The 55,953-nt window shown below is 48.3% G+C and overlaps 2 protein-coding genes across 7 annotated transcripts; one reads left to right on the forward strand and one right to left on the reverse strand.

Annotated features, from left to right (window-relative positions):
• Positions 1–10,524: 10,524 nt before the first annotated feature.
• On the reverse strand, positions 10,525–15,062 carry Naif1 (nuclear apoptosis inducing factor 1). Its single transcript, XM_090330714.1, has 2 exons — positions 14,356–15,062; positions 10,525–11,151 (listed from the first exon to the last, which is right to left on the reverse strand). Exons 1-2 carry the CDS (start codon positions 14,864–14,866, stop codon positions 10,679–10,681), a joined length of 984 nt encoding a protein of 327 aa, XP_090186840.1. The 5' UTR covers positions 14,867–15,062; the 3' UTR covers positions 10,525–10,678.
• Positions 15,063–16,006: 944 nt separating this feature from the next.
• Positions 16,007–51,856, forward strand: Slc25a25 (solute carrier family 25 member 25). Of its 6 annotated transcripts, none has more exons than XM_090330717.1 (11): positions 16,007–16,315; positions 45,674–45,800; positions 45,881–45,968; positions 46,800–46,835; positions 47,084–47,195; positions 48,361–48,519; positions 49,707–49,859; positions 50,089–50,196; positions 50,285–50,452; positions 50,852–51,002; positions 51,095–51,856. In XM_090330717.1, exons 1-11 carry the CDS (start codon positions 16,061–16,063, stop codon positions 51,277–51,279), a joined length of 1,542 nt encoding a protein of 513 aa, XP_090186843.1. In that variant the 5' UTR covers positions 16,007–16,060; the 3' UTR covers positions 51,280–51,856. The 6 variants fall into 6 exon arrangements, with proteins under 6 accessions (XP_090186843.1, XP_090186844.1, XP_090186841.1 ...); XM_090330715.1 differs by lacking the exon at positions 16,007–16,315 and adding an exon at positions 34,470–35,134; XM_090330719.1 differs by lacking the exon at positions 16,007–16,315 and adding an exon at positions 43,369–43,562.
• Positions 51,857–55,953: the final 4,097 nt, after the last annotated feature.

Here is a 55,953-nt window from a genome sequence, read left to right on the forward strand (position 1 = left end):
AGGGCAGTAAGCTGTGATGAAGAACTCAGGGACAGCGCCCAGGCTGAGTTCAAGCCCCACAACAGAAAAAAAGAAAGAGAAAAAAAGAAAATAAATCTCTAGCCAGGCACTGGTAGTTCACGCCTGCAATCCTAGCTACTCAGGAGGCTGAGAGTGATGGGGCTTGATCTCAGTCTGGGCGTTGTCCCTGAACTGGCTCTTTAGCTCAAGGTTAGTGCTCTACCACTTGAGCCACAGTACCACTTCCAATTTTCTGGTGGTTAATTGGAGATAAGAGTCTCATGGACTTTGATGCCCAAGCTGGCTTTGAACTGCGATCTTCAAGCTCAGCCTCATGAATAGGTAGGATTACAGGCGTGAGCCAACAGCATCCAGCTAAGAGTTCTCTCTTTAAAAAAAATATTTTTTTTTTGGTGATTCTATCTTCTTTTCTTTACCTATGGTGTATTCAAGTGTTTGTCTTCCTGATGGTGGGAAGAAGATACAGAACTGGAGGGAAAAAGAGTGGAAAAAGTACAGTGGTGTTGCTCACTGAACGCAGAGGAAAGTGAACTATACAAGTTGTGGGTGGAGACAGGAGGGAGGGATCAGGAAAGAATGAGGGCACATGGGCCGGGAGTTTGGCCTAGTGGTTAAAGTGCTTGCCTAGCATGCATGAAGACCCGGGTTCAATTCCTCGGTACCACATACAGAAAAAAAAAAAAAAGCCGGAAGTGGTGCTGAGGCTCAAGTGGTAGAGCTCTAGCCTTGAGAAAGTCCAAGGACAGTGCTCAGGCCCTGAGCTCAAGCCCAGGACTGGCAAAAAAAAAAAAAAAAAGAAGGAGGGCACAGAAGACACTGTACAAAAGGAAATGCACTCATTACCTGACTCATGTAACTGCAATCCCTCTGTATATCATCTTTATAATAACAAGTGGTAGAGTGCTAGCTCTTGAGCACAAAAGGTCAGGGACAGTGCCCAGGCTCTGAGTTCAAAGTCCAAGCTCAGCATGCACACACACAGGCACATTCACCCGGAATCAGACTAAAGGAAGGTACCCTTAGGGGAGGAACTTAAAAGTTTTAACTACTCTGAACATTTAAAATACTATTTTTTTTTTTGCCAGCCTGTGGCTTGAACTCAGGGCCTGGGCACTGTCCTTGATCTTTTTCTTTTCCTCAACCACTTCAGCTACACAGCATCACTTCTGGATTTTTTTTTTTTTTTTTTTTTTTGCCAGTCCTGGACTTGAGCTCAGGGCCTGAGCACTGTCCTTGGACTTTCTCAAAGCTAGAGCTCTACCACTTGAGCCCAGCACCACTTCCGGCTTTTTTCTATGTATGTGGTACCGAGGAATTGAACCCGGGTCTTCATGCATGCTAGGCAAGCACTCTACCACTAGGCCAAACTCCCGGCCCCTAAAATACTTTTTTATTAAAATGAATTTCAGGGAATGGAAATGTGGGGGTTATTGTTACTGTATTGTGGAGGTGGGACTTTTAATTTAATTTTATTTGTTTATTGTCAGTCATGGGGATTGAACTCAGGACCTGGGTGCTAGCACTCTACCACTTGAGCACAGTCAGTACCACTTTCGGCTTTTTTCTGTGAATATTATACCAAGGAATTGAACCCAAGGCTTTGTGTACGCTAGGCAAACATTCTACCACTAGGCCACACTCCTGGTACCTAGGGATTTTTTTTAAAGGAGGGAAAGGGTGGGTACAGAAAGGGAGGGAGGGAGGATAAGCAAATACAATTAGGCACTGTGCTGAAAATGAACTCTGTAACTTGTGGGCAGATGGGAGGGGGTAGCTGGGGGAAGATAAAGGAAGGGGTGACACTGTCCAGAAAAAGAAAAGTACTCATTACCTGACTTATGAAATGGTAACCCCTCTGTATAACATCTTTATAATAACAATAAAATTATATTGTTTTAAAAAACTTGGCCAGGAGTGTGGCCTAGTGGTAGAATGTTTGTTTAGCATGCATGAAGCCCCGGGTTAGATTTGTTGGTACCACATCCACAGAAAAAAGCTGGAAGGGGTGCTGTGGCTCCAGTGATAGGGCACTAGCCTTGAGAAATAAAAACCTGAAGGACAGTGCGCAGGCCCTGAGTTCAATCCCTAGGACTGGGAAAAAACAATAACAACAACAACAACAAAAAAAAACCTTAAAAAATGCAACATGAGCACATAGTCCTCCTAGAAATTTCCAGCAATTTCTACCCCTTCTGTGGGTATAAAGAGTATCATGTCATCCCAGCCATACCTCCCTCTCCAATGATGCTAGAGGCCCCTCTCTTTTATCTATGTTAGCTGCACCAGCTGCCAGCGCCTCACAGTGCTTTAATAAGCACAGCTATTTGTTGAAGAGAAATTTGAGAACCACTCTTTACAATGTTAATAGAGCTTTGCCAGGTACTGGTGGCTTACCCTATAATCCTGGCTACTCAGCAGGCTGATATCTGAGGATCACAGTTCTAAAGCCAGCCCCAGTAGAAAGTCTGCTAAACTCCATCTTCAAAATAGCCAACAAAAAGCTGGACTGGAAACTTGTCTTGAGTGGTAGATTACCAACCGGCCAAGTGTAAGTCCCTAGGTTCAAACCCTAGTACTGGCAAAAAAAAAAAAAAAAGTAACTGACAGGAGACTTTTATCTATATGTTAAAATAATTCCTTCCATTCTCTTTTTCTTTTTTTAGGCAGGGTCTCTCTATGCAGCCCAGGTTGGCTTCAAATATGCAGCGACCAAATCTCAAGTTCAAGCCCCAGGACTGAACAAAAAAGCAAAACAAAAAATAGTAATCCTAGCTACTCAGAGGTTGAGATCTGAGGATCAAGGTTCAAAGCCAACCCCAGCACAAAAGCACCTCCAATTAACCTCTAGAAAACCGGGAAGAGGGGCTTGGCTCAAGGGCTGTAGCCTTGTGCTGAAGAGATCAGGGTCAGTGCCCAAGCCAAGTTCAAGCCCCATGACCCACACATACACACAAAAAAACCTAGTGATGAGTTAACACTCAGCCCTACTAGAAATGGTTACAATTGTTGCTTCTAGAGAGCAAAGGGCTGCCTGTTCTGTGATTCCAGAAAGTTGTGTCAGCCCAGGCCCAGGGCTGTACTGGTGGTGACTGGTTAGATCCTGAGGCCTGGGGCTTTCTCATGCCACCCAGCCTCAGAGTAGACTGGACTCCCCATGAGGTGCTGAGGCAGAGAAGGGACGACCTGTGCTGTGCTCTGCCGGCCCTGCCAGCCCTGCCAGCCCATCCCTGCCTGAATGTGCAGCTGCTAGGACTCATGATCTGTTGGAAAAGATAAAATGATTCAAGTCCTTTAGAAACAGTGTGGCAGGCGCCTGTGCATGTGTGGAGGGTGGGTCCTGGGACACTGTCTGTAAGCTTTTTTTGCTCAAGGCTGTCACCCTACCATTTGGGCTACAGCTCCACTTCTGGCTTTTTTTCTGGTTAATTGGACATCAGTCTCATGGACTTTCTTGCCTGGGCTAGCTTTGAAGTGCAATCCTCAGATCTCAGCCTCCTGAATAAACTTACTCCCTTGGGTTAAGATATATCACTTCTGTGACCCAATCCTGGGGCACATTCTCACCACTAAAGTGTAGTCCAGCAACTTCTTCCAAACTGTCTGGCCTGAGGTAGAAAGGATGCAAAGCCAGAGTGCTCCAGCTAGAAGGAGCTCTTGGTGATGAGCAGGGGAAAAACAATACCCACCAAAAGAGAGCTGGGAAGCTTTCTGGCCCAACTGTTACCAGGTGTTGATCCCAAACTGGATTCCTTTTCCCTCTTGCAGTTGTGGAACCAGTAATAAATGAGCAGCACAGAAGTCTTTCATTGTGGTTGGAAGCCAACCTGGGGAAGGAGTGAAATTTGTGAGATTCCATCTTAACTAATGGCCTGGCACAATGGTGCTTGCCCGTCAGACAAAAGGACAACACAAATAAATTGCAGTCCAGGTGAACAAAATTCTTATCTTCTCAGACTGAGTGGGGATCTTCCAAGAATTCAGATGCTGCCGGACGTGCCTGTAATCCTACCTACTCAGGTGACTGAGATCTGAGGATCGCAGGATCACAGTTCAAAGCCAGCCTGGGCACTAAAGACTGTGAGACTCTTATCTCCAGTTAACCACCAGAAAACCAGCATTGTGGCTCCAGGGGTGGGGCAGTAGCCTTGAGCTGAAGACAGTACCCAGGCCTAGAGTTCAAGTCCCACGGTTGATGCTCCTCCCCCCCAAAAAAATTCAGATGCCATCTATGAGTCTGGTTCTGCTTTGTATTTTGTAGAACTGGGCTGTAAACTCAGAACCTATGTACCTTTTTGTTTTGTTTTGTTTGCTGGTTCTGGTGCTCACCTGACTGTGAGCATCTTTGGCTCAAGGCTAGTGCTCTACCACTTAAGCCACAGCAGCATTTCCAGCTTTTTCTAAATAGATTATTGGAGCTATGAGTCATAGGGATTTCCTGCCCTGGCTGACTTTGAACTGGGATCTCCAGATCTTAGCCTCTTGAGTAGCTAGGATCGTAGGTGTGAGCCACTGGCCCCAGCTCCCTATGTGCTCATGAAGCAAGCATTCAACCACTTGAGCCATACTCCTAGCTTTTCCTTTATGGTTATTTCCACTCACAGACACAGCAATTACCACCTGTCAAGGCATTAGAAGGGTGGCATTTAGCATGTCGATGACATTATGGAGTTAGAGGTTGTCTAGAGGTCATCTTACATCTACCCAGTTTCTGCTAAGCCACCTGTGGAAGATTTTTGAGCCTCCTGTCCTCAAAGAAACAAGACTGGGGCAGAGCAGAACCCTAGCAAGATCACCGAAGCATCACAACCCCCGCCCCCAAACCAGGCCCTGTTGGAGGCCTCAGCCTAGATAGGTACCCCACCAAGACCAGTTTCCCTTTGTACCAGATTCCTGACAGGTGGATGACACTGAGTGTGGTTCCAACGTGTCTGCTCTGACTCAGCCAAGAACAAAACAGGGCCCAACCTAGGTGTTGGCAGTGAGTCAAGCCAGCTTGGGCAAAGGGAGGCGGGGTGTTCTTACTTAGCTAGATGGCTTCTCCCATTAAGAAGGAGGAGTAAATGTGCCAGAGGAAAAGGGGGCTGGCATTCCAGTCACCTGCCAACCAACCTCTTGACTCCAGCTGTGTACTTCTGGCTCCTCCTGGAAGGCTAAAAACTGGCCTCCAAAGGGTTAAGTATGGAACCTAAAAACTGGTTTCCAAGGATTGAATGTGTTGGGGGAAGGGGGCATTATTTGGCTGGCAGAATTTTTTGGGGCCAGTCCTGGGGCTTGAACTCAGGGCATGGGCACTGTCCTTGGGCTTTCTCAATGCTAGAGCTCTACCACTTGATGGCTGGAAGAATATTTATGTTTCTAAAATTTTTATTGTAGGGCATGAGCATAGCATAGTGACAGAGTGCTCACCTCACATTCATGAAGCCCTGAATTTGATTCCTTGGTGCCACATATACAGAAAAAGCCAGAAGTGGAGCTGTGGCTCAAGTCGCAACTAGCCTTGAGTAAAAAGTGTCCAAGGACAATGTCCAGGCCCTGAGTTCAAGCCCCAGGACTGGCAAAAATTATTGTAAAGCTGATATACATAAGTCAAATAATGAGTACATTTATATTTCTTTTTGAATAGTGTCCCTGCCTCCCTCATTTTCTCACAGTTTCCCCTCCCCCCAGGCTGGCAGAGCATTTAGAAACACTTGGTAATCAATATGTTTAAATTGGGAGATATTGCATTGAAACCTGGGATTCTAGCTTCTTGTGTACAAAAGGGGCAGGTGGGGCAAATCCCATCCCAAGCTATGGCTTGGACTCAGGTTCCAGCTGGTCTCTACTGGGCTTTTGCATGGGCAGGCTTGGATCCTCTAATCTGTTTCCAGCTAGGTTATCTGAGCCTAATCCAGAGAGAATTATGCTCTGTTGGTTGCCCTGATCCTGATGTCTCTTACTGCCTCTGTGTGTGTGTGTGTGTGTGTGTGTGTGTGTGTGTGTGTGTGTGTGTGTGTGTGTAATACTGAGGCTTGACCTCAGGGCCTGGATCCTGTCCCTTAGCATCTGTTCAAGATTATCACTCTACCATTTGAACCATAGTTCTACTTCCAACTTTCTGATGGTTAATTGGAGAGTCTCATGGATTTTCCTGCCCCAACTGTCTTGAACCTTTATACTCAGATCTCAGCCTCCTGAGTAGCTAGGATTACAGGTGGGAGCCATCCTTCCTGCCCTCTTGATTTCTTCAAGCCCAGTACCCTCCAAGGCCAGGCCCTCAGTGGGCCTCACCTCATCTCCATTGAAATTGGGGGAATCCTCCATTAGGCCTCAGGCAGGGGCTGTGCAAGAAAGGAGCTCACAGCATTTGGAGGTGCTGGGCCACTCAGGGTGGGGACTTCAGATGTACCTGTCACCAATCTAGGATCCAGGCTACAGTTCCTGAAGCATGATTCATTCTTAGGCTCTCCCAGGAGTTTGACTCACAAAGGAGGCTGCCAACCCCAGCACACCACTTACAAATATGTGCTTCCTGGGGGGGGTGGGGCCTGGCTCATTCTGGGACTCCTACTAGCATTCAGCTGAGATTACAATAAAAGATGCATCAAAATAGACCAGGACTGTGAAACATACTTCAACAGCAACTGTGAAAACGTCAGATGTTACAGTAATATGGAGGAGGCCCCCATTTGAAAGGACATGTTGGACAGAAAAATACCCAGATCCAGATAAAATGTAATAAGCCACACATGCAAATTGAGCCAAGTTAAAGGAAAGAAACTGGCAAAATGGGCAAAATATAATACTGGTATATAAACCATATCTAAACCTATTAAACCATATTTAAATCAGATATTTAAGCCTAATTCTACATGCAGGAAATTCAAGCATGGTCTGAAGAAGAGACAGTCAACAATAGGTTACCCAAACAGGGAGATAGCCAATCAAGAGTAACCTAAGCAGCTGGACACCAGTGGCTCACTCCTGTCGTCCTGGCTACTGGGGACTGAGATCTGAGGATAGCTAGAACAGAAAATCTCAGGGACAATGTCTAGGCTCTAAGTTCAAGCCCCATAGTAACACACACACATACACACTGGAAAAGGAAAAAAAAAAATAAGGCTGGGAAGGTAACTTTGGGAGTGCTTGTTTCTTTCTTTTGGGGCTTGAACTTAGGGCCTGGGCACTGTCCCTGAGCTTCTTTTGCTCAAGGCTAGCACTCTACCATTTGAACCACAGCACCACTTGTGCCATTTCTGGTTTTTTTCTATAAGTGGTACTGAGGAATCAAACCCAAGGCTTCAGAAATACTAAGCAAGCACTCTGCCACTTTCCCAGCCTGAGAGATGGTATCTTTCTTCTTGTTGGTGGTGGTGGTGGTAAGGTTTGAACTCTGGGTGCTGTCCCTGAGCTTTTCAGCTCAAGGCTATCGCCCTACCTTTGAGCCATAGCCCCACTTCCCATTTTCTAGAGATGAATTGTAGATAAGAATCTCAAGGCTTTGTAGTGCCCAAGCTGGCTTTTAACCTGGATCCTCAGATCTCAGTCTCCCGAGTACCTAGGATTACAGTCCTGAGCTATATTGCCTAGCTCCAGGCTGGTATCTTTAAAGAAGTAAATTTTTAGGGTGGCTAGAATGCTCAGTGAAGGGTGGAAAGATGGTATTAAAACCATTTAGGCCAGGAGGAGCTTGGCCTAGTGGTAGAGTGCTTGCCTAGCATGCACGAAGACCTGGGTTCGATTCCTTGATACCACATACATAGAAAAAAAGCTGTAAGTGGTGCTGAGGCTCAAGTGGTAGAGCTCTAGCCTTGAGAAAGTCCAAGGACGGTGCTCAGGCTATGAGCTTAAGCCCAGGCTTGGCAAAAACTAAAAAAAAATAAAGGTCCAGAGAATAAAGACTCGACTCTGGGTGTGTATGTGTGCTGGTGCTGGGGCTTGAACTCAGAGCCTAGGTGCCATCCCTGAGTTTTTGTGCTCAAGGTTTGTACTCTACCACTTGAGTCATTGCTGCACTCAGCATTTTTTTGTGGTTAACTGGAGGTGAGAGTCTCAGACTTTCCTGCCTGGGCTGGATTTGAACTGAAATTCTCAAATCTCAACCTCTTGTGTAGCAATTACAGGTGTGAATGCTCATTGAGAATAAATACTTTCCACTTTGTCCCTCACAACAATCTGATTTTACTTTTTTCTTTTTTCTGCTTGTCCTGGGGCTTGAACTTAGGGCCTGGGCACTGTCCCTGATACTCTTTTGCTCAAAGCTAATGCTCTACCACTTACGCCAAAGCGCCCCCTTCTGGCTTTTTCTTGAGATACTTTATTGGATTTTCATTACTGGGCTGACTGAACTGTGATCCTCAGTTCTCAGCCTCCTAAAGAGCTGAGATTACAGGCGTGTGTCACCAGCACCAATTCTACTTTGTGTGTGTATGTGTGTGTGTGTGTGTGTGTGTGTGTGTGTGTGTGTGTGTGATGGGGCTTGAACTCTGGCCTGGGCACTGTCCCTGAGCTCTTCAGCTCAAGGCTACCACCCTACCCTTGAGCCAAGCCCCACTTCCCGTTTTCTAGACGTTAATTGGTGGTAAGAGTCTCAGGTCCATTTGTGCCTGGCTGGATTTGAACCGTGATCCTCAGATCTCAGCCTCCTGAGTAGTGAGGATTAGTTGTGAGCTGCCGCGCCCATCCAGTTCTACTTTTATAGCACAGAACAACCATAAATTCATAAATGAATGGGTTTGTGTTCCACTAAAACTTTATTTACAAAAACAAGTGATGGGCCGGATTTGGCCAGCAGTCACAACTCTCTTCTTTATATAACCATTTGAAGACACAGTAAACTGTATATTTAAAAAAAAAAGAGTGCTATTTCTTTCATTTAAAATTATGACCTGGAAAGAATAAGTCAGCTTAACTAATCCAGGCTTCCTCTTTGTACCCAAACGGAACATAATATTGGCTCAGATTTCCAATACCAGAAAAAAAAAAAAAAACTAAAACAAAAAAACTGAGTCGAAAACCCTTCGGAAGTCCCTGTACCTACCCTGCTGGAGCCATACACTGCCAGTACTTCTGCCTACTGACCTGCTGGCCAGACCTCCCCTTCTGCCCCTCAACTCCTTCCAGTGCCACCTCTCTAGAACTGGCATTTTGCGCAGGCGCAGTGTGGACAGGGTGGCAGCCGTCTCCCACCTGTCCTCCGGGACATCCTCCCAGGGATCAAGCCAGTGGCATCAAGCAATTCTACACCTGCGTATGCCCAGGGGGGGGGGGGCAGTGTCACCTCTTGTTTGGCTGAGATCTGGAGCTTGAAGTTGTAACCATCAGTCTTCTGTGACCAGTGAACCCACAAACTTGGGAGATAATCTGAGGAGACAGGAGGTCCCTAGAAAACGATGGGGAGTCTAAAAATGAAATTGACATGTCTGGGTGGAATCCCTGTAAGCATCTGGGAAAGAAAGCTTGAAGACAGAACAGCACTTCCTTCAATAGCACCAAGGCTCTGCTGCCCACAACACTTCTTGGGTGGGTTTCACATCTCCCACCTCTTACATGCAAGGTTAATTGTGGCTTTAATTGCAATTAGCCAACCAGAGGAGACTTAGAGAACAGGAAACACTGAATGATTTGGAAAACAAAAGGAGTTGAAGTGGGATGCTGTGCAGGACTGGTTTTTGTACTGAATTTTGGAAATGTGGTCAGTGGGCAAAGAGGAAGGATATAGCTATAAGTCACATACCTAGAGACCTTCTTAGGACAGCTTCAAATATAGAATAAATACAAATAGCTCGAAGGAAGCCTTCTGGAAAACCCCTTGCAGTGTGCGTGCGTGTGTGCGTGCGTGTGCATGTGTGTGTGTGCATGTGTGTGTTCATGTGTGTGTGTGTGTGTGTGTGTGTGTGTGTGGACAAGATTCCACATAAGTTTGCTTTCTCTAAGATTAACAGTACTCAAAGCCTAACCTGAGTCAAAACTCTGGGGAGAGGGGGAAACCACTTAAGAGCTCCCCAGAAACCCCATGGGAGAACAGAGAGAACAGGGAGACGTCATCCCCACTGCACACGGTATTCTTGAGCCAGGTCGGCTGTATGCTGGGCGAATTACAGAGGTATTCCGGGCAATGTGCCCACCTTGGGCAGTGCCGTGCCTGGGCTGGGGCTGGGGCTGCTACCCAGCAGTAAGGAGAGTCTCCTGAGGACTGAGGCACAGAGAGGAGAGAGGGATGAGGTCTCCTCCTCAGGTGCAGTGGTGCTACCTCTCAAGGGAGGATGTCATTGCCCTTGACACTTTGCTGCCTGGTGATATTGAAAAGGATGGCACCTGGGGTGGGGCAGCTAGGCACCGACCCCAGGGTTTGACATGGCTCCCAAGGAGACAACTGTCCTAGACCAAGTCTGAGACACAGCCCAAGTTCTGGCTCGTGACAACACGTGTCCCATCTCCAGCACACTTGATCCCCCAGCTAGCTAATCTTCAGACCTAGCAAGGCAGCTCCATGGTGGAATAAGAGACAAGGAGCCCAGCAAGTTCCTCTTCCCAGTCTCTTTCATTTCTCAGAACAGTAGTACCCCACCCCCAAATGTCTACCAAGGAGAGAGCTGTCCATGTGGCCCTTCCAAGTCCATTCCCAGGGGCCACTTACAAGCCCAACTGCAGTGGAAGGCTGGCGCCACCCCTGCCCTCACTGGATGATGCTGTCTGGCTGCCCATTCTGGGGCACCTGTCCAGGATCAGAGGCAGGGGTCGGGTTGGGTGTGTTGCTCTGCAAATAGCGACGGAAATCTTTGATCATGGGCCGGAGAACCTGGATGAGGACACTCAGAGCCGCCTGGGTGCCCTCCATGGCCTGGGCCTGGCGCTCCTGGGCACAGGCCTGTACCTCCTGGGAGCGCCGGATCATCTGTAGCAGGTCGTTCTGCTGCTCCAGATGCTGGGCAATTTCCTTCACATGTAGATTGGTGACCCGCTGTTCTTGGATCAGCTTGGCAGAGTTGAGGGCAATGCGGCTCTTGAGTGCCTGAGGCTTGACGGAGGTGTCTGTATGCTGGGTTATCATCTCTATGGGGGCCTCGGCCGGCAGGGGCGCTGGAGCCTCGGTGGTGCAGTACTCTACCACTCCCTCTTCTAGGGTGTGATAGGTGGTCTCAGTTGGGACTGCAGAGAAGAGAGACCCAAAGTAGAAGCAGGTTACCTTCTGGAAGGACGAAACTGGCTGTGCGATGTGGAGAGGAAGCCATTAAGTCCTGTCCAAGGTGGGGGGTTAGGGAAAGCGTGGCCTCCCTTGGTTTCTATAATTCTTTATGTATAAATATAGAACTTAAGGAGCTTTAGATCTTTTTGTCCCTGTGCCAGGGATTGAACTCAGGGCCTCCTACATGCAGAGAAAGCACTCTAATACTAAAACATTTCTTTTCTTTCTTTTTTTTTTGGGGGGGGGTCAGTCATAACGCTTGAACTCTGGGCCTGGGGGCTATCCCTGAGCTCTTCAGCTCAAGGCTAGTGCTCTACCACTTGAGCCATAGCACCTCTTCCAGTTTTCTGGTAGTTAATTGGAGATGAGGGTTCCTTAGACTTCCTTGCCAGGCTGACTTTGAATCTAGTCCTCAGATCTCAGCCTCCAGAATAGCTGGGATTACAGGTGTGAGCCACCACCCTGGGCTAACCAAAACATTTCTATAGTTGGGTTCTTAATCTACTGGTAGCCAGAGAGTAGTCCTAGATTGGGCAGAAGAGATGTCAATAAAAATGCCAGCAAAACTGAGTGCAATGGCTCATGCCTGTAATCCTAGCTACTCAGGAGGCTGAGATCTGAGGATCAAGGTTCAAAGCCAGCCCAGGCACTAAAGTCCTAAGGTCCAGGAGACTCTTATCTCCAATTAACCATTAGAAAATAGGAAATGGGGTTGTGGCTCAAGGGGTAGGGCAGTAAGCCTTGAGCTGAAGAGCTCAGGGACAACGCCCAGGCCCAGAGTTCAAGCCCTATGACCCACAAAAAATTAAAAAAAAAAAAAAAAAAAAAAAAAAAGGCCGGGAGTTTGCCCTAGTGGTAGAGTGCTTGGTATGCACAAAGACCCAGGTTTTATTCCTCGGTACCACATATACATAGAAAAAGCCAGAAATGGTGCTGTGGCTCAAGTGTCCGAGTGCTAGCCTTGAGGAAAAAGCCCAAGGGTAGTGCTCAGGCCCTGAGTTCAAGACACAGGACTGGCAAAAAAAAAAAATTAGAATGCTTGGGCCAGGAGTGTGGTCCAGTGGTAGAGTGCCTGCCTAGCATACACAAAGCCCTGGGTTTGAATTCTTGGTATTACATACACAGAAAAAGCTGCAAGTGGTGCTGTGGCTCAAGTGGTAGAAGAGAAGCCTTGAGAAAGTCCAAGAAAAGTGCCCAGGCCCTAAGTTCAAGCCCCAGGACTGGCAAAAAAATTTTCTTTTTTAGAATGCTTACCTGCCCAACAATTTTTACTCATTAGCTCCTAATGACAAAAGGAAGATAATGGCCATCTCATTTTTCAGAGATGAGAAAGCAGCAACATAAAGTCACACCGTTCATTTCTGCAGAGCCAAGAAGCAAACCCAGGTTCCCCAACACCAGAGCCCTACCTAGTACACCCACAGCCTTCCCTGGGCTGCTTTTAGTTGATTAAGTACCACAGAGTGGAGTCATGTGCGGGCTCAGAGTAGGCATCTTGGGGCTCTCCACACAGCTCTTTGAGGCCTCACCATTCCTATCTCCTTTGATGTTCTCTTGACTTGTGGCTCCTCTGGCCAAGCAGAAAAGGAGGTGGGCAAGAGACCGGGAAAGTATCTGCTAATATGCCCAATAAATGCCTCCTTGTCTCATTGGTGACTGGCTCATATGATAGCTACACATCTTTCCTGTTCCAGAGCAGCATCCAATCTAAACCAGTGTTCTCTCCCCTTTCCCCATTTCCATATATACTTGAGAAATACAACATCGCACGGGAATAGAACTCATAAATACACACACGCACATATCCCATCACTAATATGTAGAGTTCACACCCATGGGCATAAACTTATTTCAACTACAAAACTCAACCAAAGTTAATTCTAGGTAAGTTGTTTCCATGCATATGAAAGAAGTTAGTCTTCAAGTACCTTTCAATGCTAAATTCAAATGTGTATCCCCATAACACCAGACAACCACCACCACCTTTTTTTTTTTTGCTAGTCCTAGGGCTTGAACTCAAGACCTGAGTGCTGTCCCTGAGATTCTTTTTACTTAAAGCTAGCACTCTACCACTTGAGCCATAGTGCCATTTTTGGCTTTTTCTGAGTAATTTATTGGAGATAAGAGTCTCACTGACTATGATTCTTAGATCTCGGCCTCCAGAGTAGTTAGGATTATATCTTGAGCATCCCCCCTTCCCGGCTCAGTCCCACATCTCTAATTAAGTCTTTGGGCTTTCCAAACTGATAGTAAACCTTTTCACATAGGTGCATTACCTCCTTTACTAAGATACAAGACACAATTGTCCTATATTCTTCCTTTTTTATTTTTTGTGGGTCATGAGGCTTGAACTCAGCCTAGGTGCTGTCCCTGAGCTCTTCAGCTCAAGGCTACCATCCTACCCCTGGGCCTGGGCACTATCCCTGTGCTCTTCAGCTCAAGGCTACCACCCTACCCTTGAGCCAAGCCCCACTTCCCATTTTTTAGAGGTTAATTGGAGACAAGAGTCTCAGGTCCTTTTGTGCCCGGGCTGGCTTTGAACCTTGATCCTCAGATCTCAGCCTCCTGTGTAGCTAGGATGTCAGGTGTGAGCTACTGTACCCAGCTTTTTTTTTTTTTTAAATGATGCTGGGAATTAAACCCAGAGGCTTTCACACTAAACAAGTGCTTTGCTATTGAGCAATGTCCTCAACCCCCAGGCCTACATAGGTCAATATTCTAAATCCCTTGGTGATCCCTGTGCTTGACACAGTGTTTTGTAGAGCGTCAATGTTTGATGACTGACTCAGGAACAATGAAGTTCCTGAACAGTACCTGATGCATATTTGCCATCCTGAGAATACAGAATGTCTTTCCAGAATGGATGTCTCACTTGGCAGTATTATTTCAATCTATCCATCCAACAAGTATATATCCTGGTTATCTACTGTGTGTCAGGCCCTATGATGAATCCTGAGCAGATACAATCTCTGTCCTCAAGGACCACATAGTACAGTCCGTGGAGATTAAGTATGGCATAAATGGTGAGAGAACTATCAGTTGGCTTAGAAGGCAGATCGATTTGATCTGGCCTTTGACCCTTGGCAGTCAACCTTTCCCCAGGCCGCCCCAGCATTTGCTGGCCCTTCCCATTTATCACCGGGAACTGGGCAGGAGAGGTCACTCACTCTGTGTCAGGGTGACCGTGGCTGCGGTTGCAGTGGCCGTGGGTCCAAGGGCCACTGGATGGATCTCTGTGGTACTGGGAAGGCTGATGATGGTGGCCTCACCCAGCAGGTTGCAGATGCGTTGTTGCATGGGGGTCAGCAATACGGGGGCTACGGCTGGGCCACTGCTGCCATTGCCACCGCCTGTCCCAGGCCCACCAGCTCCATCTTCCTCAGTGGGTCCTGGGGCCTCGCCACCCTCTACGGCAGCCCGGACTTGGGCAACCTTACGACGGACTTCGGTCTTGAGATCAGACCACTTCTTCTTGACTTCGGGCAGCTCCCTGCGGCAGGTGGCTACCGCATTGACCCTTCTCAGGATACTATGCCAGGCCGCGCTCTTGGCGGCCAGAGGAACCCCAGCGTTGAAATGGTTCACCAGCAGGTGCTTCTTGAGCTCCAGCTCCTCGACGATGATTTCCACCTCTCGCTCTGAGAAGTTCATCTTTCTCTTCTTGGCTGGGACTGCCATGGCCTCTCCTGTCCCCTCCCCTCTTTATATATAAAGAAAATTATTATGTCTTCAATAGCCCCAATTTCCCTCTCCTTCCTCTGCCTCACCCTTTACTAACCCACCCCCACTTCCAAGGGACAGGCCAGGCTAGCTCAAGGCCAAGCTCCAGGCCTTAGGTAACCCCTCTCGCTACGCAAAGTGCGTAGGGCCCAGCCCGGACCCGCCCGGCCGCTACCAGTCAGCTGCGTAATGGCTTCCTGAATCTGCCTCTTCCGCCGGGGCGTGCGAAGGTCCGCCCACTTCCCTTCCTCCCGCCCCTCCACGCTTCTCCAAGGAAGCCCGCCTTCCTGGTTGACCGCGGCTCAAACATCAAGATGATCACTGGCTCTTCCGGTCTGTCATTCAGCCAAAGGGCACGCCTAGATGCTCGAAGTAATCCGATCATTGGTCTAAAGCTGTGTCTGTCGCTCCCGAGCGCCCCGCCCACTTGGCCTCGATTCACTTCCATTGGAAAGTAATTCTGTCGTTTTGTGGCCGGTGTTAAGACCGTCACGGTGTTAAATTCAGCTATTCTATTGATAGTTTAGGGAGGTAAGACAAGAAGACCCGGCCTGCCGAGGATATTTAGTGCTTTCGGCCTTGAGATGTGGGCCAATTCATTCTTAGCTTCGTAAGGAAGCTAACGCTGTCTTGAAAATCCAGTCCACAATTGCTCTCTACATAACCCTGTTCCCCACGGGACGCTACTACCTTTTCGTACTCATCCTTATAAGTTCGTAGTGTAAACAGCACTTTTTAATGGCAATTGGATACAGAGCCTCCAGCCTGCCAATTACACACGACAGTGCCCTATAGCTGCGTGAGTCCCCGCCTCCCGCGTGGTTCAGCCAATCCCCGCCTTCCTCGGTTTGAATAAACTCACAGCTTGAGCCGGGGATGGCCCCGCCCTCTCCATTGATATGGGTAGGCTTTGGCTAAGCCCCGCCTCTCCGGAGGGCTGCGTTCGGACTCGTGACTGGCCGGCTGCGGGCCTGGGGGCGTGGCCAGCGCGGCGGCGCGCGGCGGGGCGGGGTTCCCGGAAGCGGCCCCTCCCGTCAGCTTGCCGGCTTCTTGGAGCCCGCGCTGGCAGTCGTAGGGAACCCGGCGTGCTTCCTCCCAGTCTCCGCCGGCCCCCGCCCCCGTCCTGCGCCCGGCGCCCCCATCTCGCGCCCGATGGTGAGCAGTGTGTTGTGCCGCTGCGTGGCCTCCCCGCCGCCGGACGCCACCACCGCTTCGTCGCCCGCCTCGTCGCCGGCGTCCGTAGGGGACCCGTGCGGCGGCGCCGTCTGCGGGGGCCCGGACCACCGGCTGCGCCTTTGGAGCCTCTTCCAGACGCTTGACGTCAACCGCGACGGCGGCTTGTGTGTCAACGACCTGGCCGTGGGGCTGCGGCGCCTGGGACTGCACCGCACCGAGGTCGAACTCCGGGTAAGCGGGGCCAGCCCCGCGCCATCTGCGCGGGCGGGGAGGGAGACGGGGTGACGGGCCCCGCGATCGGGAGCAGGCTCCGGAGGCCTGGCCCATGGATCGGGCTTGGCAGGTGTGGGTGTCCCCTGAGGCGGGGCCGGACTCTCGGTGCTCACGGAGAGTGCCCTCAGATGACAGATGGCCACTCGCGTGTAACTTGGTTGAAAGTGCGGCTTCCCAGTGGATGCTTTGGCCGGGGAGAGAGGGGTCGTGGGTACAGATGGACACCCCGTCAGACCTCTCGATGGCAAAAAGCCTCTTCCTGCTTGAGCTTTCCCCCAGGAAGCCAGGTCTCAGGAGGGTATTCTCAAGGCCAAGCTTGACATCCTAGTCTCCTGGTCAAGTTCATCTGTCCATCTTCAGCAGCATTCCCGCCCCCCCCCCCCCGCCTTTTTCTTCTCCCTTCCATGCTACCCTGGGTCCTGATCTAGTTCTTCTTAGAAGCATGTGGGTGTTGGGTGGGAGGAGGAACTGGTGTTTCAGGCAGATCTGTATGGATGTGGGTGGCAAGGACTGACAGGTCTCATGGCTTAGGCTCAGCCCTGTGGTTTATCCAGAACTTGGAGTCATGATCTCTTGCAAGGTAGCAATGTAAATGGAATGGAAGAATCCAGGATAAAAGTGGAAGTGGGGTACACTTAAGAAGGGAGATAGTAGTTTGTATGTGTGTGTGTGTGTGTGTACGGGTCTGTGTATGGGTATGGTACTGGGGCCGGAACTCAGGGCCTGGAAACTGTTCCTTAGTTGTTTTTTTGTTTGTTTTGCCCAAGGCTAGCTCTCTTGGCTCCACTTTGGGCTTTTTGTTGTTTAATTGGAGGTAAGAGTCTCAAGGACTTTACTGCCTTGGTTGGCTTTCAGTTGTGATCCACAGATATCAGCCTCCTGAGTAGTTAGAATCACAGACTTGGACCAGCCTCCTTGGCTTGTTGTTCTTTCCCTTGAGTGGGCATTTAATCAAGTTGGGATGGAGTAAAGTCAGAACAATGATCACTTCTGGGCCTGCCAGAAAGAAAAGTACTGTCCTTTTATGAGAAGCTGGGAATAATGTTTTTAATTCCTCTGTTCTGTCTCTCATGGTGTTTTGTTTTTGTTTTTGTTTTGACTTTATGCTTGTAGCTACCCTTTCTCAAATATTTTTTTTTTATACTGATTAACAACCTGGTTGGAATTAGACTACTGACTGTTTCTTTGCAAAGTTAGTTTGGCCCGTTTATACATGCAACAGAGAATCTTATAGCCATATATGAAGAAAATCTAATAAGGTGCCTGTGAATTTTACAATTTGTTGATCAGGTCAGTATACATACTGTCATGTCCAAGATAATCTTTGATTCACATCTAAGGTATTTAACCTGCTTGGAAGACCAAGGATAGCGCTGTGCAACAACAGAATCACTATGTTAAGTCCAAGAGGTTAAGTCCAAGATCCTGCGCCGGGAGTATGGCTAGTGGTAGAGTGTTTGCCTAGCATGCATGAAACCCTGGGTTGTATTCCTCCATACCATACACAAAGAAAAAGCTGGAAGTGGTGCTGTGGCTTAAGTGGCAGAGCCCTAGCCTTGAGCATTTTTGCTCAGGGACAGTGGCCAGGCTCTGAATTTAAGCTCCAAGACTGACACACACACACACACACACACACACACACACACACACACACACACACGTAAGATTCCCCACTCCCTCATTCCTAGAGATAAGTTTAAAAACCTGCACACACACACACACACACACACACACACACAAGATTCCCCACTCCCTCATTCCGAGAGATAAGTTTAAAAACCTGTATGTATTCCAGGTGAAGCTAGCTCACACCTGTATTCCTAGCTACTCAAGAGGCTGAGATATGAGGATTGCAGTTGAAAGCCAATTTAGGCAGAAAAGTCTTAAGTGCCTGGTGCTGTGGCTTACTCCTGTAACCCTTGCTACTCAGGAGGCTGAGATCCGAAGATTGTGGTTCAAAGGCAGCCCTGGCACGAAAATCTAGGAGACTCTTATCTCCAATTAACCACCAGAAAACTGGAATTGGCGCTGTGACTCCAAGTGGTAGAGCATTAGCCTTGAGCTGAAGAACTCAGGGACAGTGCCCAGGCCAAGTTCAAGCCCCAAAACCAAAAAAAAATCCTGTAGTCTCAGCCTTATACCTTATTTCTAATTTTAGGGTCACAAATGGGAGCTTAAAAAAAAAGTTTTTACCCAGAATAGTGTTGTAAGCTGGAGATTTCCCCATAGATATCTAATGAATAAATCAATTGAAAAGATAGGGTAAGTTCAAGGATCTTCGTTCTGGGATTCAGGAAGGTCTAATCCCAGCTGAATCTTTTTGCTCCTCGGAACAACCTATTTACTTTTTGGAGGGTGGTGGGGTGAGGGAGTTTGTGGGTCATGGGGCTTGAACTCGGCCTAGATGCCATCCCTGAGCTCTTCAGCTCAAGGTTAGCGCTATACCACTTAGAACAACACCACTTCCAGTTGTCTGGTGGTTAATTGGAGGTAAGAGTCTCAGAGACTTTTGTGGCTGGGCTGGGTTTGAACCACAATCCTTAGATCTCAGTCTCTTGAGTAGCAAAGATTACAGGCAGGAGTCATTGACATCCAGCTAACCTATTTACTTAAAATACTCAGCCAGCCACATTGAAGACGTCTGGCACCAGGAGTAAGTTCAAGGTTTACACCAAGTTTGGGCCTCAACAAGAGTCACAATGATTCTGACCCTTTTAGTTGTTGGTGCAGTGAATTTGCCTAAGGGCAAATAAGAAGAAAATAATCATCCTTTCAGACCTAAAAGAAAACTGTTTTTTTTTTTTGGGGGGGGGGTTGTTTGTTTGTTTTGGTTGATCATGGGGCTTGAACTCTAGGCCTGGGCACTGGGCACTGTCCCTGGGCTCCTCAGCTCAAAGCTACGCTTCTACCATGTTGAGCTACAGCGCCATTTCCAAAGAAAACCTTTTTGACTTACCAAAAGGAGCTTCACTCCTTGAAGCCACTTTGGCTTCACAAGCTTAAAAGTCTTTGGTTCTGTGACTGTCCTAGTTCTATGATATCAAACTTTCTTTCTGGTCATGGGCTTGAACTCAGGGCTTGAGCCCTAGCTTGTCCTTTAGCTGTTTTCCCTTAAGTCTGGAGTACCATTTAAACCACAGCACACTTCCTGAAACGGTTCTTTCTTCTTTTGAGGTATGGGTTTAATATTAACTCTGTTTGAGCTTTTGAACAAGTTAAATTCTTATATAGCTTTGAAAAGATTAGAAATGACTCATGAGTTTATTACCTGCAAAGGAGCACAATTTAGAATTGTACAGTATGTTTTAAGAAAGAAAAAAAAACAAAACATCTACTCTGGCATTTGGGGTTCCTTGTAATCCTCTCACCAGGAGGCAGAGTTAGGAGCATTAACAAATTTGAGGACAGCCTCAAACTTGTGTAGCAAGTTCAAGGCCAGCTTGTGCAGCTGGACCTTGCCCCTCCTCCCCAACTGCAGAAGAAAAAATTTTTGCAAGTATAAATAACTAGCCACCAGGAAGACAACATTGTCTGTTTTTTTTTTTTTTGACAACACTGTCTTATGCATCCCCATAACACTTCCTGTTGAGCTATCATTAGTATTAGCTTGTTATAGTTTTGCAGCACTGACAGGAACTGAAAAAGAACTTGGGGGCCTATTGGTTAACAGTGGGTGTCTGTCCAAGGAATAGGCATTGCAGAAACATATTACATATTAGAAGCTGCATCCTGTGACCCCTGTGAGACCATCTGAGATCTAGGTGAGCCCAGGAGTCAGCCATTGGGTGTTTGTCAGTGGGTGAGCCCAGACTGTGGGACTACATAAGCCTCTTGTTGGCGTAGAACAGCCTGGGGTCAAGTTTTCTTTAAGAAACGAAACAAAACAAAAAACAGCAGGTTTTGCCATCTGCTTTTGTTTTAGAACAGATCTGGGCAGAGCAAAAAAATACTTAAAATGGAAATGGGCAGAGAACCCTTGGCAGCTAGCCAAGGAAGATTTTTTTTTCTTTCTTTCCTCTTTATGTCTCCCCCGCCCCCACCCCTTACTGGGGACTGAACTTGAAGCTTTCTACAAGTTCTCTTCCACTTAAGCTCACCCCACCCCAGTCCTTTTTGCTTCTACTCTTTTTGTTGTTGTTTTTATTTTTCTTTCAGACTAGAGTCTTATGCTAGATGGGATTATAGGTTAGCTTCCAGGAGCTGCAGGGAAATGTTCTTTGTTAAAGGCCCATGACAGAGAGAAGCCTGTCCTGGGACAAGAGACTGGAAAGGTTTCTTAAAGAAAAAAAAAAAAGATGACGACAACTGTAATGATTTTGGGAAGATGAGACTCAGCGGAGGTAATTACAGCATGGGCTATTTTAGGCATTTTCATGTGACCAAACAAAATCTTTGTCTTAAATTTAAAACATAGGTTAGAACTCGAGTAGCCAGTTGGGAAGAAAGCAAGCTGTGTTACCTGTAACCACTTTTCTGTCATTCTGATGCTTGTGGGCTTTCACAGGGACTGCCGGCTACACTAAGATCATAAGATGATTCGTGCTGTTTTATCAGGGACAGCTATCTTCCAGAAATGCAGGGGTACTGCAAACAGGGATGCAAGTCTGTAGTATCAGCTGCATTAGGGGATTGAGGCAGGAAGACCACTTGAGCCCAGGAGTTCAGTACCAGCCTGGGCTATCTCAAGGGAAGAGGGAGGAAAAAAAAAAAAAAAAAAAGACAAAAAAACCCGTAAAATCACTTGGGAGCCAGGCATTGGTAGCTCATACTGAGGATCCCAGTTCAAAGCCAGCCCACGTGGACAAATTCTGAAGACTCATCTCCAATTAGCCATCAAACAGCTGGAAGTAGAGGTAGAGGTAAGGGCTATTACTGAGAGATGTAAAAAGTAAGCTCGGCAAGTACCCAACCGTGGAGCTCAAGAAATCCACTTAGAACTACATATTTTTTGTTTTTCTTTTCTCTTCCTTTCTTTTTTCTTTCTTTTTTTTTGCCAGTCCTGGGGCTAGAACTCAGGGCCTGGGATCACTATCCCTGAGCTTCCTTTGCTCAAGGCCAGCACTCTACCACTTCCAGCTTTTTCTGTGTATGTGGTACCAAGGAATCCGACTCAGGTCTTCATGCATGCTAGGCAAACACTCTACCATTAAGCCAAACTCCCGACCCCACCAGTAGTTTTTGTATGTGTGTATCAGTCCTGGACCTTCAACTCAGGGCCTAGGTGCTGTCCCTGAGCTTTTGTGCTCAGGTCTACATTCTACCACTTGAACCACAGCTCTACTTTTGACTTTTTGGTGATTCATTGGAATCTCATAGACTTTCCTGACCAGGCTGGCTTCAAATCCCAATCCTCAGATCTCAGCCTCCTGAATAGCTAGGATTATAGGTGTGAGCCACTAGAGCTCAGCATGGACGTGAACTTTGATGCTGTGCAGGCATTTATGAATGTGTTACTTGTAACCTGGCTACCTCCAGTTGTAAGATTTGTCCTGTGTTGTTGTTGTTTCTGTTGTTTTGTCGGTCATGGGTCTAGAACTCTGGACTTAAGCCCTGTCCCTGAGCTCTTCAGCTCAGGGAGACTGCCCTACCCCCGAATAGCACCACTTCTGGTTTTCTAGTAGTTAATTGGAGATTCTCTTGTTCTTTAGTGCCTGGGCTGACTTTGAACCATGATCCCCAGATCTCAGCCTCCTGGGTAGCTAGGATTACAGGCATGAGCCACCATGCCTAGTTGATTTGTCCTGTTTTTAATGATGTTAGTGTGAGGATCAGAAAAGCACATCTTAGAAGGAGGAAGCATTGTATTAACTATTTTTTTCTGACAGTCCTGGGGCTTGAAGTCAGGGCCTGAGCACAGTCCTTGGGCTTTCTCTCAAGGATAGAGCTCTACCACTTGAGCCACAGCACCACTTCCAGCTTTTTCTATGTATGTGGTACTGCGGAATCAAACCAGGGCTTCATGCATGCTAGGCAAGAACTCTACCACAAGGCCAAACTCCCAGCCACATGTTTTGTTTTCAAAGTAGAGATTTCAAGATTCTCCAGCTTTTCACTTCCCTAGAGAAACCCACCCCATCCCGTTTCTTTCTGTCCTTGACCAAAGTAGAGTTCACATGAGGCAATCCCTCTGGACTTGAAATGTTTAGATGGAGATCGTTAGTGTCCAGTTGGCATTGTTTAGCCAGACAGGCTGAGTAGATAAGGTAATGTACAGAAGAATCAATCATAGAAGGGGTGGCATCAAGTGGAATAAGACTGTGGCCTATTAGGAAAAGCACCACTATTTGCACATTGGATTGAGCTAATTTATAAAATTGATTTTATGGTGTTGATCCCTGGCTCTCAGTCATGATCACTGGAGCCAACTGTAAGACGGGTGTGTGTGTCTGTCTGTCTGTCTATGTCTGTGTCTGTATAGACTTTTAATTTTGTGCAAGTACTGGGCTGTGAACTCAGCGCTTCATGCTTTTGCTTAAGATTTTTCTGTTCAAGGTTAGCACTCTACCACTGAAAACTCACCATCACTTCCATCTTCTTGCTGACTAGAGATAAGAATCTCATGGATTTTTCCTGGACTTCAAGCTGGGATCCTCAGATCTTAGCCTCTTGAGTAGCTAGGATTACAGGTGTAAGCCACAAGTACAAACTCCAAGATTATTTATTTATTTTTGACGGTCCCAGGCTTCAGCTCAGGGCCTGAGCACTGTCATTGGGCTTTCTCAAAGCTAGAGCTCTACCACTTGAGCTTTTTCTATGTATGTGATACTGAGGAATCGAACCTGGGTCTTTGTGCCTGCTAGGCAAGCACTCTACCACTAGGCCAAACTCCTGGTCCACCCCAAAATAATTTTTTTCTTTTTGCCAGTCCTGGGGCTTGAACTCAGGGCCTACCACTTGAGCCACAGCACCACTTCTGGCTTTTTCTATGAATATGATACTGAGGATTGGAGCCCAAGTCTCCATGCTAGGCAAACACTCTACCACTAGGCCAAACTCCCAGCCTCCCAAAGATAATTTTTTTTTCTGGTCATAGGGCTTGAACTCTGGGCCTGGGCACTGTCTCTGAGCTCTTCAGATCAATGCTACTGCCCTACCCCTAGACTCACAATGCCATTTCCAGTTTTCTAGTGGTTAATTGGAGATGATTCTCACGGACTTTAGTGCCCAATCTGGCTTTGAACTGTGATACTCAGATCTTACCTCCTGAGTAGTTAGGATTGCAGACATGAGCCACCATGCCCAGCCCAAGATAATTTTTTTTTTGTTAAAGAATTTATTAACATTGATTTTACATCATATTTCAAATGACTTGTTAAACAAGTATTCAAGAAGGGAATCTCTTGATTTTAGAACATAGTTAAAATTAGGCTGAGCGTTTGTATATCATAGATACATATTATCTATGTAATAAAACATTATGTCTATAGAGTCATAAGTTATTATGTCTATGTAGTTGTGTTTATATTTCCAATACCATGTCCATAGCATTGGGTATGCAAATATTGAGTCCCCGCTCTTGTACTGTTTGGATCTAAAAGCCACATATTAAGGATGCCACACGCCTTTTGTTCTTTGGTCTTGACTTATCTCACTCAACATGATTTGATCTAAATTCACTCACTTTCCTGTGAATGCCATTTTTTTTTTTTTTGCCAGTCCTGGGCTTGAGCTCAGGGCCTGAGCACTGTCCTTGGACTTTCTCAAGGCTAGAAGTCTACCACTTGAGCCTCAGCACCACTTCCAGCTTTTTTCTATGTATGTGGTACCGAGGAATCGAACCCGGGTCTTCATGCATGCTGGGCAAGCACTTTAACCACTAGGCCAAACTCCTGGCCCCTGAATGCCATTTTTTTATCTTGTCTGTTGGCTGTGTAGAATTCCATCATATATACCACATTTTTTGTATCTGTTCATCTGCAGTAGGGCATCTGGGTTGTTTCCATCGCCTGGCTATTGTGAATAGTGCAGAGATAAACATAGCTGAGCAGGTGTCCTTATCATATCCTGGGTTATGATGTTCAGGGTAGATGCCCAGGAGAGGTATGGCAGGATCATAGGGAAGGAAGGTCAATTTTCAGGTCTTTAAGAATCCTCCACACTGCTTTCCAGAGTGGCTGAACTAGTTTACATTCCCACCAGCAGTGCACTAGGGTTCCTTTTTCTCCACAATCCCGCCAGCACCAAGATAATTTTTTAAACGAGACCACATTTGAATGCCTGGATAGGCCTATGATCCTATACTTGGGAAGTTGAAATAGGAGAATTGCCAGTTCAAAGCCAGCCTGGCTACACAGGAAGACCCTGTCTCCAAAAGAAAAAAAAAAGATTAATTTGAAGCCTTGGGCAGTGGCCTGTAATTCCTAGCTATTCAGACAATGCCGGGGCTGGCTTTGAACCGAGATGTTCAGATTTCAGCCTCCTGAGTAGCTAGGATTACAGGCATGAGCCATTATGCTGGCCTGTATTGAAATTCTTAATACCACCAAGAACAAAAATGAAATAAAAAATAGTTACTATTTGGAAAGATAGACTTATTATTATATATAGTCATCTGATTCCTCAGATGAAATAAGTAAGAATGTGCCAGAGTCACATGATCTAGAGTTTCAGTCTTAATGACTTTCATGTTCAGAGAGTGGATAGTTGAATCCTCACAGAAACCACAGAGGAATGAAACAAACCAGTATTTTGCTGATACTGATTTCTAGTCCAGCTACATGTAGCTGTGGATGAAATCAACCCACAAAATGTATCTGGGCACCAGTGGCTCATCCCTATAATCAAAGCTACTCAGGAAGCTGCAAAATTCAAAGCCAGCCTGGGCATGAAAGTCCATAAGACTTTTTTTTTTTTTTGCCAGTCCTGGGCTTGAGCTCAGGGCCTGAGCACTGTCCTTGGACTTTCTCAAAGCTAGAGCTCTACCACTTGAGCCTCAGCACCATTTCTGGCTTTTTTCTACGTATGTGGTACTGAGGAATGGAACCCAGGTCTTCATGCATGCAAGGCAAGCACTCTACCACTAGGCCAAACCCTGGCCTGACTTTTTTTTTTTTTTTTTTTGCCAGTCCTGGGGCTTGAACTCAAGGCCTGAGCACTGTCCTTGGGTTTTCTCAAGGCTAGAGCTCTGCCACTTGAGCAACAGCACCACTTCTGGCTTTTTCCTATGTATGTATTACTGAGGAAACAAACCTGGGTCTTTGTGTATGCTTGACCACTAGGCCAAACTCCCGGCCCCAAGTTGGAGAGACGCTTATCTCCAGTTAATCACCAGAAAACTAGAAGTAGCACTGTGGCTCAAAGTGGTACAGCACTAGCCTTCACCTGAAGAGCTCAGGGACAGCAGAGTTCAAACCCCACAACTGACCAAGAAAAAGTTTTAAGCTGGGTGAGGTGTAATCCTAGCTACTCAGGCAGCTGAGATCTGAGGCTCGAGGTTCATAGCCAGCCCCAGCACTAAAGTCCAGGAGACTTTTATCTACAATTGATTACTAGGAAATAGAAAATAGGGTTGTGGCTCAAGGGTAGGTCAGTAACCTTGAGCTGAAGAGCTCAGGGACAGTGCCCAAGCTCAGCCCTATGACCCCCCCCACACACACAAAGTATTAATACAGGACTGGTCTTAGTACACTAAGTCTTCACAGGCTATTTTTAGCTATTTCCTCCTGGTAGAACCAGAAAATTACCAGGTGCTGGTGACTCCTACAATCCTGGCTACCCAAGAGGTTGAGATTTGAGGATCCTGGTTCCAAGTCAACCTGGGCAGGGCGGGGGCGTAGGGGTGGTGTAAAGTGTATGAGACACTAGTCCTGGGGCTTGAATTCAGAGCCTAGACACTATCCCTCAGCTGCTTTTGTTTAAGGCAAACACTTCACCTTTTGAGCCACAGTGCCACTTCTAGCTTTTTCTGCTTATGTGGTACTGAGGGCTTCATGCATGCTAGGCAAGAACTCTACCACAAGGCCAAACTCCCAGCCACATGTTTTGTTTTCAAAGTAGAGATTTCAAGATTCTCCAGCCTTTCACTTCCCTAGAGAAACCCACCCTGTCCTGTTTCTTTCTGTCCTTGACCAAAGTAGTTTTCTTTTTTTTTTTTTGCCAGTCATGGGCTTGAGCTCAGGGCCTAAGCACTGCCCTTGGATTTTCCTCAAGGCTAGAACTCTATCATTTGAGCCTCAGCACCACTTCTGGCTTTTTCTAAGTATGTGGTACCGAGGAATCAAACCCGGGTCTTTGTGCATGCTAGGCAAGCACTCTACCACTAGGCCAAACTCCTGACCCCAAAGTAGTTTTCACATGAGGCAATCCCTCTGGACTTGAAATGTTTAGATGGAGATCGTTAGTGTCCAGTTGGCATTGTTTAACCAGACAGGTCGAGTAGATAAGGTAATGTACAGAAGGATCAATCATAGAAGGGGGTGGCATCAAGTGGAATAAGACTGTGGCCTATTAGGAAAAGCACCACTATTTGCACATTGGATTGAGCTAATTTATAAAATTGATTTTATGGTGTTGATCCCTGGCTCTCAGTCATGATCACTGGAGCCAACTGTAAGACGGGTGTGTGTGTGTGTCTGTCTGTCTATGTCTGTGTCTGTGTCTGTGTCTGTATAGACTTTTAATTTTGTGCAAGTACTGGGTTGTGAACTCAGCGCTTCATGCTTTTGCTTAGATTTTTGCACTCTACCCCTAAGCCACATTCTTAGGCTCTGTGAGGGGCTGATCTCCAATTAATCAGCAAGAATCTAAAAGTGGAGATGTAGATCAAGTGATAGAGCACCAGCCTTGAGCAAAGCAACGATACCACCACCAAAGGGACAGTGCCCAGACTCTGAGTTCAAGCTACAATATCAGGAAGAAAAAAGAACTAGAGGATTAGCCACCAGTCATCTGATCACCGGCCAGCCTCCCACCCAGTGTGGGAGACTTCCCTGAAAGATGGCATTTTTCACAGGTGGCACTCCAGTACATTCCATGTGGCTATATCCTGGGTCCTGCGAGTTCTTTGTTATCTGAATGCTATCTATTGCCTTACACCTGTTGCTCATAAACAAAGGGTCAACAACAACAACAACAAAAACGGTGTGGGGCCCTTTAAGAATCTAAAGCCTATTGTCTTCTTTTCATCTGTGCTACTGCTAAAACAGGGGTTGTCATGGACATTTCATGTGATATACCAGGCACAACTTTTATGGCTTCTTGGCCTAGGCAGTGTACTCTGGGAGTTGGTCATGTAGACTTTACTGGGACTGTTAACCATAGGAGATTGAGGGTGGCCTGGGAAGAGAATGGGTGTGTAGAGAGATAGGAAATGTAATAATGTAACAGGGAAGGGCTGTGGGGCTTCTGAGATGATGAAAATGTCGTCAGGTTGATCATGGTGATGGTACACCAAGGGTGAATGTGCTTTATTTTATTAATTTTTTTTTCTCTGCTGAGAAAGGAGGCAGGAGGATTTTAGTTTATGGGCCAGTCTAGGAGATTTAGAAAGTTCTATGCCAGACTGGGCTTCGCAGAGAGACCCTGTCCTGAAACACAATATCTTTACATTTATTTTCAATTTGACACGGGCATGCCTCCCATAATCCATCTTAGCCTTTCAAGGCCCTCGCTGGCACTCAGGAAGCAGTGACTCAAGGTATACGTTGTTCTAAAATACAGACTATAAGACCCAACACAACACCTGAGAAGATGTGTTAGCCTTTAGAGTAAGCGAACAACAAACATAGGCCATGAAGAGTTGCCTGTCTGCAGCCTCACATTCGTGGCTGGCTTTCCAGGAAGCAGGAGGTGAGTCAGAGCTCATCTCAGTGGGGAAGTGGGTAGTGCTGTCCTGGTACCCAAGCTGCCAGCCCAGCTGCAGTTTCTTATCCAGACACACACACACACACACACACACACACACACACACACACACACACACACACACACACACACACACACACACACACACACACACACACACACACGTCTTTGTGAGAAAATTCCAAACACATTAAAATACCAGCCATATTGTTCTTCTCCTGAGCTAACCCAGCCTGAGAGGTCACCAAGATTCAGAGCAAACTGTTATTGTCCTATTGGTTAGAAATGGCTCCATATAGGGGCCTGGAGTTTAGTCGTAAAGTGCATTCCTAGCATGCAACAAAGACCCAGGTTCGATTCCTCAGTACCACATACATAGAAAAAGCCAGAAGTGGGGCCGGGAGTTCGGCCTAGTGGTAGGGTGCTTGCCTAGCATGCATGAAGACCGGGGTTCGATTCCCTGATGCCACATACATAGAAAAAAGCAGGAAGTGGTGCTGAGGCTCAAGTGGCAGAATGCTAGCTTTGAAGAAAAAGCCCAAGGACAGTGCTCAGGCCCTGAGTTCAAGCCCCAGAAATGGCAAAAAAAATAAAAAAAATTAAAAAATAGCCTCCTATCCACCATAGCCAGCCTATTGGTCTTTTGTCCATACCTGTACGCTCTACCATTGCTGACAGGTTTTGTTCATTCACTTTTTTTGGTAGGTCATGGGGCTTGAAATCTGGGCCTGGGCGCTGTCCCTGAGCTCTTCAGCTCAAGGCTACCTCCCTCTCCCTGAGCTGCAGCCCCATTTTTGTAGTGATTAATTGGAGATAAGAGTCTCTTGAGCTGGCTTTGAACCTTTGAGCTGCACTTCTCAGATCTCAGCCTCCTGAGAGGCTAGGATTACAGGCGTGAGCCACCTCGCCTGGCTTCCTTTATTCATTTTTAGCTTTAAGTTGTTCAAATGAGTTTCAAATCAGTTGTCACCAACTTATTTATCTTTTGAGACAATGTCTTGTGGTGTACCCCACCGAGATTGGCCTCTATCTCTCCATTCTCTTGCCTCTTCCCAAGTGCTAGGATTATCGTTTGATGTCACCAGGCCCAGCTAGTAATGACTTGAGATTGTGTTTGAGCCTAGAGGATATTAGGACTCAACCCCTTCACTTATCCCCACATTTTGCAGACCAGGGGTTAAATGACTTCCAGAATCCCACCCTAGGGGGACCTCTGGCTCAGAATCACGCATTGAGACACTGGTGATTTTTTTCATTTTTCTATCACAACTTAAATTGATGTTCTTTTGTTTCCTATAGTCTCTCCCTCTCTAAGCTATAAAAGAAGGAAAAATAACATCAGGGAGGTACGGTTAATTCTGTTGTTGAATTTGTTTTCTGAATTGTATCTAAGAATTAGTTTAGTTTCAGTCAGTCATTCTTAGAATTCTCACAGCTGCGCTAATGCTCTAAGCAGCCATGATATCTATCTGCTGAAGGCAACTACTGCAATGGACTCCTCTCCCAGCCCTACAGTCTTCATGCAATGCAGAGCAAGTACCTGGATGAATTAAGAGTTAATCTCAGTGAATCTTTTGCTTGAACTCTGGGCCTAGACTGTCCCTGAGCTGCTTTTACTCAAGGCTGGCACTCTACTACATGAGCCATGGCACCATTTGAGGCTTTTTCTATGGCACTGAGGAATGGACCCCAGGGCCTCATGCTGTTTGAAGCCAGTCTGGGCAAGAAAATCCTCATGAGACTCTTAATTTCCAATTAACTACTCAAAAAGCCTGAAGTGACTCTGTGGTTCAAACAGTAGAGTGCTAGCCTTGAGCACAAAGAGGCTCAGGGACAGCACCTAGACCCTGAGTTCAAGCCTGACAACTGATCAAAACTCAAACCAACCACCAGCGAAGTGTAAAGCACTTTCAACTTGTGTTGTCTGATTTCACTGGGACATAACACAGCACGTATCTTTTTTTTTTTTTTTATACCACAGCATAGGCCAAGCCAGTAGTAGCTAGTAGATCATTAATTTATTTGGGGTTACATGTCAGTTGCTATAATACTACAACCCTAGTGGCAGTTCTTGGGTGTGAGGGATCATTCACATCTAGGAACAGGATGGCACGTGGACACGTCCTATATCTGTAGGTCAGACACCTCAGCAGAACTGTGCTGAGGGAATCTGCCAAAGAAACTCACTCCACTTCTGTGTTCTTGTTTTTTGTGTTTTTTTTTTTTTTTTAAATCAGTCCTGGGGCTTGAACTCAGGGCATGAGCACTGTCCTTGGGCTTTCCTCAAAGCTAGCGCTCCACCATTTGAACCACAGCACCACTTTTGGCTTTCCTTTGTGTATGATACCGAGGAATCAAACCCAGGTCTTTGTGGATGCTAGGCAAGCACTCTACCACTAGGCCAAACTTCCAGCCCCCACTTCTGATTTTTGTTTTGTTGTTTTTATCAGACCTAGGTCTTGAGCTCAGGGCCTAGGCACTGTCCCTGAGCTGCTTTCGCTCAAGGCTAGCACTCGACCACTTGAGCCAGAATCATTTTCAGCTTTTTCTGTGTATGTGGTACTGAGGAATGGAACCCAGGGCTTCATGCATGGTAGGCAAGCACTCTACCACTAAGCCACACTCCCAGCCCCACACACTTCTGGCTTTTGAGGGATTAATTGTAGTTAAAGTCACAGAGGGACTTTTCTGCCCCAACTGGCTTCAAACTGCAATCTTCAGATCTCAGACTCATGAGAAGGTAGGACTGTGACGTGAGCTATAGGCACTTACTTTTTTTTTGTTAGCATACAGTAGTTGTGCAGAGTGGGGTTTCCATACATGCAACATTTCTATACATGTAAACAATGCACCCATCAATCCCATCCCCTGTGTAACTCTCTTCTATCCTCCCTCCCCCTTCTTTTTCTTTCTTTCTTTTTTTTTTTTTGTGGGTCATGGGACTTGAATTAGGCCTGGTCACTGTCCCTGAGTTCTTCAGCTCAAGGCTACAGCCCTACCCTTGAGCCAAGCCCCACTTCCAGTTTTCTAGAGGTTAATTGGAGATAAGAGTCCCAGGTCCTCGGGAGTTTGGCCTAGTGGTTAAAGTGTGTGCCTAGCATGTATGAAGACCCGGGTTCGATTCCTCGGTACCACATACATAGAAAAAAGCCAGAAGTGGTGCTGAGGCTCAAGTGGTAGAGCTCTAGCCTTGAGAAAGTCCAAGGACAGTGCTCAGGCCCTGAGCTCAAGCCCAGGACTGGCAAAAAAAAAAAAAAAAAGAGAGTCCCAGGTCCTTTTGTGCCCGGGCTGTCTTTGAATCTTGATCCTCAAATCTCAGCCTCCTGAGTAGCTAGGATTACAAGCGTGAGCCACCATGCCCTGTTTCCCTCCCCCTTCTTAAAACAATTTCAGCAGGTTTCATTGTGCTATTTTAAAAATACATATAACTGTATCTAACTTGAACCTTAAGCACTCTTACTCTTCACCCTGCCCCCTCTTGCTGATAGCCACTCCCTGCAATACCTTTTTTTTTTTTTTTTTTTGCCAGTCCTGGGCTTGGGCTCAGGGCTTGAGCACTGTCCTTGGATTTTCTCAAGGCTAGCACTCTACCACTTGAGCCTCAGCAGCACTTCCAGCTTTTTGCTATGTATGTGGTACCGAGGAATTGAACCCGGTCTTCATGCATGCTAGGCAAGCACTCTACCACTAGGCCAAACTCCCAGCCCCCTGCAATACCTTTTAAAGGTATCTAAATCATGATAAAAATTAATTTTTATTTGCCCACAATATTCATACCAGCGTTCTTCATTCCTTTGTAGGGATCTGAGTTTTTATCTGCCTATTTACTTTTGCTGGGTGAATTCCAGGTCTTGTACTTGCTCTATCAGAGAGCTACCTCTCCAGAGGTTTCTGCTTTCAATTCTTAGGCTCAAACCCTGGGTTCTTACTAGGCGGGTAATGTACTACTCAGCTACATCCACAGCTCTTTTTGTCTTTGTAACATTTTTATTTCTAGTCAGGATGTGGCCAGATTACCCAAGGTGGACTTAAACTTCTGATTCTCCTGTCTCAATCTCCTAGTATCTATGATTGTAGATGGGCAACACCTTGTCCCGTTCTGGATTTTGCTTTGTTGCCTATTGGATCATTTTGCATTCCTATAAACACTCTTTAGTTTCATTCTGGTGCCCCCAGAATCAACCATTGCAGGCCATGCTGTCATTGTCACCGTTGGGACAGGAATAGCATGCATCTACAGCTGGTTCTGAGCTTCCTGCATTGTAAGTTCTTTTTGTTTGTTTTTTAAATTCTGGCTGGTGGAAGTAAGAGCTATGTTTTCCATGTGATCTCTGCAGTGGTAGCTTCCTCATCCCCTATGCTCTAACTCCAGGAGTCCTTCCACACCTCCTCAGAGCACAGTTGGAGTGTGGCTGATTCCTCTTTGATATCCTGCCCTGCAAACCAGCTGTCCTGGTCTCCTAGCCCCATCTCTTCAACATAGACAGACATGGGCTGCATTTGGGTCTCCCTCCCCTGGGCCTCATAGCCAGGAAATTCCACATGGGAAGCTGGGCCATTTTTCAGGAAGCACTGTTGTCCTTCGTTACCTCTTGTTCAGTGGCTTAACGACATTGTTTCAGGCATTTTGTCTAGATTTTTTTTATTATAGGAAGGATGAATTTCTCATGTTGCGTATTGAATCACTAAGAGCCAATGAAACGTAATTGAGCTCTCACAGCTTTGGTGAAGTGATAGCCAGGATCTGAACATGAAGTCTGACTTGTTTCTAGCTAAGTTTATTCTAATCATCCAGCAACCCAGGCAACTGATACAGAGTCGTTCAGATTTTCATGGCAGCTCTGACCTGTCTGTCTTGTTTGCTGGTCTTTTATCTTCCCTTTAAATAAACCTTGTATTTATTTAGAAGTTTGTATGTATGCCTAGATCATATCCATAGTTCAATTTCACAAGATAGACCATTCATTGAAAACAAATCTCCCACCAGACTTCCTTTCCTGAAATCACCAAATGCCTTCCCAATCCCAAACCCTCTCAATTACATGGGTATTTTAGAGGTGGTTTTACATGTGTGAAAGATTAGGAACGGTCTTGCTGCGAGAGCCACTTTGCGCTTTTAACCCTTGCACAGGGATTCCTTGTGGGTTGCACTACACTCTAGATACCCACTTCTGAGGAGTCCAGACAAAGCTCATCTTCTGTGTAGATGCCAGCAGGACATACAGTGTGTGCTTGTGTATCTACAGGATAAGTTCCTGAAAAGTAGAAATGCTGTGTCAAAGGGTTGGAGTTTTTCAAATGTTGGCACTTGGGGCCGGGAGTTTGGCCTAGTGGTAAAGTGCTTGCCTAGCATGCACAAAGACCTAGTTCAATTCCTTGGTACCACATACACACAGAAAAAGCCGGAAGTGGTGCTGTAGCTCAAGTGGCAGAGCGCTAGCCTTGAGAAAGCCTAAGGACAGTGCTCAGGTCCTGAGTTCAAGCCCCGGGCCTGGCAAACAAACAAACAAAAAAAGTTGGCAGCTGTAACTTAATTGCTCTTCAATGAGGATATCTTCCCTCATACTCTCCTCAACAAAATTAACTAAACTCTGTGTGTGTGTGTGTGTGTGTGTGTGTGTGTGTGTGTGTGTGTGTGTGTGTGTGCTTATATCTTTAAAAGAAGTGGGTGGCTCATGTCTGTAATCCTAGCTACTCAGGCTCTGATCTGAGAGGATCATAGTTTATAGCTAACCCAGGCAGGAAAGCCCATGAGTCTTACCTCCTATTACCCACTAAAAAGGAAAAAATGAATAGTCATGAGCCATGAGATCAAAGGGTCATCTTTGCAAGAATGACATAGTTGGTTCCTGCATCTGTCTGCTGAAACTAATCCATTTTTACATTTTCTCAGTGTAATCTACAGTAAGTCTGCTTGCTTTGGGGCACTAGGAGTGAAAGTCCAGGACTGTGATCCGATTCCTGTCCCCAGGCTCCTGGTCTCCTGGGAGACCTAGAAGTAGTAGCTATGGTGTGGCTGCTTTCTGCCACTGAGAGCTGGAGAAGGAACAAGGGAGTGTTGCTTAAATGGCTTTAAGGACTCTGGGTCCTGTTAAATGTGGTGACTGCCATCCTGAAATCCACCTGGTGAAGAGTAAGAAGTTACTACCCCCGTGTGCCAGTGGATTCTGCACTCAACCTGAGTTAGCGGCTTGTGTCCGCACCTCCCTGCGGACTTGGGGTGCAGGAGGCTGTCTGCAGCCTGTGATTGGAGGGATAAGGAACTTGGTAGTGTCGGAAGAGGTGATTGGCCAGACGCTGCTGCAGTGAGAATGCAGCCTGGATGCTCGGGTCCTGGGCTTGGGCGAGGAGCCGGGCACTGAATGACAGCAAGCTCTGAAGTTGCTTCAGCCTCCAGGAGAGGTCTGTTTGGATATTACTTTTTCCTCTTAAAAAAAAAAAAAAAAAGCCAAACCTTTGATCACCGCCACTGCAGAAGGGCTCGAACTGGAGAAGCCCAGCTGCTCTCTTTATGGGTCATAAGACCAGAGGAGTCTTGTCAGCATCTTCAGAGTGAACTCCTCAGAGCAGGCACCACCGACTGCAGTGCTAGTGAGTGAATTTGCAAAAGCAGGAAGCAGTCCCTGCATGCAGAGCCTCCAGCCTGAGACCTCCCCACGCCAGCCCCAGGAAGCTGTTAGCCAGAGACCCTTGGTATTGTGGTCACGTCCCTCTGAAGTGAACAGCCACCACCCGTGGCATTTGGAGGAGACCGGCATGTTGCAGATGTTGGGGCATTTTCTGTCTAGCCTTTTCCTTGCGGCTGGGTGCCAAGGTTCCCGAGAGGACACCGATCCTGAAGGCAGAGGCACCCAAACTCCTTCTCAGGGAGACCAGATGACAAGCTTTTTGGGCAAACAGGACGGAAGGGATGAGGCCACAGAAAAGAGATCCACCATTTTACTGGTGGTTGGACCTGCAGAGCAATTTCCTAAGGTAACAATGGCATTCTTGAGAGAGAACTTCCAAATCTCCAGGTTGTTCCAGGATCATTTCCCCAGAGAAAAAGAGTGCAGTGGGGGAGGGACTTGAAATCAGTTTGTTGGGGGAGGGAGGGTAGTTAGTGTCAGTATTAGGCAGTGAAAAAGTGCACAGTTTCCTTACACAATCTTTCTCTGGCCACTCTAAAGCCTTCTTGCCTGCTAAAGCCACCCCAGCGTGGCCCTGAAGTAAGATTTTCCTTAGAATTGGTAAAAAATGCTTCAGGAAGCCCTTTCTCAAAAGTAAGGAATGATCTCAAGTGGATTGTCTTTAATTGACCCCAACAGTCCAGACAGAATCAGCCAGAGGGCAGAAGAGGGTACCCTGGGAATTTCACGTAATGGCCTAAAAGCTAGGGACAGATCTTGTTGACGTGCCCAAAGGTCACACTCCCCTTGGCTCTGTGGGACCCAGGTTATCTTGGGCCTGGGAGGAAGAGGGAAGGGATAAGGTCACGTCCCAGGAGAGGGTGGCATCATGAAATATACAAGCTTGTAGCCCTCTAGGAATGCCACAGCTACTCCTCAGGGTCAGCCAAGTCCAGAGACTTTTGGTCTGAGCCCTAGGTTACTATATCCTGCTTCCACAAGAGCCAAGGTAAGATAGAATATTCCCACATCGTACATGAGAAAACGGAGGCAGAAAGGTTAAACCAGAATAGGTACAAATGAAATCGAACTCCACGTATGTCTGAAGCTTTGTCCTTTTCTCCATCACTCCCTCTTAAGAACCCAAGCAATGCTTGGGTTGGGAATTTGGCCTGGTGGTAGTGTGCTTGCATAGCATGCATGAAGATCAGGTTTGATTCCTTTGCACCACTTACATAGAAGGAAACCAGAAGTGGTGCTCTGGCTCAAGTGGTAGAGCTCTAGCCTTGAAAAAGCCCAAGAACAGTGCCCAGGCCCTGAGTTCAAGCCTCAGGTCTGGAAAAAAAAAATGCTTAGTAGAGCTAGCTGAATTCTCAGGATTAGAACAAATTGAAAATGGGCATTTGACTGAGATTTGTCCTCTTCATATGCGTGACCTTGTTTACCTCTTGAGCTTTTGGTTGTTGTGAATCTTTTCAGAAAAAGGTAGTGGGGATTTTACCCTGTATTCGGCATATTTCAGATACACCCCAAAATGTTTGTCGAGTTGAATGACTATATTTAAGAAATCAATGCTCCTTTTGCCTTTGTGAGTCGAGAGGGACTTTTGCTGTAGCAACTTTTGCATCAGGTGAGCTTTGACATTGAGGGGAATCTGCCCGGTGCTGAGCTCTGCAGTGGTCAGGCCTTGCAGCCTGTGTCATGCTTGACAAGTGCAAACGGAATGAGCTCAGGGAGGGTCACTTTCTACCTTTCACTAGATTTAGACAAGATCAGAAGTGGTGCTGGGCTCTGGTGGCTCATGCCTGTAATCATAGCTATTCAGGAGGCTAAGATCTAAGGGTTCTAGTTTGAAGCCAGCCTGGGCAAGAAAGCCCAGGAGACCCTTATTTCCATTCACCACACACAAAAAAGAAAAAGGTTAAAGGTGGGTCTATGACTCAAGTAGTAGAGTGCTAGCCTTGAGCACAAAAGCTGAGAGACAGTGTCTAAGCCCTTAGTTCAATTCCTTTTTTTTTTTTTCCTGCCAGTCCTTGGCTTGAGCTTTGGGGCCTGAGCACTGTCCTTGGGCTTTCTCAAGGCTAGAGCTCTACCACTTGAGCCACAGCACCACTTCTGGCTTCTTTCTATGTATGTGGTACCAAGGAATCCAACCTGGGTCTTTGTGCATGCCAGGCAAGCACTCTACCGCAGGCCAAACTCCTGGCCCTATAAGGAACTTTTTTTTTTTTTTAATCTACACTCCTGCTTGCTTTCTGGCCTGCATTGGCTGGCTTTAAAATCACTTATTTTTTAAATGATCATCTTAATAATTAACTTGCATTTCCCAGCTTATATGGGCACCCCTGCCAGCTCTGCCCCAGGGATTGCCTCAGGTAGGACTCGCTGTTCTGATCAGCCTTGTGCTTGGCCTGCAGAGTCAAGAGATCCAGGGATCCCCTTTTGCACGGTTGATTGGCTGTCTGTGTTTTGGGGGAGCCCCAGGAAGGGATTTGAGCAGCTGGTTTGAAGGCAGGGAGAAAGCACATCTGAATGTAGATGCTTTCACAGCAGATAAACTAAAAACTGAGTAGTGTGTGTTTATGTAGCCCAATAGGCATGGAAGATGTGAACACCAAGTGCCCTACTTTGACCCTTCGTCAGAGGGAGGCCTTCAGAAGGCTTGGGTTCTCAGGCTCTTCGTTGTCCAATAGCACTACTACATTTTGCTCTCGCTTCCTCTGAGTAAATGTCTGTCTGAGTCAGGTTCCTTCCTGAAAGCTTTTAATTCTAGGAACTGTTCCAGTTTTCCTTTTTATCTTAGTCTTATAGTTAATCTGCAGTTGGGAAGAAAGCCATTAGTCTCAAGTGGAAGGTGGCCTCGCAGCATTGGAGCTTGTAAATCCTGAGGGGCTGTCTTCCCAAGCTCAGAATTTTGTTCATTGTGTGTGTAATTGCCAAATGTAGGCAGGTTTCACTGGAAACCGGCTACACTGGGCTGTCATGGCAACCTGATCATCCAAAGACACTGCAGCCACAGCAGCCAGTGAGACTGGAGAGCCTTGAAGGTAGGTGGAGCTTGTGAGGCTTTTTCATATATTAATCTTTCTGCCTTGGTCTGAGTCATTGCAGAGGAAGAGGAGTCACATCCTGACCTAATGCTACATTCCCTTTGGGAATGTACCTGCTCTGTTCTTTATGCATAGTATTCCAGCCCTTACAGGAAGTGCCTGCTTGGTTATTTTGTTTTGTTTTGGCACATAATAGATCCGAAGTGGAAAGACGCTAGTGAGATCAGCTCCTTTATAAATGACGTGGAATCTGACACCATTGAATTGAAAGGGATCTAGTGCTGGCCATTGTTCTCCTATATTAGTGGAAGGAATAGACATCTGAGGAGAGGAAGCAAATAGATCTGGGTCACAAAATTAGAATAAGTAAAGAGGGCAGAGAAGAGTCTTCCACAGTGCATTATGCTGTGCCCTGATCTTGGAGAGCCATGAGCTGGGGAGTCATAGGGAATGGAATCCAAGCCTGCTTGCTGGTGCTTCATTGCCCTGCCCACCTGGCCTTCAAAGCTCTTGTTCTCAGCTAACGTTAAACTTGCTGAAGTTACACCTTTTGCCTACCTTCCCGTATGTGATGTTGCTGATGGCACGTCTACCTGGAACTGAGCTCCAAAATCTCTTTTCTAAAGTATCAGTTTGGGTATTGCTGAAAAACCATGCTGTGTCACTGACAGTCTTGGGACTTGGGCAAATGAGGTTATCTCCCCAGGTCTGTTTGCTCCTAGGATGATCCCAGAGCCCCTCACTCAAGGCTGGCACCCTGCCACTTGCGCCACAGCTCTCCCGACAGCTTCATGCTGGTTAACTGGAAGTAAATCTCGAGGAGAGACTTTACTGCTGGAGCTAGCTTTGAACCACAGCCCTCAGGTTTCAGAATCTGGAATGGCTAGGATTACAGGTGTGAGGCACTGGTGTCTGATATTGAATTTGGAGGGTGTGGGTTTGTTTCTGTCTTTTGTCTTCTTTTGTATAGTATTGAGATTTGAACTCAGAGGAACAAATCTCCAGCTTGCTGTGCTCCCAGCCCAACAAATGGAGTTCTTGACTACGTATGAAACTTAGTGGGATGGATGACTTTTAACTAAGTAAGCAAACACCAATTTAAATGTATGTAATTGCCAGGCATGGTGGCTCACACCTGTAATCCTAACTATTCAGGAGGCTGAGATCTGAGGATAGTGGTTCAGACAGCCAGGGCACTGAAGTCCATGAGACTCTTATCTCCAACTAACCACCAGAAAAGTGGAAGTGACACTATGGCTCAAGAGGGTAGGGTGTTAGCCTCGAGCTGAAGAGCTCAGGGACAACACCCAGGCCCAGAGTTCAACTCTCACGACCACAAAACCAAATGTCGCTGTAATGTTATATATAATTCCACACTACTGAGTTAAAGGCCAGTTTGGACTACTTCAGTAGGCCATGACATGAAAGACCCTGGCTCAAAAACAAAATCCTAGCTACTGGGAAACTGAGATCTGAGGATTGTAATTTGAAGCCAGTCCATGAGGCTCTTATTTCCAATAAACTACCAAAAAAAAGCCAGAAGTCTGTGGCTCAAGTGGTAGAATGCTAGTCTGAGCAAAACAAGCGAAGGGAATGTGGCCTAGTGGTAGTGTGCTCGCCTAGCATGCACAAAGCCCTGGGTTTGATTGCCCCGAACCACATACATAGATTTGGCTTAAGTGACAGAGTGCTACCCTTGAGCAAAATGTGTCCAAGCACAGTGCCCAGGCCCTAAGTTCAAGCCCCAGGACTGGCACAAAAATAAAAAAAGCAGCAGCTTAGAGACAGCACCCAGGCCTTGAGTTCAAACCCCACACCTGGTGCACACACATGGACATACCCAGAGCTAATGTTGGTGCTGACGTAGTCACTCAACAGGGTACAACGTTCCATCTTTAGCAACATCACCTCCACCACCAACGAAACACTAATGTTGTAATACAATTGATGTCAGCCTTGTAAAATAATATGTTGATTGTCACAGAATATTCAGAGGACATTTCCTGGTCCCATGAAACTGTTGGTCTGTGTAGAGTCATGACCTCTGTTGCATTTATTCGACAATACTGTGAAGTTCCTCTTACAATATAGAATACAAGATTCTTTTTTGTTTTTTTCTCTCATGCCAGTACTAGCTCCTGAACTGAGGGCCCGGGTGCTGTCCTTTAGCTTTTTCACTCAAGGCTGTCACGGTACCATCCCAGTCACACCTCCATCTTCAGCTCTTTGTTGGTTAATAGGAGTCTCAAAGACTTTGTGCCCAGGCTGGCTTGGAACAGGGATTCTTAGATTTCAACAGGAAAGTCCATGAGACTCTTACCTCTCATTAAACACCAAAAAGCTGAAGTAGAATTTTGGCTAAAGTGAGAGAGCGCCAGCCTTGAGTGAAAAAGCTAAGGGACGGTTTGCAGGCCCTGAGCTCAGTTGTGTGTGAGAGAGAACAAGGTGGTGGGGAGAAGGAGGGAGGAAGGGAGACCTAACTGAACATAGACAGGTGCCCATTCAAGCCGGGCTTGCCCTATCCATGGTGCCCTATCCAGAAAACAAAGGCAAGAATGGTGGGAGACATGGCTCAAGTAGTGGAGGACTAGCCAGGGAACAGAAGTGTCGATGCGGAGTTGAGTCCTGATCTCAGACAAAGAAGGGGAGGCAAGGAATACTCAAGAGGCAGAGCACCTGATTAGGAAGCACAAGGCCCCAAACTCACTATGACAGGGAAGGAGAGGGCGGATCCTGTTCATGTCTTGGTTCCTTAGAGACCAGCTGAGTCGAAAGCCTTCTTCCCTCAGGGACCCAGCAATAGATGTGTGGTACACTAGCTCCAAAGCAGAACATTCTGGGTTGGGCTGCTTAGGAAACAGCTGAGTGTGTGGACCTAGGGAAGGCTGAATAGGAATCTGCCCAATCTTATCACATCTGCACCAGGGCACCCCAAGGCCTGCTTTTTTTTGGTCAGTCCTGGGACCTGAACTCAGGATCTGGGCACTGTCCTTGGACACGTTTTGCTTAAGGCTAGGGCTCTGCCACTTGAGCCACAGTGATACTTCCAGCTCTTTCTGTGTATGTGGTACCCAGGAATTGAACCCAGGGCTTGATGCATGCTAGGTGAGCACTCTACCAGTAGGCTACAAGGCCTACTCTTAAACTCAAGTCATGGACCAGGAGTTTGCCCTAGTGGTAGAGTGCTTGCCTAGCTTGCATGAAGAGCCAGGTTCAATTCCTCTGTACCATATACATAGAAAAAGCCGGAAATGGTGCTGTGGCTCAAGTGGTAGAGCTCTCGGCTTGAAAAAGCCCAAGGACAGTGCTCAGATCCTGAGTTCAAGTCCCTGGACTGGCAAAAAAAAAAGCTCAGGGAGAGCATCTATACCCTGGATCAAGCGAGTGCTAAGAAACATCCACAGAGTTCAAGTCAAGCTCTTATTCTAGAATCCTCATGACAGTTCTGCACAGAACACTTGCTAATGAGTCGAGAAGTGCTTTTAATTTTTGTTGATCTCCAAATGATAGTTATCCATTTTTATCCATCCCCAGAGCGAGATTTCATCTATATTAGGAAGTGGTACATCGTAAAAGGAATGAGAGAGTGACGTAGTCTCATTCCTCACAGTGCAGATCTGTGAGGAAGGCACCGGGTAGAACTTGCGGGCACGGGGTAGGTTAAGCCTCCAAACGATCAGTTCTTTTCAGGGCCTGGCATGTTCTTTTTATTTATTTATTTTTAGTTCATTTCCTAAAGGAGTTATGCAGCTAGGTTGTCTTGTGGAAATTTTTGTGATATTTCTACCAAGCATTTACAAAGTGGCTGTACAATTAAGAGGCCTTTTTTTTTTTTTTTTTTTGGTGGGTCATGGGACTTGGACTCGGCCTGGGTGCTGTCCCTGAGCTCTTCAGCTCAAGGCTACCACCCTTAAGCCAAGCCCCACTTTCCGTTTTCTAGAGGTTAATTGGAGGTAAGAGTCCCAGGTCCTTTTGTGCCTGGGCTGGCTTTGAACCTTGATCCTCAGGTCTCAGCCTCCTGAGTAGCTAGGATTACAGGTGTGAGCCACCGCACCCCTCACCCGGCTGGGACCAATTTTTTAAATTTTCATTTAATTTTCTTTTGTAGTGCTGGATATTGAGCCCTGTGTAGTTTCGTTTTCTTTCTTTCTTTCTTTCTTTCTTTCTTTCTTTCTTCCTTTCTCTCTTTTTTTTTTTTTTGATTGGGGGGATAATCTTGTGGTTGAACTCAGAGCCTGGGCACTGTCCTTGAGCTTTTGTTCATAGCTAGCACTAGCACTCTACTACTTGAGCCACAGCGCCATCTCTGGCTTTTTCTGTTTATGAGGTACTGAAGAATTGAACCCAGGGCATGACAAGACAAGCACTCTACCATTAAGTCACACTCCTGGACGTATGTATGTCTGTACTGAGAATAGTACTGCAGTTTCTGACAGGTATGCGTACTGCTCCCAGCTATGGGTTGAAAAGGGAGGCCTGGCTGGCCTCCAACTGCTGTCCTCCCAAGTGGCTAGGAGGACAGTTGTGGGCCTCCTTGTCCAGCTTCCCTTTTTCTTTTTTTCTACCTGGTCTCCAGCGTATGGGATGGTGCTGCCCACATTCGGGACAGGCCTCCTGTTCTTAGTTAATTCTCTCTGGAAATGCCCTCACATGCACACTCAAAACTAATCTAGCTGCTTCTCCATTCAGTCAAATTGGCAGTCAAATTTTATGGGTATTAGGCAAAGGGGCGGGGGGCTCATATGGAGCAGCAAAATTCCAGGTCAGAAAGCTAAATTAGACAAGGTCTCAAGTGTTTCATGTAGACTTGGGCCTGAAAACTAGAAGGCCTCCGCTGGCCCCAGAGTTAAGATTTTGGACAGTCCCTCAGCAAAGACCTGTGGACAATAGTTCCCTCCTCTTCCTTGGTCCTCTTCTGTGCCTTGAGGCCCACAGGGAATGGGTTGCTTAGTAACGGCATGGAAGTGGTTTTCATCCCTGGGCTGGGGTGCTCGGGCGCGGGAGCCCATCAGAGCTGTGCTGGAAGGCCTGGGGCAGCTCCACACAGGGTGGGCCCTGCTGCAGGATGGCTGGGGAACCCGCTCTTGGACTCCTGTCCCAGGCACACCAGGCCAGTGTCCAGCAGGCACTGATTTTTTTTTTTTCTACATCTGCTGAATTTTCTTCTGGGAATGATTTACTAAGGGGAGAAACGCTCATCGAGTGACGCATTTGGGGACCTTGTATGAACACTGGCCGTCGTCTGTTTATTCGGAGGTGCTGGCAGGCGGGAGTGAAGGTGTGTTTGGCCTGGGAGGACACCGGGCGAGCCTGCAGCCTGGCTCGGCCCGGGGGCGCCGGGAGCCGGTGACGTCAGTCCTGAGCTTTGCTCTTCTCCCTTGAGCAACCCGAGGCGGTCCGCGGGGTCGGGCTGGACCGGAGCTCATTGGCCGGGCCGGGCTCGCAGTGGGCGGGGCCTTATGTCAACTAAGCCAAAGGGCGGGGCTTGGCGCGGCATATCAGAGGCCGGCTTCCCGGTTCCCGCATTCCCGCTGCGCCCGGTCTGCCTCCCGCCGGGCTCCGCGCTCCCCCGCCCGCCCGGCCAGCATGCTGTGCCTGTGCCTGTACGTGCCGGTCGTCGGGGAGGCCCAGACCGAGTTCCAGTACTTCGAGTCCAAGGGGCTTCCCGCGGAGCTCAAGTCCATCCTCAAGCTCAGCGTCTTCATCCCTTCCCAGGAGTTCTCCACCTACCGCCAGTGGAAGCAGGTGTGCGGGCGGAGAGCGGCCTGAGGGTGGGAATCTTTCCCAGCTGGCACGTGGCAAGCCCTGCGTCACAGCGGGAGTGATTGCCTTCACCTCCGAGGAAGGCTGGAATTCCGGGGGATGGAGTCCCTTTAGCTGAGACAGAGGCCGGGAGCCCGGGAGGTTCGTGGGGAGTCCCAAAGGCTCCTCTTCGGAAGCCACCGGGGCTGGAGCTGGCATTCCTGAGCGTGGGAGGGCAGGGTAGCCTGGGAAGCAGGGCGCAGCAGGGGCCCTGACCCTTGGGTGAGGGGAAACTGAGCTGCCGGGTAGAAGGGTCACTTGCCTCCTTAGTTCACTGGGGTTGAGTTGTCCCCAGTGCTGGTGATGCAGGTGCTGGAGGTGTTTTGAATGTTCCAGAAAAGAGACTGGATTTGTTTTTTTGATCAGGACAATATAGTCTAGGTTGGCCTCAAATTCTTCATCCTCAGCCTTCTCAAATGCCAGAATTATACAGATGCGCCACCTCGTCCAGCTCTTCAAGAATATTTTTAAATCAGCTGCAGTGAACACAGTCTTGGGTTGTCTATGACAGACACCACCGCAGAAACGTGCATTCATGGATCGCCTTGGTAGGAGGCAGCCTGGGACTAGAACTCTATCCCTCCTCCTAAAATGGCTTGTGGGCTGTGTCTGCTCCAGCTGGAAATGTGGAGCAGTGGTCCCATTCAAAATTTCTTCCACTCCTGGTTGAGAGCACAGATGTTGGCAGGAACTGAATAAGCCCAGGTAGCCTATAAGACATGTCAGCATCTGTTCCTAGATCCAGCCACACCCTGTACACCAAGCTTTTGGCTGTGCTAGGGCTCAGGGTGTCTGTCTAGGGTTAACCCCTATCAGGGGTCAGGCTGTAACTAAGGGAGAGGCCATGACAATGACCGTTGGTAAGCACAAGCTGGCCGATGGTCCATCAGCCCGACCATCTTGACATAGCATCTTGGTTGTGGAGAGTGAATGGAGTCTGGTGGAGAATCAGGAAACACAGGACGATTAACTGGATTCCTCAAGGGAACCTCTGCTCTGGCTTCTGGGTGTTGCTGAGGTGAAGTAACTCATGTCTGTCTCATGTTCTTGAGATTCACCTTTAGGGTGGCAGCAGTATCTGGGGGAAGGTGGCTCAGGAGACAGGCTCCGCTTGAATCCTACCCACTACTTGCCTTCCATGACTACAACTTTCTGGTCTCAACTCCTGTTTTCTGCTCTGGCATGGAGGAAATGTCAGCCCTACTTCCTAGAGCTGTTTGGCAGGACTCAGTAAAGCATTTCACATGACCCTGACATCTCTTAAGCTCTTAATGTAGCCTCTTAATGTGGCAATGTTTTGCAGTTGCTGAGCGCAGCGCAGCTCATGGCACACGTACAGAGCTCTGGAACCTCTTAAAGCTGCCCCAGGTCACTTGACTCTTGCTAGGTAATGCTATCCTGGTTGCCAGGGCCTGCTCAGGACTCAGTTATATCATCTGGCGTTTAAGACCTGGGACTGGCAGTGCCATGAAGCACCTGCCCAAGAATAGTCACCCTTGGCTTCTGCTTTTCAGTCTCCAGAGTATTCCCTTGGCAGAACTTCTGCTAGGCAGTCATTGCCCTCGACCTTAACTTTAGCCACCAAGTTGTTCTTGGGCCAATGTGGGGCAGGGGCCATTTGGAAAGAGCAGGCTGCAGTTCCTGTGGAAGCTGGGAGGCCTGGTGCAAGGGACAGTCCTGCAGGTTGCCAAGCGGTTCCCCTGGCTATGTAAGACACTGGTCTTGGAATGCTGCCGTTCTGCTCGCAGAGGCTGCCTTGCTGGCCTCTGTCTGGAGGGCTCTTCCTGGGGCCTCCTTTCTCCTAGCTTTGTCAGGGAAGCAGTGGGCTTTCTCCTGGCTTCTAGCCAGCCCTTGGATCTCCACATAGTAACTGGCAAGCTGAGAAGTGACGTAGCAGGTTTCTTGGGAAGGACTCGTATTTCCTGGGACCATGGGGCATCTTGGGTCACTGCTGTGACCTTTGTTCCAGATTGCAGTTTTCTGGTCAAGGGGGCCCCACCAGGGACCGGAAAAGGCAGATTCTGAACAAACCACAGATTCTTTTTGTTTTCTAGAAAATTGTGCAAGCCGGTGACAAGGACCTTGACGGGCAGCTGGACTTTGAGGAATTTGTCCATTACCTCCAAGACCATGAGAAGAAACTGAGACTTGTGTTCAAGAGTCTGGACAAAAAGAATGATGGTGAGGCTGGGTCTGGCTTGTGGGGCGCTGGCTGGGCATTTCCACATGCTAGGCCCTGCTCACTGCTCCTGTCCCCGCAGGGCGGATCGACGCACAGGAGATCATGCAGTCCCTGCGGGACCTGGGAGTCAAGATCTCTGAGCAGCAGGCAGAAAAGATTCTCAAGAGGTAAGTACCCAGCAACCTCTGCGTTTGGGGTGATGCAAAAAAAGGTTCTTGGACTAACCTGTGGTGCTGTCACTATGCTGACTTGTTTCCTTGAACTTGGCCTTCTTGTTTTCATAAAGAATCAAAGTAACCAAGTCCCAAGGGGAAGCTTTCCCCAGATTTACAGACTGGCTCTCCCTTCCCCCCACACACACACCTGTTTTTTGGTGTGTCGGTATTGGGTCTTGACTCAAGGCCTGGGCACAACCCCTGGTTTTTCCATTCAAGAGTACCACTCTACCACCTGAGCCACAGCTCTGCTTCTGGGTTTTTGGTGGTTCATTGCAGATAAGAGAATCATGAAATGCAGATCTCAGCCTCCAGTGTAGCTAGGATTACAGGCATGAGCCACCCATGCCCAGCGTGTCCAGGTCATTGCTTGAAAATGACTGGAATGACTCCATCTACCATGGCCCCAAGAAGAGAAGGAAAGGGATTCCCAAGTTGTCTAGAGGTGTCCCCTGAACCTGTTCTCTTCCTGGTTAGGAAGCGGGGAGGGGCTTGCACCGTATTCCTTCCTCCCACAGCTAACGGACTGCATGCTGGCAGGCGCTGCCTCTGAGGGTAGCTCAGTGGTGAGCGGGGCAGCCCTGGGAGTTCTTTGTCTCTGGCTGAGCCTTTCCCAATTCGTAGGGCCCGGGGCTCCTGGGCCTGTCACTGGGGCAGCTTGACCTTGAGCTGTGCTGCCTGTCATGTCTTTGGGTATGTGCTTGCCTTACTAACGTCTGCTCAGAGCACTTATTTGTATTGTTTCTCCTCTCTCCTCTGCATCCTCCTTTGTCTGTCTGTCAGAATACGAACGGGCCACTTCTGGGGCCCTGTCACCTAGTAAGTATCCGTGTCACCTGTGACTGCCCCTCCCTGACTTCCATGCCTGACCTAAGTGGGGTTCTCGTGGGTCAGCACAGTCCTGTTTTGGGTTTTGCTTTTTGTTTCTTGCCATGGGGGGGTATCAGTCACCTTGCCGTTTCTCATGGGCACCCAGGTACCTGAGTGGCTGTAGCCAGGCCCTCAGCCTTGCTGCGAGGTGGGCCATGCTACTGGTAGATAGACATGAGCACACCTTTATCTTGCAGCATGGATAAAAATGGCACGATGACCATCGACTGGAATGAGTGGAGGGACTACCACCTCCTGCACCCCGTGGAGAACATCCCCGAGATCATTCTGTACTGGAAGCATTCCACGGTGAGGCCACCTTCCCCGATCCATCTACAGGCCCTCTTCCCTGGCAGTTGTCATCTTGTCCCTCTCCCAGGGGTGGGTCAGGTCCTGATTGTCTCTTCCTAGCAGCAAGACTGCCCCCTCCACTGCCAGCCCAATGCAGCCAGCCACATGCTTCCACTTCCCCAAACACTGTGTGTGGACAGCAGGGCTTTCCCGGGTCTGTGGGAGGTTCCCATTGCCAGAAACACCTAAGGTCTGTCCCTACACACGGGTTTTCATGGCCCACTTCAAATTCCCTTCCCCTGATGCCTCTTGATCTCCAGGGAGCCAGGAAGAAATGACTCCAAGGAGAGTACACGTGGAGAGCGAATCGATGTCCTTTCACTTCCTACTTTTTGGGGGGCAGGGGTGGGGTGGGGATAATGCCAATTCTGATTTCTCTTTATGGCAAAAAAAAAAACAAAACAAAACAGTAAGTCCCCATAGTGTTCCTGGAGCTGCTGTTTTACCCGTCAGTGTGTTTCCAGATTCAGAACTATGAGTCTGGGTGGATCCCCTGCCCCAGCCCCCTGATGCCAGCCTTATCCCTCCTGCTGATCCTGGCTAAGCTACACCTGCTGGGCAATCTTACCTTCCCTAAATCTGTAGTCTCAGGCCAGGGGCTTCTTGGGTGAAAGGAAGGGGCTAGCTTGAGTGTTCAGAGTAATCGGCCTCTGTCTCTGGCCTGCAGCCTTGGGTCAAAGCAGAGCCAGCTGGAACCAGCTCCAGTAAGCAGGTATTAACCCAGGCAGGGCAGTCCTCTGTTTGCTGAGGCCTTATGTAATGTTCTGCCAGTACGATCAGGTTCCATTGCCAGGCTGCTGGATTTGTACCCCTGACCTGATCCTGTTCATCTAGCTAGCCCGGCAGTCCACACTGAAAAGCCACATGAGCTGGCCAGGAATAAGCTGCCCTGTGATTTTATAACTGACTCTCCCTTTTACGTTCACGTCCTCTTCTACCTGGGCCTTATCAGGCTACCACCAAGGCCAAGGTTTGCCATGTTCTTCATGCAGAGAAGGGAAAGATCCCAGTTCCCAACGTCTTCACCATACACCCCTCAGAGGGTGGAAGACATGGCCGCCCCTAATTTGGCTACAGCTGAGTTGGGTGGGGCTGTGTATGACTCTACTGGTCTGTTTCACAGATCTTCGATGTGGGTGAGAATCTAACCGTCCCTGATGAGTTCACAGTGGAGGAGAGGCTGACAGGGATGTGGTGGAGACACCTGGTGGCTGGAGGTGGGGCGGGGGCTGTTTCCAGGACCTGCACAGCCCCCCTGGACAGGCTCAAGGTGCTCATGCAGGTGAGCAGCGACATGGTCCAGACCAGACTACCTGTTTTTCGCTTGGGGTTTGTGGATGGTTGGATTCCCCCTCCCTTGACTGAGTACTCTGACCTTTTTGGGTCCAAACTTGTCTAAGCCAGTGGATGACATTAGAATTATTGCTCTAGCCAGGGTACCCGGAGATCCAGTCCTAGGTGACTTTTTGCAAATAGAAGATCTAATTTTATCCGAGGCACTTAAGCCAGGCATCCCCTTACATCGCTTGAGTGGCCCTGAGAGGCCGAGACATCCGTGGTATGGCAGGAAATGATTTCCCCGAGGACATTAGCCCAGCAGGCAGCTCCGTGTCCAGAGGCAGAGATGGACTGACCTGATGGACTGCCGTCAGGGGCAGCATTGTGAAATGTTCACGTGAGGACACACTAGTGGACTTTAGTATCACTCTGAACAGAAACCAGTCACTCTTGTCTCATTGCTTGTGTCTAGCATTTTCTGTACCAGGAGCCCTACTCAGAAATAGATAGCACTGTCCTTCCTCCCCCTCTTAGACCTCTGTTTCCCCTGATAACCAGGGGAGGGTTTCAGGGAAAAGGAAATCTAGGCCTGTACTCTACCCTGACTTTAGTCTAGCTCCCTCCTTCCCACTTAACTTCTACAAAAATGAGGGGCTCGGACGGTTGCCTATCAGTTTTGATTGAATTCCCAGGAAGGTTGTAGGAATGGGAGCAGTCCATGGCTGTGCTTTAACCAAGTTCAGCCAGGCTGGAAGCAGCAAGGTTCACATAGATTGGCCTGTTGTGAGCTTTGTTGGAGTGGATGATGGGCTCAGGGAGGCTCACTGTATAGCTTTATTACTGTGAGGAAAGGCTTAGGGCTGGATTGTATATATGTGTGTATGTATGTATGTATGTATGTATGTATGTATGTATGTGTTGACATAGTCCTTATGGAAGTGTTAGGCATAGTATCAGTACCCAGTAGATGGCACTTGAATCTAAATTAGGATGGGCTGTGTTTGGTCCCCATAGTGCTGAGATGAGGAACCAATAAAATGAAACCAAATTCTCTGGTGGCCCAGAGAGAAGCCTCCCCCTACCCCGACCTTTTCTTCCCCTACCCACCCCCAGCCCTCACACCACCCACCCTACCCCTGTGATGGCAGCGCGAGGCCCCGCCACATCCACTGGTCACCTGTTCTCCCTCAGGTCCATGCCTCCCGAAGCAACAACATGTGCATTGTGGGCGGCTTCACCCAGATGATCCGAGAGGGAGGGGCCAAGTCTCTCTGGCGGGGCAACGGCATCAATGTCCTCAAAATCGCCCCCGAGTCAGCCATCAAATTCATGGCCTACGAGCAGGTGAGGCCCCAGCTCCCTGGAGAATTGCCCTTTGGCCGCTGCTTACGGAGCCATGGCTGGATTGGGAATACCCAGAGGACAGCAAGTAACACGAGAGGCCTAGGCTGGCACTGGCTGTGCCATCAGGTCCACTTGCTTCCATTTCTGGGCATGAAGTGGCCAGGGTCACGAGACCTCGGGGCAGGTGCTATGGCCTCTGGGTGCATTGGTCGGTTCTTCCCAATTGTAGATCAAGCGTCTTGTTGGAAGTGACCAGGAGACACTGCGGATCCATGAGAGGCTTGTGGCAGGTTCCTTGGCCGGGGCCATCGCCCAGAGCAGCATCTACCCCATGGAGGTGAGGGGCCACCTGGGTCCTGGGCTGAGCTGTGGGCCCAGGATGGAGAGGACTGTGCATGCTCATGCTCCCCACATCCTTGTCACAGGTTTTGAAGACCCGGATGGCCCTGAGGAAAACGGGCCAGTACTCAGGCATGCTGGACTGTGCGAGGCGAATCCTGGCCAAGGAGGGGGTGGCTGCCTTCTACAAGGGCTACATCCCCAACATGCTGGGGATTATCCCCTATGCCGGCATTGACCTGGCTGTCTATGAGGTGAGGATTCCGCCCCTGCCTTCCACCCTTGCCCTTTGTTGTCTTCCTGATAGAAGTGGTTAGAACAGTAACCGGTTCTCCTCAGGTCGCTGCAAGGGGCGCCTGGCAGTGCCTGGGAGCCCTGCCTGCCCTACTTTCTGTACCTAGGAGCCCAGGCACATCCCAGAGCACAGTGGCCCTTGGGGGCACTCCCTCTGCGTGGCCTCACTCCCTGGCCTAGCCAGGAATTCCCCGGGACTGCAGAAACAAAGGGCAGGCAGGCCAGTGGCTCAGTGAGGCGAGGCCCTGGCCACGTGACTCTGGTAACGATAGTCCTAGGATCCCACGTTCTGGGACATGGCTGCAGTGTCTCTGTGACACACACACACACGTGCTCACTTCCCGCGCCTCCCTCTACAGACCCTCAAGAACACCTGGCTGCAGCGATACGCTGTGAACAGTGCAGATCCTGGTGTGTTCGTGCTCCTGGCCTGCGGCACCATCTCCAGCACCTGTGGCCAGCTGGCCAGCTACCCTCTGGCCCTGGTCCGGACTCGGATGCAAGCACAAGGTAAGGCTGCTCTCAGGCAGGTCTCCATCTCCCAGGCAGCTTGGTGCGGGGTGGAGGAGGCGCTGACTCACCTCGGGCCTCTCTTCCCCCAGCCTCCATTGAGGGTGCGCCCGAGGTGACCATGAGCAGCCTCTTCAGACACATCCTGAGGACCGAGGGTGCCTTTGGGCTCTACCGGGGGCTGGCCCCCAACTTCATGAAGGTGATCCCGGCTGTGAGCATCAGCTACGTGGTGTATGAGAACCTGAAGATTACCCTGGGCGTTCAGTCTCGGTGACGGGAGGGCGGCCATCGATCCCGGGCTGAGGCCTGGGGTGTGCAGTCATCTCATTCTGTGAATGTGCCAACACTATGCTGACTCAAGCCAAGCTGTGAAACCGGGGCGGGGCAGAGAGGGCAGGCAGGTCCCAGGGCTGCCCTGCTGACCCAGCAGACCCTCATGTCCACCCATGGGAAGACCTGTGGGTGTTTCCAGGGTCAGCAAGCCCCAGGCTTCTGGGCCTGGGACAGGATGTTTCCTGCAGTGCCTGCCAGACAGCAAGCTTGAGGCCGGCTTCGTTTTCATCTTGTCCTTCCTGCCAGACCTCGGCTGCGCCTGCCTTCTGGCCTGCTGAGCATTCCTGGGCCCACTTTGTGCCCTTCTCCTCTGATATGCTGGGAGGAGGGCGATTATCACGCACACCCTTCCTTGTCCCTGTCCCCTCAGGGCTGGTAAGAGGCAGTTCCTCCTTCCCCTCAGTCTGCTTCCTGAGCTGCGGCATCCATCCCGACCCTTGGTATGGGAAGCCGGAGGGGTCTGCTTACACACTCACTTCCAAGTACACCACTGTGGGCACCTGGCCATGTGTGTGCACGCGGGTTTGGCCTCACATCCTCAGAGCTGACCCCGGATTCTGCCAGGACTGGCACCAGCTCAAAGTGCACCCCGCATCCCATTCTGAGGCTTGAGGTGGGCCGGGCCGTGTCTGGGAAGAAAGGCAGGGCTGCTGTTCTTTCCGTCCCAGTGAGAGAAGAGGTGCCGAAGGAAGGCCTTAATTATGTCTTGTTGAGAAAAGGATTTTGTTCCAGAAGACGAGCTAGACAAATGTGCAAGTTCTGTGCTTCTGGAAAAGTCGGAACGAGTCAGTGGTTTGACTGAGCTCGCTAAATTCGTTGCTAACGCCCTGGAGATGTATGTCCGGTCCTGGTGGTGGGGGACCAGCCTCACATTCCGCAACGCGACATCACACCGCTTGGAGACTATTTATTTTGTATTTATTTGAACAGAGTTATGTCCTAACTATTTTTATAGACTTGTTTAATTAATAGCCTGTCATTTTCAAGTTCCTTTTTTTTTTTTTACTCGTATTTATGTTCCTGATTGATTATACCTCCCCATCGCTACCTGGTAGGGGTGATGAGGACAGGGCTCAAGTGGCCCTTCCCGCTGTCCACACCCAAACAAATTCCTCGGGGACTGATGACAGAAGAAAAGGCGAAAGGGGAAGGGGCCAGTGGGTGAATCCCTGGATGGGGGGGAGTGTCTTTATCTCACCCTTTTTGACTGACAGCAGTGAGGTTCTCCCTATGAACTGTGAGCAGGGGGGGAGCTGTGCAGCGCCCCCATCCACAGTGAAGTGGGCTCCTCCCAGCCTTCAGCTACCCTGCTCAACAGCATCATCTGCTGGCCAGTGACAGTTGTACCTCCATTTCCCCCAGAGTTGCCTACCGGGGATAATTTAATAGGATGCAAAGATCAATGCAAAAAATTACTGTTTATATATAAATACATATAGTTCTAACTGGAATTTGTCAAAGCAAATTAAGAAAGATGTGGAAGTTGTCATTTCAAACAACCTTCTAATAAAGGACTTTCAGAGGTGTTGACAAAATGAGTTTTTTTTGTTTTGTTTTGTCTGTTGTGAGGCTTGAACTTGGGGCCTGGCCACTGTCCCTGAGCTCTTTTGCTCAAGGCCAGAACTCTTACCACTTGAGCCAAAGCTCCATTTCTGGGTTTTGAGTAGTTAATTGGAGATAAGAGTTTCACAGGGCAGGGGGAACAGCCTAATGGTAGAGTACTTGCCTAGCCTGCACAAAGCCCTGGCTTTGATTGCTTAGTACTACATATACAGAAAAGGCAGGACGTGGTGTTGTGGCTAAGTGGCGGAGTACTAGCCTTGAGAAAGCCCAAAGATAGTGCCAGGTCCTGAGTTCAAGCCCTAGGGTTGGCAAAAAATAAAAGTTTCAGGAGTGTGGCCTACTGGTAGGGTACTTACCTAGCACGCACGAACACCTGGGTGGGTTTAATTCCTCGGTACCACATACATAGAAAAAAAGCCGGAAGTGGTGCTGAGGCTCGTGTGGTAGAGCTCTAGCCTTGAGAAAGTCCAAGGACAGTGCTCAGGCCCTGAGCACTGGCTTTGAACCTCAATCCTCTGATCTCAGCTGACAGAATGGTTTTCTGACCTGGGGCTTGGGTGGCTCTGTGCTGTGTACATGTGAGGAAATGAATCCACTGTTCTCATCCAACTCTGGGCAGTCCCTTCCTGCTCAGCTCCAGAAGCACTTTCCCTCTTCAGTAGTTATTCATCAGGTTTGGGGTGCTCAGTCCAGGCCACTAGCATCCCAACCTGCCCTCTCCTAATTAAGGTCATAACCCCCTGCGGTAGGTGCCATCTTGGTCTGGCCTTCAGAGACCGCTTGGCTTCCCTCAGCCTCACCATGGTTCCTGCCTCAGGCTAACAGATGCTGAGATCTCAGTGCAGCTGCAGAGATGGCTTGAGTAGATATATTTATTAGACAACCCTGGTTTTCTTGAGCTGACTCCAAGTTCTTCCATCCAACTACAGACTCAGCAAGTGTCCTTGAGCAAGTGTCCTTGACAGGATCTCTGTGTCACATGTCTCAAGCTAGACCCTCTGAGATCCTAAAATCCAAAACCTAGGTTCATGGCAGTCAAAACCCTCAGCCAGGAAACCTTTGTATTCCATATCACCCAACAGATGCAACCCAGAATACTAGAATACAAGATGAAGCCAAATTAAAAACTGAATGGAGGATAATTGAATGGCCAATTAAAACAGGTCAAAGAAACAAATCAGTATTCTCATCGAGAATAACTGCCATTGAAGTCTACAATGTCTTTAAATACTGAGTCTTAAACTTAGGGCTTCATATCTGCTAGACGCTCTATTGCTTGAGCCATTCTGCCAAACTCATTTGTTTCTTGAGAGAGGTTTCTCTCTTTTGCATGCCTGTGTGTGTGTGTTACACGCGTGTGTGCATACGCCAGTCCTGGGGTTTGAACTCAGGTCCTGCTGTCCCTGAGCTTTTTTTCTTTTTTTTTTTTTTTTTTTTTTTTTTGCCAGTGCTGGGGCTTGAGCCCAGGGTCTGAGCACTGTCCTTGGACTTTCTCAAGGCAAGAGCTCTACCACATGCGCCTCAGCACCACTTCCGGCTTTTTTTTTTTCTATGTATGTGGGACCAAGGAATTGGACCCGGGCCTTCGTGTGTGCTAGGCAAGTACTCTACCACTAGGCCAAACTCCCAGCTCCCATCCCTGAGCTTTTTGCCCAATTGTTTTCTAACTCCACTAGTTGTAGCTCCACTTCCAGATTTTTTATTTCTTTTTTGTGGTTAATTGGAGGTAAGAGTCCTTTTCACTTTCCCCTAAAGCCTTCAAACTACTACAAGCTTCAGGGCCCACACCTCACTGGGACCGCTTGGGCCCTTCCCCCCCACACACCTGTCTGGCCTTTGTCCCTCCCTGCCTGTAGATTGTGTCCTCATCCAACCCCTCTCCTTTGTCCTATATAGCAAAAAGGTTTTCTTTCAGATGAAGACTCCCTGTGCAGCCTAAACTGGCCTCAAACTCCAGGGTTCAGGTAATTTCCCCACCCCTCTGCCTCCCCAGAACGCTGGACTTGTTTTCCGCTGAGGTGTGTGGGTTTTTTTTTTTCCCCCCTTTCTGCTATCTCAGGGTGAAGCCTTGGGAAAGGGCATGTGTTTGCAGGCTCTCCCCTGCCTGAGACAGTTGGTGCCAAGTCTCAGTCCAGTATCCTGATGGTCCTAGGCAGAAGTCAGGCAGGGCTGCCAGGGGCAGTTGGGAGGTAGCTGGGGAAGGGGTCAGGGGCCCTGGTGTGGAACTGGTATATGCCAATATGTGCTGGGTTGAAGAGTGTCCCTCTTGAGTTTGAGTCCATCTAGAACACTAGCCATCTCCATTCACACACAGTGAGCTCTAAGGAGGCTACTCTTAGGAGAGGAACACAAAGGCTCAATGTCTATGTGCATCTGATCATATAAAACAATTCTTACTGAAAAAGAACACAGCCATCTTATTTGGAAATAGGATGTTTGGAGTCAAATTAGGATGTGTTACTGGGGACTTGGGGTCTTTTAGCATAGGCAGGGCTTCAGCTCCAGAGAGGAAGGGAACCCTGCTGCTGAATCATGGAGGAACAGGTCCTTATTGGCTTGCCCAGGTGGGTTCATGGATGGTCTTAGATCCCCAAAGGACTTCAGATGCCCAGGACAACCAGGATGTAGTAGAAGCCAAAGAATCTCAAGTGATCCCTGTAAAGAGAAAACCTGGGCAGTGTTCAGGGCAGTGTTTACTCAGTCATTCTAGCACTCAAGAGGCAAAGGCAGGAGAATCTAAAGTTCAAGGTCAGCCTGGATGACAGAGTAAGACCCTATCTCAAAAAATGGTTAGCAAACACTAGTGTCTCATGCCTATAATCCACTCAGGAGGCTGAGACCTGGTGGATTGTGGTTTGAAGCCAGCATAGGCAGAAAAGTCCAAGACACTTCATGTCCAAAATAACCAGTAAAAAGCATGAAGGCCCTGCAGCTGGGTGCTGGTGGCTCCCACCTGTAATCTTACCTACTCAGGAGGCTGAGATCTGAGGGTTGCAGTTCAAAGCCAGCCAGAGCAAGAAAGTCCATGAAACTCATCTCCAATTAACCTCCA

Source organism: Megascapheus bottae, chromosome 3, assembly GCF_031878675.1.
Source record: "Megascapheus bottae isolate mThoBot1 chromosome 3, mThoBot2.hap1, whole genome shotgun sequence".
Taxonomy (NCBI): domain Eukaryota; kingdom Metazoa; phylum Chordata; class Mammalia; order Rodentia; family Geomyidae; genus Megascapheus; species Megascapheus bottae.

Coding starts and splice junctions, on each gene's coding strand:
- Slc25a25 (XM_090330715.1), top strand. CDS start 34,787: ATGCAGAGCCTCCAGCCTGAGACCTCCCCACGCCAGCCCCAGGAAGCT. Junction 49,860..50,088: donor AATTCATGGCCTACGAGCAG/GTGAGGCCCCAG, acceptor TCCCAATTGTAG/ATCAAGCGTCTTGTTGGAAG. Junction 51,003..51,094: donor GACTCGGATGCAAGCACAAG/GTAAGGCTGCTC, acceptor CTCTTCCCCCAG/CCTCCATTGAGGGTGCGCCC.
- Naif1 (XM_090330714.1), bottom strand. CDS start 14,866: ATGGCAGTCCCAGCCAAGAAGAGAAAGATGAACTTCTCAGAGCGAGAG. Junction 11,152..14,355: donor CACGGTCACCCTGACACAGA/GTGAGTGACCTC, acceptor TCTTCTCTGCAG/TCCCAACTGAGACCACCTAT.